At 35.3% G+C, this 70423-nt stretch overlaps 9 protein-coding genes across 13 annotated transcripts in view; 5 read left to right on the forward strand and 4 right to left on the reverse strand.

The window, feature by feature from the left end:
* The window catches only part of LOC118047221 (2,3-bisphosphoglycerate-independent phosphoglycerate mutase), a 4790-nt gene extending 1828 nt beyond the window's left edge, over positions 1-2962 (reverse strand). The window contains exons 1-6 of one of the 2 annotated variants that reach the window (XM_035056454.2): positions 2804-2962; positions 2531-2715; positions 2320-2447; positions 2004-2154; positions 1693-1896; positions 542-966 (exon numbers count right to left, since the gene is read on the reverse strand). In XM_035056454.2, the coding sequence (XP_034912345.1) occupies positions 542-966; positions 1693-1896; positions 2004-2154; positions 2320-2447; positions 2531-2695 (1073 nt within the window). In that variant the 5' untranslated portion in view covers positions 2696-2715; positions 2804-2962. The remainder of the gene's footprint in view (positions 1-541; positions 967-1692; positions 1897-2003; positions 2155-2319; positions 2448-2530; positions 2716-2803) is intronic. The other variant, XM_035056456.2, reaches the window with a different exon arrangement.
* Positions 2963-6514: 3552 nt separating this feature from the next.
* On the reverse strand, positions 6515-7997 carry LOC118047220 (protein LURP-one-related 8). The gene is made up of 2 exons (XM_035056453.2): positions 7454-7997; positions 6515-7311 (listed from the first exon to the last, which is right to left on the reverse strand). Exons 1-2 carry the CDS (start codon positions 7733-7735, stop codon positions 6943-6945), a joined length of 651 nt encoding a protein of 216 aa, XP_034912344.1. The 5' UTR covers positions 7736-7997; the 3' UTR covers positions 6515-6942.
* An 8585-nt stretch (positions 7998-16582) lies between these two features.
* On the reverse strand, positions 16583-17651 carry LOC118047219 (large ribosomal subunit protein bL17c). The gene is made up of 2 exons (XM_035056452.2): positions 17271-17651; positions 16583-17123 (listed from the first exon to the last, which is right to left on the reverse strand). The coding sequence occupies exons 1-2, from the start codon at positions 17542-17544 to the stop codon at positions 16714-16716; spliced, it is 684 nt and encodes a 227-aa protein (XP_034912343.1). The 5' UTR covers positions 17545-17651; the 3' UTR covers positions 16583-16713.
* Positions 17652-22494: 4843 nt separating this feature from the next.
* Positions 22495-27871, forward strand: LOC118047218 (probable serine/threonine-protein kinase PBL8). 2 transcript variants are annotated; one of them, XM_035056449.2, is made up of 7 exons: positions 22495-23246; positions 23474-23823; positions 23943-24078; positions 25007-25143; positions 25257-25380; positions 25859-27436; positions 27536-27871. In XM_035056449.2, the coding sequence occupies exons 1-6, from the start codon at positions 23195-23197 to the stop codon at positions 26356-26358; spliced, it is 1299 nt and encodes a 432-aa protein (XP_034912340.1). In that variant the 5' UTR covers positions 22495-23194; the 3' UTR covers positions 26359-27436; positions 27536-27871. The 2 variants fall into 2 exon arrangements, with proteins under 2 accessions (XP_034912340.1, XP_073261356.1); XM_073405255.1 differs by having other exon boundaries at positions 27551-27871.
* Positions 27370-27828, forward strand: LOC118047227 (uncharacterized). The gene is made up of 2 exons (XM_035056466.1): positions 27370-27436; positions 27536-27828. Exons 1-2 carry the CDS (start codon positions 27370-27372, stop codon positions 27826-27828), a joined length of 360 nt encoding a protein of 119 aa, XP_034912357.1.
* A 10332-nt stretch (positions 27872-38203) lies between the features above and the next one.
* Positions 38204-39230, forward strand: LOC118047217 (protein LURP-one-related 5). Its single transcript, XM_035056448.2, has 2 exons — positions 38204-38675; positions 38774-39230. The coding sequence occupies exons 1-2, from the start codon at positions 38352-38354 to the stop codon at positions 39197-39199; spliced, it is 750 nt and encodes a 249-aa protein (XP_034912339.1). The 5' UTR covers positions 38204-38351; the 3' UTR covers positions 39200-39230.
* A 547-nt stretch (positions 39231-39777) lies between these two features.
* LOC118047215 (ethanolamine-phosphate cytidylyltransferase) lies at positions 39778-46996 on the reverse strand. 3 transcript variants are annotated; one of them, XR_004687293.2, is made up of 8 exons: positions 46343-46996; positions 46066-46247; positions 45520-45591; positions 43693-43760; positions 41595-41715; positions 40491-40556; positions 40272-40402; positions 39778-40078 (listed from the first exon to the last, which is right to left on the reverse strand). XR_004687293.2 is itself a non-coding variant. In XM_035056446.2 (8 exons), exons 1-8 carry the CDS (start codon positions 46932-46934, stop codon positions 40007-40009), a joined length of 1296 nt encoding a protein of 431 aa, XP_034912337.1. In that variant the 5' UTR covers positions 46935-46993; the 3' UTR covers positions 39778-40006. The 3 variants fall into 3 exon arrangements, 1 of the variants encoding a protein (XP_034912337.1); XM_035056446.2 differs by having other exon boundaries at positions 40272-40394; positions 46343-46993; XR_004687294.2 differs by lacking the exon at positions 39778-40078 and adding an exon at positions 41148-41305 and having other exon boundaries at positions 40322-40394.
* Positions 46997-47349: 353 nt separating this feature from the next.
* On the forward strand, positions 47350-54647 carry LOC118047214 (uncharacterized). Its single transcript, XM_035056445.2, has 15 exons — positions 47350-47787; positions 47891-48018; positions 48106-48223; positions 49263-49419; positions 49699-49777; positions 50440-50480; positions 50632-50748; positions 50905-50985; positions 52051-52113; positions 52190-52241; positions 52670-52744; positions 53673-53720; positions 53941-53976; positions 54088-54162; positions 54353-54647. Exons 1-15 carry the CDS (start codon positions 47625-47627, stop codon positions 54425-54427), a joined length of 1308 nt encoding a protein of 435 aa, XP_034912336.1. The 5' UTR covers positions 47350-47624; the 3' UTR covers positions 54428-54647.
* Positions 54648-67084: 12437 nt separating this feature from the next.
* The window catches only part of LOC118047213 (protein SCARECROW), a 4168-nt gene continuing 829 nt past the window's right edge, over positions 67085-70423 (forward strand). Inside the window, exon 1 of the mRNA XM_035056444.2 lies at positions 67085-69978. Coding sequence (XP_034912335.1) covers positions 68021-69978 — 1958 coding nt within the window. The 5' untranslated portion in view covers positions 67085-68020. The remainder of the gene's footprint in view (positions 69979-70423) is intronic.

The raw sequence follows: 70423 nt of genomic DNA on the forward strand, positions 1-70423 counted from the left end.
TAAGAAAATAGCCAGGACTTAAACTTTCCAGAAGATGGCAAAGAGGAGAAATAGATTTATGCTCAACATACTTGAACAGACAATTTATAAAACTAGTTGAAGTAGCAAAAGTGTCAAACGTTCCATCACAGATAATTAGCCACCTAAAAGAATCTGTTATACCTTATACCTTCATAAATATGCAACTGTCCTATGCCAAACTTAGATAAGCCACAAGGCTGGACCAAGGAATCAAAGAGTCGTGAGATGGGATAATTGCATTATCCAAACAAACATTACTTGAGAGAAACCAGCTTATGATTATTGACAGAATTTACTAGACTATAAGATGCAGGCCGACAGTAAAGGCCCCTAATGACTCGTGTTTAATCATTCTGCCAAATATGGTTACGAAATGAGTTTGCTTGTTGATTTATAATCCAGTTATTTGCAAACCAAAGCAGCTAAAATAGCTGAGGATGCACATACATATAGAAACAAGAAAAGGGATATAAACAATTTGATGAAGGCAAAGACCATTCTATAAATGGTTCTATCTCACCTGCAAGCAAAGGTGCGAATGCCGTTGTGCACCAAGTATTCACCAGATGTCCTATCTATCTCAGGAGGAGAAACAAGGTAGTGGCTTGGAAGCTTCAACTCGCCATCATATTGAAGCATTCCAGCATAATGAATTTTAGGAACTCGAACCCGATCAAATTTGTCAAAATCCTCGTATTCAAGCGCCTTAGCAAGCATAGTCATGCGATCTGCTCGGAAGTTGAATGTGACAACAGCATCACCATCCTTGATTGTTCCCACAGGATTTCCACTCTCATCAACAATGACAAAAGGAGGTAAGTACTGGTCATTTGCCTTGGGTTCTTCCCTCAGTTTCTTGACAGCTTCTACTGCATTTCTAAACTTGTATGGGGCTTCCCCAAGAACTTGGGCATCCCATCCTCGTTTTACCACATCCCAATCATTCTGCAGAAGATTTACAGAAAATGTTCAGACATGCACGAAGAAATGATGCTAAATCTATAACTGTAAAGAGGCACACAGACTGATATCTATAACATAATATAAAGAAGAGATCATTTTTGAAAAACATGCAAGTTACTTCCCAACTTCTAAAGGAAAGACATCCATTTAGACTTCATATTATCATCATCAGAAACAAAGCCTTAGTTTCAAACTATTTAGCTTAGGCTATACTTTTACGCCATTCAACAAGACCATAAACTAAATCCTCCTTGATAAAAAAGATAGCTTAAATCATTTGGTAGTTGATGCCTCTTCCATCCACGTAAATTTTTAGTCTCCCCCTACCTGTTTTACCCTCACCTAATTAAAAGAAAGTCTTAATTTGCATCATATTGGTTTGCAGGAACATCATTAATATACGAACTACATGCCACTAGTTACCACCCATAAAGACAAGATTGGATAAGAGATCCATTCCTCCCCAAAATCTCAGTTTGACTAGATACTTTTTTCCTCTGTCTACATTGCCCCTCATTTGGAGGGAAATATAGGTTTTTAAGCCCCTAATGGTGTGAAGATATCATGTAAGTGTTGAGTTTCTATAGAAATTAAGTAACAAGATATAAAGCGGGAAAAAACAAACAGATTCATACAATAATAGACCATAAAATGAGAAGCATCACAGGCATTCTTCTCCTCAAGAAAGAACAGAATTTACAAGCATACCTCATAACGATCCATTGTAACATACATGCGACCACCACCAGATGCAATTTGTGCATCAATTCCTTTCTCACGTAAATCTGACAGGTCCTTCTCAAGAGTCTCCACAAAGCCAATGCTTGACCCATCTAAAACATCACGGCCATCAGTGAGAATGTGAACACGGATTCTTTTTGCACCATTTTCAACAGCACCTTTTAGCAACAACTGCAGAAAGAAAAAAAAACAGATAAAAAGCTTTAGGAAAAATACTAGTATGATTTCGAGAGAACAGGCCAAGCAAGACAAGGAAAGAGATAAAAAACAAAACTCACCTGCAACTGATCAAGCCTTGAGTGAACACCACCATCACTCAATAACCCAATGAGATGCAAGATGCCGTTGTCAAAACATTCCTTAATGTACTTAAATCCCTCTCCGTCATAGATTTTTCCCGAGGCAAGAGCAAGATCAACAAGCTTGGCTCTACATTCACAAGTACATAATAATAAAAAAATTGTTTTTTATCCGTGAGCTCTTAAGAGAATGAAGCAACTACGTAAGACACCATTGGGGGAGACAAGTATCCGCAAAGGAAGATTGCAAAAAATAGAAGATAAGTGAAGTGAAGAGATTAGTTAAGTCAGATACCCTTGAGCAAAAATGCGACCAGCACCAAGAGCGTTGTGACCAACTTCACTGTTGCCCATGTCATCCTCACTTGGAAGCCCAACAGCAGTACCATGGGCCTTAATCAATCTCCATTTCTCAGGGGCAGTCTATCCAATTCCAAACAAAAATCATTTATCATTGAAATTGATATTAAGAATAATTGATAGAAAAGGAAGGAGAAGAAAGGTACAGTTTTGAAGGAATCCATGGTAGGAGTGTGGGCGACGTGGATGCAGTTATACTGATCAGGTTTAGCCTCACCCCAACCATCCAAAACCACCATAGCAATAGTCCTCCCCTTCGGAAGCTTAGGATGATCCGCCAATTTCCATGCGTTCTGTCCTGGGCTCCCCATTTCTTATTTCTAACTTCTTTCTGATTCAATAAATGAAACCAATTAACTAACGAATAGAAGAAGAACCACAGCGATTATGCTATGGCTATGGTGAATGGAGGAACATACCTGATAATCGAAACAATCTCGGAGGAGAAGACTCCCAGGCTCTCCTTCTCTTCTCTTTATTCAAACCGAACTTGGATCTGATACTCAGAAACCACGTCTCTGGCCGTTTGATTCATAAAAATACTTGTGTGCTCCTACTTACTAAATTGATTTTTTATTATTAATTTAGACGCCGTTTAAACCGCTGCTTTTGCAGCAAAGCCACTTAAATTAAAAAAAAAAAAAATTATTACCATAATAACAACCAGCTATACACGTAGCATTTCGCCATTGGTCTCCTCTCCTTTCCCGTGATTTTTTTCCATACAAAATTACCAAAATAGTAGAGATGGATTGAGTAGGTTAATTGTAGTATCTTCTTCTTAAGACGGGTTGTAGTTCAGTCCTTTTTATTTGATATCATATAAATTAGTCCCTTGATTATGAGAGAAAAATTGTTCACTCATTAATTAAACAGCGGCCCAATAAAATTTATGAGATTTACTATCCATTTTTCTTAAAAAGAAAAATCAATTACACTTAATTCTGAGTGGTGTAACTCAACTAATCAGGCACTAGGTTTATTCCTTAGAGATCACTAGTTTGAGTCTCATAAATTTCAAGGCAAGTAAAGATTTATATGGTCTTTAACTTCATGACTTGTAAGATTAGTTAAGTTACGTACAAGTTGACCCGAATATCTATGTTAATAATAAAAAAATCAATAACACTTTTTACTAAAATAATGGTGAAGGAGATCAATTATGTATTTTCAAATATGAAGAGCTATGCTATAATCACATTGAAATGTGAGGGACTGAAGAAGAATTTACTCAAAAGTAGTAACCGATCGCTCTCGACTTCCCCTCGTGCATCATGCGGGCACGCGATTCTTCTCGAAGTTTTCTTCTTCTTCTTCTTCTTTTCTAATTTAATTTAACCATTTCGGCTCTATTGTCAAGTAACGGAATATCCCTTATGGTTCCTTTTATTACACAACTACTACCGCCGTTCAATGCATGCCCCAGCCCTTACCTTAATTTTATTTATTTTCAATTCTAAGTGTCTTCCAAAGCACATGTTTTTTTTAAAGAATTTTTAATTAAAATATATTAAAATAATATATTTTTATTTTTTTATATAAAATATATTTTAAAAACAGGATGTGAAAAATTTATAGATTTTTATTGAAGACAAAATTAAAGTTGTAGTCTGTTTGATGTTTCGTTAATGATTTTTTGAAAGATTTTTTTTATATTTAAAATTGATTAAAATAATAATATATTTTGTTAATATCAGTTTATTAAAACAATTAAAAAAATAAAAAAAAGTAAAAAACAACGGGCTCTTAACCTGTTGGCACCACGTGTTGGTTTAAAAAGTAAGAAATGAACTTTTACAAACCAGTCAAACACAGTAAATCTTGTACGAAAAGGATTGAAAAAACCAGCCAGTAAATAGAAAAAAAGGATTTTCTTGGCTGCACTCATTTTGCATTTACATGAAGTGAAATGGTTTCGAAGAAGATTTTCTTGGTTAGAAAAAGACGGGCTGGTTTTCCTGTCACAAACCTCTCCATGTTCTAATTGATATAATATAATATAAAATAAGATCATAAATCAATCATGTTTCATGTACTGAAAAAATAAAACTCACTTGTAATGTTAAAAAACAAAGACATTCAAATCATTCTATCTTGCTGAAGAGGACTTGTGGATTTAAATATACATAGAGGAAATAGGTTTTGAGATAAATTGCGAGTGGAATAATAGAAATAGTTTGTTTAATCCACCACCAGCACATGATCACCGAAGAGGGCAGGCGCGCCTGCATGTCGACGACTACACCTATTGTTTATACTTTATACACATGCGCAGAGAGAGAGAGAGAGAGATGGTTGACTCCCACAAGTGACAAGTGCCGCTACCGAGTGCTAATTATTTGTCTAAAATCCTAACGAGGCAGGCAGCATGATGCTTAAAAATTAACAGTAAAAAATAAATTCATCTCTCTCCTGTCCTGTCTCTAGCTTCATGTCGTCAGGCAACTGTATTTTTTAAAAAAATAATTAAAATAATATTTTTTTAATGTATTTTGATCATGTTAATATTAAAAATAAAAAAATATATTATTTCAATATATTTTTCAATAAAAATTATTTTAAAAAACACCCCTTATCTCAGACCTAAACACAAACAGAAACCTACACCTCGCACGTTGTTGTGTGGTCGGAGGAGGGATGGGCATATCTCTAAATTTGGCCCCCTGCAATCACAGAGGGTGTTGATCCTGTTCGAGTGCGATTCCTCTAACCCTTGGGCCACTATTTTGTGCCTTGCATGGACCAACAATGTGTCTTATTATAAGAGCACAATTATTGGGCCACACCCTTCAAAGTTCAAACCACAAAATATAGCCTAAGCCCACATCCCATTTACAGGCAAGTTGAGTGCCTCAATCCAAAATTATTGTTTTTTTTTCTTAAAGTTCACCTAAATTTTTACTTCAACCAATACAATATTTAATAAAAAAATAAAATTATAAAAACTAAAGAAATAAGAAAAAAGAAAATGTAAGAGAAGAAATTTGCAGGGCAAAAAATCGTATCGTATCATGATTTAGATTTGGAAGACAATAATATTAAATTAGAAAAAAAAAAAAAGAGAGGAAAAAACACCTTTCTTTGCGGTAATGCTTTTTGGAAACTTGCACAGTATGATATTTTTTAAATATAGTACAATTTTCAAGTAAAATAAAATGAATAAAAATGGTTGTAAAAAGAAAAATTGCACCACATAAGTTCTCCAAAGAAAAACAAGAACTCCAAGAAAAAAAATATTTTCTCCTCACCTTTTCTAATATTGATTGTATTTTCCATTGGACTCATACTTTGTATATTAAGGTTTATATGTAATAATGAAGTATTATCCCTGTAAGAAAGGGTTGAAAGACAACATTTTTAAGCGTAAATTCAACAATATAGAGACCCCATAAACACTAACCCTATTTCCCTTCTTAATTCTTCAGATTTGTAGATGCTTAATTAAAACATCAAACTAGCTAATACATTTTATTTTGAAAATGGAATAAAATCAATCATCAAAAATATAATTTAATTAGTTAGGTTTTATATTTGTTATCTAGAAATTACTAGTTTGAGTTTTATAAATTTTTATAAATTTCATAGTCGCTAGAGATTTATATGGTTATTAATTTCAGGGTCTGTGGGATTAGTCGAAATACACACAAGCTGGACATACATATTAATAAAAAAAAAAAAAAATTAAGACAAGGCACTCGTGCATGGATGTAAATAGGCCTATACCAGCGAGTATTCGGCCAGTTCGGTCGGCATGTGGTCTAAATTAAGCCCATATATACCCTCTAACCAACAAACTGGGAGCCTGATTCAGCTTGCAGAGGCGCTCCCTCTCCCTTTTCCCTCTCGATCTTTATAAATCACAGGTAGATGATTAATCAAGTATCAAATTTAGAGTTTGCTCCAACGTCAAGCATCAAAACAACGACAGAGTTGGTATATAACACACAAAATTGATTTTTTGAAAATGCAACCAACTCGTTTGTATTTGGTTTTTCTCATATACTGTAACTTTACTTTTATTTCCCACCAAGGAAAAATACCATTACAAGGAAAATTAATCATAGCAGATCACCATCACCCCACTTATCCTGCAACATTGGCCCAACAAAAAAGAAGAAGAAGAAGAGACGAGACATCAAACTATTGTAGTTTGGTTTTTTCTATTGAAATACATGCGTATATATATACAATGATATATCCCCCACATGGAGCTTTGGTTTTTTATTTAAAAGTAAAAAACCAAGCTCTGATTGCCAGTAAAAAAAAAAAAACAAGAAGAAGAAGAAGAAGAAGAACTAAAGAAGAAAAGGTGGGGGTTTGCATGTAACAAGGTCGTATCCAAGAAGGTAAAGGCCCTCAGCGAGGAGATGGTGATGGTGGTGTTACAATTAACTTTCCAGTCCCCACGGTGTTCAAGCTGGATAAAGCTAGCAGATCAAAATTTAAAGTCAGAATGGGATGGTCATCCATTCTTTGCAGATTAATTATGTACTGTACTACAAATTAATATACCCCGGCCTTTGATTCCATTGTTTATGGCAAGTGTCACAGCTAGTGTTTAGGTAGAGAATCGTCTGGTTGAGCCAAACATCTGGTCGAGGAGGATGACCATGGCCATGGCCACAGAGGTTCCCATTTCTGGACCAACAATGAGGCGGAATACGTCAACACCAAAAGCCACCCCACCCACCGACTCTTTCTGCCTGATCTCAGCCACTCTTCTCTTCTTCTCATCGTATACGGCACAGCATCTTTGTGCGTACGATCCCTCTATCTCGTACACAACGTTCTTGTTACTGCCTGAGGCCGGACTAACATGAGCCAAACACTTTGTGTTGAGGATGTTAACATGCTTCTTCACCAAAAACCGAGGGTTGGTGGTTGTTTCCCCTTCATACACTAGCCAGTTATCTCCAAGGCTCAACCTCTGCAAATTAATTACATATAGATATAAATGAGTGAGACCATTAATATATATTTGTCTAACAGGTAATCAAACCATTATCAATGATAAGTATAGAAATTTACAACTAAATGAGATTATTATTCTTATTATTATATATGTATACCTTGCGACGGATGGTGAGGAGAGGCTTGCCAGCAGCATCCATGAGAACGATCTCACCATTATTACCGGAAGTGGCCATGTAGTTGTCCACCCTAAACACAAGGTTGCCCCTGCCGTCATAGACCGTGAAGCCATGGCAATTGAAGAGCAAAGACTTCTTCCACACGGTTAGGACAACCGCATGATCTACATCCAAGGCGTTATTAGCGGGCTTGAGATTGAACAGCTGCCGCTGCTTCTTATTGGTGGTGGTGGGAGCAGCGTTGGGGTATACCTTCGTCATTCCAGTACTAATTATCCGGGGAGTAATAGATTCCAGCCTCACAACTTCACGTCTGTACACACGAGTGTACTGTAGCTAATTCAAATATTACTTATAGATGTCGACTCGACTGAATTAACCTATATAACTTGGAGAGTGGATGATCAGGAGATGAAAGGAAAAGGAGATCAGAAGGGGGCGGAGGGTGTCGTTTCTCTTCTTTGAGCTGTGAATGGCAAGTTGATATACTCAACACTCACCAACACTTATATATATATATATATATATATATATATATATATATATATATATATATATATATATACAGCAGCCGCCGCCAATGGGGGTACTTCTGAGGTGAAAGGCTATGGATGGAGTGTGGCTAATATCCCTGCGGCTATCAATGGGCGGTCCAGACAAATCAAGAATTAAAAAAAAAGGAAAAACAAAACAGAGGATGCCTTGACACGGACAAAGAGACGCACCGCCTAAAGTCTCTCTCTCTCTGTTTTTTTATTTTTATTTTTTTTTTATTATTATTATTATTATTAATTAGACTGGATTATTATTAGCACAGGATAACTACAAAGCTATTTACCTCTTTGAAATAAAATATATTTAATGGAATTTGATGGTAATCACTAACTAAATGTAGATCAACAACACTGACAAGATTTCCTTATTTAATTATTGCAGTCTTTGCCTCGAAGCCAATTAATTATATATAAAATCATTATTAATTAGCAAGCAAACAAATACCAATATTGCTATATTAATACAGGGAAACATGTGGCTGAGGACTAATTAGCGGTGGGAGGGGGGACACGTGCACCTCTTATGGCGTGTTTGACATGTACGACCGAATCAAGCTCTCCTTTGTGATCATGATAGTAATAAAAATCTAATCGACATCGCAATCATGGTAGTGGTTATCCCCTTGGCATTGGCTGGGGCGGTTTATGCGACGTCGTCGTCGACCCCCCTCCAGCCATTTTCTATGAGCAACACCTCTGACCTCTTATTTATTTGATTTCTACATTTATCAGGGTCGATTCAGATAGACTTGATAACATAAAAAAAAATCTTCCGATTAAATATATTTATGTGATAAGGTAATTAATTCAAACTTGACGATCTCTCCAGCTTAACTGGAGTTTTACATCCTAAATAATCATACATTGTCACGTAGAGGAAATTATTGTGAAAGTTACAGGAGTTGCTACTAAATTCCAAAATGTTTCTCATTTTCCTTTTTAATTTCTCTTTTATAATATCCTAAAAAAATCCTAAAAAATGTTTCTCATTGTCACCTTTTATTTAATTTATAGTTCATGAGTTTTATTTATGAAGATAAAGGATTAAAATGTTGATAAATGTCTGATATATATATATTATATATATATTAATGTTAATAAAAATATGACTGGTTTTTTTATAAACATTATAGATGGGTGCAAGGAGAATAAAATTTAAAATATAGTTATGGCTAAGGATAGATATTTCCGGCTGAGAGTAAGGTTTTTCAGGGGTATTTTGGAACCTTCTCTTTGTTCAAAAGAGCACGTGTGTGGCTTCATGATATTATTATCAATGCCGCAATTGAAAATCGACAAGAGGCGTAGTCAAACGACCCATCAAATTTTGGGGATCTATCTCAGCTGATTTTGATTCCAATCCACACGCTCAAGGCTGAGAAGGCGTGGCCAAATCGTAGCCATCAATGGAAAAAAAAGAGTCAAGAACTCAAAGACAGAAAAACCAAGGGCGAGGGCGGTACTGTTCAACCAACAACAATACAGAGCGAGAGTGTTAGGGCCATGGCGAGATACATATCGAATCAAGCAAAAAGGCATAATATTTGATCTTCAGATGGCCTCCTGCGCGCTCTCAGAATATCAATCAGTTCATACTTTAAGGATGCTTCTGGGTACTGTTCAGGAAGAGGAGCTGTCTCTGACTTTTTATGGCCATCTAAAAAGCAATGGAGGAAAGAGGAGAAGACGCGCTCTGGCCTCTGCTTTGATGGTGATGGGCATCAAAGCAGAGGAGAACCATTGTTATTAATAATAAAAAACACGAGCTTTCGTTTTAGTGGGAAGGAGAACCATTCCACCATTGCTTTCCTCCCTCCGATGTACGTAGTAATATAATGAGAGATACCACACTGTGTAGAGAGATGGAGCAGAGATTCTTCATTAATTATGGCTACCATTTCATAATCAAACAAGCATCGCCTTAATTTCTTTTTATCTCCTCTTCCTAGCTAGAATTCCCACCTACTTGTCTATTCTCTCTCTCTCAACCACCCCGTGCCATGATTCCTGCTTTTCTAATTAACTTAACCCTAATTAATTAACCCAAGTAAATACATGTTGACAAGCATCCTTGCGGCGGCGACGTTCGCCAACTTCCGATTATAAGAGCATGGCATGATGTTTACAACATTCAGATTTATTTCCTTCTTCTTGATGATGATGTTGTTTTCATCCATGCTCAAGGACCGCGTTAACTGTGACAGCTGTGAGATGATTCTTTGTCATCCACTTCCTTTCTTGATGCCCGGCATCAATGGCTGCACATAAAAAGGCATAAAAAAATCACACCGACGTCCCAACTAGCACGACTACTTTTTAGCTGGATGCTCGCCTCAGTTTACCACCAACCAACCCACTGAAAGCAGATATTGATCTCTTGATTCCCATCCTCTTCCAAAGTTGAGATGAAATACAGGGACGCAATTTCAACTGCAATAAAACAAGTACTGAATCATATCACAATGACAAGCAGCATTATTCAAACCATGCCCATGAAACCCAGGGGTATCTTCCACACATGTATGTTGTCATTTGACCACCAATATTTATAGCTCAAGTCAATTGGGAAAATGAAGATTTCAAGATCTGGATATGAAAGCTAGCATGTGTGACTCCTAGCTAGGAGAAGATATTAGCAGCATCATATCTTTAAAGAAGCATGGATTAAGACAGCAAGATGGAAGATTGGTGGGACACTGACATGAGACACTGTTCATTCACATCGTAAATAATTGAGTTGAGAAACTTAAATAGTTGATGGTTCAGGCTTTAATTATTATTTTGTATTTTATTTAATGGGTTATAAATCTAATTATTTATTTTAATTAAGATTTTAATATTTATATCATATTTTTTCAAAATATTAAACAATTTAGATTAATTGATAAAATAACATATTATTTTGCATTTGAATTTTCTCTTCTTCCTAGTTTTTTTTCCCTACTTTTAAGTCTTGGTTTCCTTCCTTCTTTCTTTGTTTTCGGCATCAACTTTGATATTATAACACAAACTTTTAATTGTTATTAAGTTAATCAATCTCCTCCTCATGGTTGTGAATTTTTTTTAAAATTCAACACATTTTCTAAACCCTAGAAATTAAATTATATATATAGAATCATGGTCAACAGCTAAAAAAAATTAATCTCTTTAAAATCCATATCTGAAAAAAAAAGAATCACACTCAGCTAAACACACTCTCATGTTTATTTTCCCCCGAACCCTAGCCATCATCCATATTTTCCGCCAGCTATCCACCATAGTTTCTGCCACCCCGGACCAGTGGATCAACCACCTCCAGCCGACCCCCTTGCCCACCATTCACATTCACTGCCCAGACCACCACCTAAAATCTTTGGCCGAACACGCGATAACAAGAGCACCAACAGAGAAAAAGTACAGAGACATTAATTTGTCTTACAGAGAAATAAATGCAAAGGGCTGGTTCACGTCTTGAAAGAGAGACATTGATGGGATATGTTTTAAGCTTTTTTGCTCTTGATGCCAAGTGGAAGGCGAAACAAAAGCGGTGGAGCAATTTGTCCTGTGAAAAAAAATAATAATAATCGAAGATAAATACCAGCGGGACACCAACCGCATCAATCAGCTGTGGCAGTTTCAATCTCTTCTTTATTTATTTCTTTTCTTTTCACTTTCTTCCACAACGTCTTTCTCTGTAACTTTTATTCGCAATTTTTCTGTCTTGATTACAAAATAGTTAGAAATTAATTAATAAATAAATAAAAAGGAGAAAAAATTAAGTAAGCGAAAGCAAAAAAACAATTGACATTATTCGGGACATCATGATGACAGCTTCATAACATCAATGGCAATTCACATGATCCAAGTAGTTTATCGTTAATATTAAGTAATTTGATTAATAAATTACTTAAATTTTGATTTGTTGAAGTTTTTTTTTTCCGACAATACAATTGTTATTCAACTTATAATTTATAGTATTCTTTTGTGACTAAAAAACATTCTCATCTTGCATCATAAACCATATAAATCAGTGTTTCCCAATCATTTATATCTATTATATCTATTCAAGTGACATCAAATAAGGTTATGTAATGCAATAATTTCAATCCTTTAGAATTCAATATAAAATCCAGCATATATAGATATTAGAAAACATTTAGTTTAAATAACTTCAACAACAGAAGATACGCATTTATGTTTACATGCTAAAACAAAATAATATTACAATTTAAAATGCAAATATTATGCTTAGTCTATATGATCAAAAGATGATGTAAAGTGAATCTATTCTTGGTTTGATTGTGATTATCATGAAACAAAATGCAATATTTAATATATCTTCTAGGAAATAATCAAGTGAATAGTTAAAAACATTTAAGATTATAAATAAATTCCTTTTTTATTTCATTTTCATTCTTATTTCCAACCGTTACATCAATCATCATAATATCATAAATCATTAAAGGATTCAAGCCTATTAAGCTAATATTAATTCTAAATTCATATTTCTAATCGTTACGTGAAACATGATTTCAATTAGAACATGTTGATACCAATGACTATCATTGGTATCAATAGTTTTCCATTCTGGAAACAATTAATTAAATTCAGTTCCTGTTGATATCAATGACTATCATTGTATCATTAGTCTTTCATTTTCAGAAATGACTAATTAAGTTCAGTTGATACCGATATCAATGATTATTATTAATATTATTAGTCTTTTATTTTTCAGGAATGACAAATCAAGTTCAATTAATGCTAATATCAATGACTATCATTAATATCATTAGTCTTCCATTATTTGAGAATGACTAATCAAGTTTAGTTAATGCTAATATCAATAACTATCATTGATACTATTAGCCTCTTATTCTTCGAGAACTACTAATCAAGTTCAGTTAATGTTGATATCAATGACTATCATTGATATTATTAGTCTTTTAATTTTGAAAACGATTGATCAAGTTCAAGTAATGCTAATATCAATGACATTAGTCTTTCAATTCTAGGAATGACTAATTAAGGTAATGTCGATATCAATGGTATCCCTGCCAACATATGATAATTTTATTTTTATTAATTGTTTTTTATTTTTAACAAAATCTTTGAATCCTTGCACAAAATTCCCTAAGTTAAACCTTTCGATTAATTTCCATATATATATATATATATATATATATATATATATATATATCCAATTTTCATTCTTTTTTTTAATTCAATATCAACCGGACATAATATTTTAAATAATTTTCCTCCCTCTCCTTGTATGGCCCAATGTGATCGAAACATGCAATAAAGGGAACCATGAGTTCCTTTTCGTTTTCCTTTAATTTTCCACATTAATTTGTCATTGGTAGGTACTTAGAACAACCTGAAATACAATTTATATGCCAATTTGAAAAACTATTCTCCCCCTCCCATCATAACTACTTGACCGAAACTATGGCTAATAAAGGAGGCGAGATTTTTCTTCATTTTGCCTCAAATTGATACTTTACCCATTGTTTATTTACTTTAATAAACATGTTTCAAGCATTAAACTAGTCATTAAAACAATCAATTCCTCTAATTCAATTTTTTCATAATGCTAAACAATACATAATCCAATAAAATCCATGGTAAAACTTTAAATTAAGCTTTGATTAAGGTTGCTCACCTCTTAACCACAATTTTTTAGGAAGAAAATGGCAAGAAAACAAGTTTTTCCCTTCCCTTCTCTCTCCCTTCCTTTTCTTCTCCAAACCGTCCCCTTTGAAGCAGCTATTTCCATAGTTTTTCCTTCACTTTCCTAGCTAAATCTCCTTCTAACCCATTTTTTATCTTTTATTTCAAGTGTTTGCTTGAGATTTTAAAAGAAAAGTTGAAGAAATTTGGCAAAAACAATCCCCCTCTTTCTTCTCCCTAATGGCCAGTCACTCTTGACTTCTTTAAAAAGCCAATAATATATTTATATCACTCATATACTACAACTTACAACCATGTCATTTTCTTTTAAAGTCGAGTGTTTTCCCTGTCCCTTTACCTAGTTATTTAAATCGCATTCAGAAGTTTTAATCCATAAAACTATATTTCTAAAATAATTATCATTGCCATATTTATTATATTATCATTTTATTTATTTTTTATCTTAACTAGGATTTACAATTATTGTGTGCAAGTGTATGAACTCAATACTAAGAATTTTAGTGACCTAAATAAAGATAATGTGCAAGAAAATGGACTTAACACTATTAATCCAAATAAGTCTTAAAAATAGATTAATAAAGAATATAATGATTTTTGTTTAGTGGTAGAGGAAAAAGTTTTAGGGAACTATAATGGAATTGCCTGAAAAAATAAATGTGGTGTTAGACAAGTTTCACGATATTAGTCCTCTTAAACTACTTAAACTACTTGATTCCCCACTTTTCATACTTTATATCCAACACATCATAGATTTAGATCAACATATTGAGCTCTAAGTTCCTAACGGTTTGGATTTCGCTAAACCTTTGTTGACATTTTGTTTTTAATCTCTTCTACTCTTAATGAAAGCCTGTGGTCATATCATTTCTTTCTTTTCCTTTTCACTTCATGCTAAGTAAAGCTCATCTAAGGCAATGGTTAGTACATGATAAACAGTCATGCAGATTGACACACATCACTCACAGGTTTTAAAATGTTTACCACGTATGGAAGATGAAAAGTGCTAAGCAATGTTTGCTAGGAGTTAATAGCAAGCAAGAATTGCAAGTTAAGTAACAACAGGCAAACCAGGTGCACAAACTAGGCATATATTTGGGGACGCAGGTGTAGAAAGCCTTGGAACAGAGCATATGATTCAAATGACCACAGGTCAAATGAAGAACTAAAAATGTTGGAGATGACGAGTAAAATGATAACGACTGAAAAATTCTAAAAGATGCACCCTTTAAGAAGTTTTAAAGTAGTACATGTTGAGATCGGTGATAGAGGAAACTAGCTGACATAATCAGGTCCTTCATTAGAAGGGAAAAAACAAAAAAAAGAACATCAAATTAACAAATACAAAGGATCCCTTGAGGATAATCCAGTTGGTGCGGAATTACATGGGATAGTTACAGAAGTATTTAAGCACCTACTGGCATGAGATAAAAAAAAATTGAGTATGAAATTAAAATTACACTTATATGGAAATGCCTAAGGTGGAGAGTGGTGCAAAAAGGTGGTGCAGAATGGAAAAAAGAAGATAAAAGGGCACTGACAAAATAAGAAATTCATAGCTATGAAAAAATTCAGAAACACAGAAGAGCCTAAAATCAATAATGATTCAAGCGACCACAGGTGGAGAAATGGTGCAGGACCAGGTGGAGAGAGACTTCAAACATAAAAAATGATTCTAATATTCACTGGCCACATGAAGAACTAAGAATGTCAGGATAGATGAGTAAAATGATAATAATAGACACATTCCAGAAAAGCATCATTTTAGAAGTTTTAAGGTAGCACAAGCTGAGGGCAGTGATAGATGAAATTAGTTGGGACAGTAAGATCCTTCCTTTGGGGGGGCGGGGGGGATTCAAAACAAAGGGTCCAGTACAATTTGATGGTATATAATGACATAGGATAATAACAAAAGTCTGTACAGGCAGGCAGGCAGGTACATGATCAAGAAATAGAATGTGAAATTACACTTGTAAGAAAATGCTGAAGGAGGAGAGTGGTGCAAAAAGATGGTTAATAAGACGAAAAGAAAATCAAAGGTCTGTCAAAATTAGAGACCAGTAGTTATGTGAAAATGCAGAATTAAACCATAGAAGACCCCAAAATGAATAATAACTGTGCACCAATACTACAGAGGCTCAATTTGTGAAGTTGAATAGAATAGCAAGTTCCACTGTAGAGTACAATTGCCAGAGAATGAAGACAAGGAAATCTGACAAAAGCTCAAATTCAGAGAATTTAAAGCTACGATGTTCATGAAAATCCAAGTAAAAGGAAAGGTAGAAGCAGTGATGTAAAAAAAGAGGTAAGTGGAGGGGAATTTTGTTGCCAGTCTTCAGAGTTTAAAGTTGATTAGCAGGATGGAGTGCTACATTTCTCTACAGAAGCTGCACTACAAATTAATATACTCCAAAAGTTAGGTTTATGACGTTGATTTCTCACTTTTCCTAGTTTGTTTTCATCTTGAATCTATTAAAAAGGGTGAAGATCAAACTGTCCATCCTTTTAACATGCTACTTTCTAAAAAACTCATCTCAAAAACCAAAGAATTAGCTGAAGACCAGGTTCTTGTGTATGGATTGATACTATCATTACACATATAGTAAGGAAACCAAAGGATCAAGAGACAGGACCGTCATCCAAATCACAAGAGATTCTCTCCACTCAAGGAAGAGAAAAAAAGGAATAGAAACGTGTATCGTATACACCCTGCAATTTGAGAATATATGGATTTGAGTCATGATAGGTTCTTTTGAACATGTTGCTACGGTAGTATTCAGACCAATCAGTATAACATATCCAAAAGGCCAAATGCAAGTTTAGGCTAAAATAAGTCAGCAACATCGACTCAATACGTATAGAACATGTCCAAAATTAAGTAAACAGCTAAATCATAATGCACCATTTTCATTGCACATAGCTCTATCTCAAAAATGGTAAATATCAATACAAGCATATGGTTCAGCAAACAGTAATATCAAAATAGAATGCAAGAATAAGCTGAGTAAAAGAAAACACCTAGACAAGTTCAATATAGGCCATGGGTGCGTTATCCCCTCGTCTCGGTAAAGTTCTAATAATTCTGGTATATCCACCATTTCGTTCCCCGTATCTGTCGGGGACCTCAGCAAATAAGGCATGGACGATCTGCTTTTCATAGATGAAGCCGAGAGCCTGTCTCCTTTTGTGGAGAGAACCATCCTTAGCCAAAGTGATCATCTTGTCAACATACTTCCTCATGGCACTGGCACGTGCTCTGGTGGTCTTGATGCGACCATGCTTAAGGAGCTGAGTGGTGAGGCCTCTGAGAAGTGCTCGACGCTGGTCTGGTGGGCGATTGAGCTTGGGAACCCGCCTGCCATGCCTCATGGCAAAAAAGCGAGAACCATTATCAACGTCAGGGAAGACATGCCCACAGGTGACATTGTCTGTAAGTAGAACACACAACAGTCAGAATGGTAATCTGAAACGGCATAACCTTAAGGCAAAAAAAATTCCCTAAACCCTAAATTTGGAATCAAACAGGTAGTAGTAGCATTACAAATAGGTAATTGAAAGAATAGTAGAGAAATTACCGGAGAAACCAAGGGAGAGAAGAGGGTTAAGAACGGTGAAAGAGCGAGTAAGGACTGGTTGTTGCCGTTGTTGGCGGCGAGGCGAAGAGAAGCTGATGCTTTTGTGGAAGCATTGGCGACCAGGTGATGATGGGAGTCGAATGGTGGCTGCGGCACTCGTTGAAGAAGAAGAATAAGGAGGAGAAGGAAGGGAAGACCTGAGAGAAGCCATGCTCCATCTATGACTGCTAGTGCTAGGAGAAGCGTCCACTGTCACTGCCACTGCCACGGCCATTGATAATGCCACTTCTTCTACTACCACTGTTTGGCTGGACTTGTCTCTTCGTCTCTCAAGGTTTTCAAGGAAGGAAGGAAGGATTGGATCAGATGAGAACGGATAAAATGAGAGGACAAGGATTTTACTCACTCCAAATCTTTGGGCTGAGCTGGGCTGGGCTGGGATTTTCTTCTGCATTGCGTGATTTACTACACTAGATTCCAGAAAAGAAAAACATATTGAATTGTTTTTAAGAAAAAATATTTTTGAATAAATTTAATTTTTTTTTACTTTAAATTAATAATATTTTTGATGTTTTCAAATTATTTTGATATTATAATATTAAAAATATTTTTAAAAAATATTACTGTAAAACATTTCAGAGTAAAAATATTTTTAAAAACAACCATTATTTAATATATTTTTTAAATTTATAATATCTTGTTTATAATCATTTATTTAAAATATTTTTTTCTCTAATGGCGAACTTTTTAAAAAACTACAATTATCACCTGCCACTTGTGTTTTGTCCATGCTACTTTGCCTTCTTTATATATATATTGATTTACTGAATTTACACTCTCCTTTGTTGTCAAGTCCAGCAATCCGATTCAGCGCCCTTGATTGCAAATTCCAAGTGTCAACAGGCGATACATAAATCAAGGCATCTGGTCAAACAAATTCCATTTTCCAATCGTTTTGCTTTTGTATTACCAAAGCCCATTGGTATGGTCCTTATGTCGTTTTATGCACTCCTCGTGAACTTTGTTACTCCTACTGTTCTAGACTTTGTCCATCATTTTTAATCCAACAAATATGGTCATTATCAATATGTTTTTATATATATTTATCAATAAATATTAAATAAAAAATATATATAAGCATAATTTTTTTTAATTTTCAAATTTGTTCGGCTGGCACGCGCACCAAACATGTTTTAATAAAGGCATGCTTGGTTTGATGCTAAGCAGACTCAACCTTGAATGAGCTTAAATCTATCATAGTCTATCATGTTTTTAATTTTTAGTTGGATAAAATGAGTAGAATACAACTCACAATATAGCTTAAAATATCACAAAGATAAAAAGTTACACTTTAGCCAATTTTTCTCCACAAAAAAACAAAACGCATGAAATACAAATACACCATGAAACTTTCAAACAAAGATTCATAATTTTTATTCTCCACTGCATATATATTTTTAGAACATCTTTCTATAATATTATTATATTTTTTCTCTATAAAAATATGTTTATTTAAGCATCAGAAAAGCCCTTACCTCTATCAAATAAAATCTTTTGCACGTATTAGCCACAAGTCCCCTGGTTAGGGAGAATGGATGAGATTATTAGAACCAATTGATTAATAGACTATCTAACCCCGGAGCATTGTTCCTAGGCTATTTGGATTTTTAGGAGTGATGTTGTATATGAGAAGACTAATAAAAAAAGCCATCAATTTCTTTTATAAAACTTGCTTTTAGCATTTCCAGGGCATTTCATGGCGCACAACCAATGCCCTCTTAAGCTTGTACGCGGCCCAACTCGTTGCCGCGGACACTCTTATCCAGCAAGAGCTTCAACACTTATTAATCATATGCAAGTCCTCACCCAAGTTGTGTTAGCAACCTAAAGGCAAAATCAAATCTTGCCACCCCTAACAAGTCTTAACACTCTCAACAACACACAATGTCTTAACGTTACGACCACCAATTACATAATAAGTCTGCAAAATGATTACACTACCCAATGGAGACCAATAAGGATAATATTCATGAAAGTCTCTTATAGGATTATTGTCACACATATGCATAGAGTAAATACTCAAAATGTACTTTTTCTAGTTAATATAGAACAAACATCATTCATTGTAATTGTCATTCTATGCCAAGCTCTCTAGGCTCCCAAGAGCCTAATAAACAAAAAACTAAAATACAATCTATGCATAAGAATACCCATGAGAAAGTTTATAGCCCCAACCAATGAAGAGTTTCTTCTTTGTCTAAACACATATTAAGCATTCGACTCCATGAATACTATATTTCCATGAAAACGAGTTTGGACAACTATGATGACTTGGTCGGCCTAAGGAAGCATGTATAAAATATACACAGTAGCTTGGAGTTGATCATTTAATACCGTGACTCAATGTGCAAGAAACTCCCTACAATCTTTAAAGGATCTACGCATGTTTGGTACAATAACTTGAAACCAAACTTCATTGAAGGATTCAATGACTTATGAGCCAAGGTAGCAGCATGTTTTAACACCAACATGCCAAAAAAAAAAAAAACTCTATAAATCTTTTTAGTGTTGCCTAATAAGAAGGAGAATATACACGGGTATATTTGAGGAGATTTGACGAGGAGATATTCAAGGTTAAAGAATTGATTGGGTTAATGGCCTTAAAATCCTTGGTAAGAGGATTAAGGGAACATGTCTTCTAGAAAAAACTTTATGCCTTACAAGATAAAAGCTTGTTCAAAATAAAACAATTCATGAAAAATCACATATGAGTTAAAGATGACAGTTTGCTATGATATGGAACTTTTTATTTTTATAAGGAAAACCAGTGTAATTGACCTTTTAAGTGAAGTAATCAAGGTATTCTAAACAAACATCTTAATATCACCTCGACATGTTTTCTTTTAAGAACCTTCTTTATACTTATCACTCAAATTACCTTAAGATATATAATCCTTGATAAAAATATAAGTTTCTTGAATATGAATGACTTATTCAAAATAAGTTTTTCATTTTCTCTAAGTAATGGCTAAAAGCTCCTCAACACTTATCCTAAAAATGTGCAATTCTCCTAGAAATGGATGGACGTAATCTTCCTAGTGCTACATGCATTACTCTTAAAGGGATGGATGTAGTCTCCCTAGTGTCTATATGTATCACTTTTTAAGGGATGAACATAGTCTCTCTAGTGTTATATACACCACTCTCCAGGTAATGGACGTAACTATCTTAATGCTATATGCACCAATTTTCAAGGAATGAACTTGGTTTTTCTAGTACAAATAAAAACACCATCTAATCACCACTTTTTAGTGAGGGGCTCTCATGCCCTGATGATTATTTTTTAGTAGAGGGCTTTTAAGCCAATGACAATGCTGGGAAAACTATAGGCTCTCACTCTTCAAATATCCTATAATCACTTAGAAATTTCTAAGTATATGTTCACTTTTATTGGGTTCCATATATCCACTTAAGAATTTATATAGATGATGGGCATGAAAACCTAATCTCTTAGAATTTTTCTAAATACAGATTTTTGGTCTTTTATGTTTGAACGAATTTTTTTTCCAATCAAGATGCATATTTTCAAGTTTACCCTCTTTTTATTCGAGCAAAACTCACCACTCTAAATGAACTGGGAGATTAATTTATGTCTTTGCATATTATATCACAAAAATTAAAGGGCTACTGATGAGCTAAGATTTTATTAGTATATTTTTACTAATAAATCACAAATAAAAAAAACCATACAAGTATAAATTTTCTTTAATTTTTGGGTGCGTTGGGCTAGCACGTGGCAACACCAAACATGTCACAGTGAAGGTGTGTTGAGTTTGGTGTTAAATAAACCCAAACTCGATTGGGCTTGATAGTGTGCCAAGCCAAGCCCCAAAAGGGCTTAAATCTATCATGGTCTGTTATGTATCCATCTTTTAGTTGGATAAAATGAGTGGAATGCAGCTCATAATGTAATTCAAAAATATCATAAAGATAAAGTTACATTATAACCCACTTTCTCCATAAAAAGGCAAAACTCATTGATTATAAATACACCATGAGACCTTCAAAATAAAGGCTCACAATTTTCATTCTCTATCATATATATATATTTTCAGAGCATCTTTTTAGAATATTATTATATTTTTTCTCTTTAAAAAGATAGTCCCTACCTCCATCAAAAGAAACCTTTTAGAGGTATTAGCCACAAACCAACCTGGCTCACCAAACACAAAGTACAAACTATCAATCACCTTGGCTAGGAAGAATGGATGGGATTGTTAGGACCAATTGATTAACCAACTATTCAATTTGAGAGCCTTGATCCTAAGTTATTTGAATTTTTAAGACTTCATCAAATGAAAACTCAAGGAATGGAGAAACATTTTTTAATCCTTACAAAGTAATTAACATAATTAGGAAATGAAGTTAAAATAACAGAAAATCTAAAACACTTGGAAAATTTATTATATACATAGACTCAATTTACCTATTCACCACTATAATATAATCATCGTTTTATTCTTAAAAAAAAAAATCAATGGCTTTGATGTTGTGGATAATTTAGTTTTTTTCAATGTGCCATTAGTTATTATATAATTAACCTGAAACAACTTTATTTATTTATTTATTTTTTTAACATAATTAGATTACTAAAAAGCCCTTAAAAGGCAAAAACCAATGAATTGTCATCTAGGGGTATATTTTTTCTTTTCATCATGGTTAGAACAGTTAAATGATGCAAAAAGCCTTCAAAAAAATAAAAAAAAGAGTTGTAATCTAGGAGCTATTTTATCTTTTTAAAGGGGACTTGTTGCTATATTCATGTTGACTTGGGGATAATTTTTTTTTTCTTGTATATATATTTATTTATTTTTATTTTTATTTTTACTAGGGTTTATATTTTTTATCCAATTTCATCCTTCCATGTTTAATTATTTATGAATTTAGCCTTATTGTTTTTTCTATTTTTGAAAAAAATTTCTAAGTTATTTTGATCATTTTTTTATTTGATCAATTTTTTATTGTTATCTATCTTATTTTATTATCTAATTAAAATAAAAACATTTTATGTGACTAAGCGATGCGCCAACAACAATGATCACATATTTTTGTTTCTTCATAAAAGGCACTAAAATATATTTTTAGGAAAAAAATACGCGGCCCCCAAGCGCAGCGCACATCTACTAGTCTTATAAATGGCTGCGGTTACAAACAAGAAGATAAGCTTTGCTTTGGAAAGGACCAAAGCCATTTTTAGACAAAGCAAGCAAAGCCCTTGTAGTAATTAGGAGCAATAATAGTAGAAAGGTCGTTATGGAAGCCCTTAAGGGTAGTTGAAAGAAGAAGCATCAATAGGAGGGTTCGTGTCTAACTGACTCTCACTGACGGAGTGGTCCCACACACCTTTGCAATAGCAAATAGGGCCGGAGGAGATTCACAGATCCGCTCTCCACCCACTGTCTGATATCTATCATCCATACAAAAAGAGAGAGACAAGCCTCTTTCCCTTTTCTTGGGATAGCTTTTTCTTTTTCTAACAAGTTTTACTCTTATTTTAGTAACCTGTGTTAGTAGTAGGGTATATAGTATTGCCCAGTCTCGGCATGTAATATTGTAATGTAATCTTAATTATTAATTAACAACTACTGCTATAAATCATGGGTTGCTTAAATATTTCAATTTTTCCTTTTTTTTTTTAATAATAAAAACACTGGTAACAGTGTGTGAGAGAGAGAGGGGGGAAAAAAGAGTGTCAAGGGGGGAGACGGGAAAAAAGAAGTAGCCAAGAATGAAACAAGTAGGCCGCTGCATTATCAGGACAGCCATTCTACCAGTATCTGCTGCTGCTTCTGCTCCTGCCTTACCCCTACTACTAGTAAGTCTTCAAAGTCACTGTCATAACATTTCTAGTACAGGTAATCAAGATGGGCAACTGCGGCACTAGAGAAGAATCTGCTGTTGTCTCCACTGTTCAAGGTTATTAAATTTCCCGTTTTAGTTTCAGCCCCAGATCTATCCCTTCCCCCATTTCTCTCTTTAGTATTCTACATTTTGCTTTCTGGGTATTTAAGGTTTCGTTAATAAAGCTCGAAATTTTGGAGATTTTCATCGAAATCTTTTGAAGTTTGAATCTTTATTCTCTTATAAAAAGAAAGTTTGAATCTTTAGTATTTATACGAGTGTGAAATTTGGTGGGCGTGCAGTTCAACAACAGCTTCACATACTGTCATCATCAACATCAATTAAAAACGGCCAGTCAGACAAGAAGCATACCAGGTCAATTTCAGATCTGAGTGATCCTACTTCAACTCCACGCAACTTTGAAGACTCAAGAAAGAATGCCCTTCTTTACACCCATGTTATAGCCTTCACTTTGTATGAACTCGAGACTATTACCAAGAGCTTTCGCTCTGATTACATTCTTGGGGAAGGAGGGTTTGGAACGGTTTATAAAGGCTACATTGATGAGAATGTCAGGGTTGGCCTCAAATCTATTCCAGTTGCTGTCAAGGTTCTAAATAGAGAGGGTCTTCAAGGCCACCGTGAATGGCTTGTATGTCTCTGCTTAATGTGCATTGACATTGCCCAACCTACCTCTTTTTACTTCATCTCACTTTCATGTCTTTCCTGCTTATTGAACAGTGCTTGTTTCTTTTTTGTTGTGTTTACTAGACGGAAGTGAACTTTCTGGGGCAGCTAAGGCATCCTAATTTGGTGAAGTTGATTGGGTATTGCTGTGAGGATGATCACAGGTTACTTGTTTATGAGTTTATGTTCCGAGGAAGCCTTGAGAATCATCTATTTCGAAGTATGCATTTTTTTGCCTTTTGTTCCTCTTCAATTATTGTGTTTCTTGTTACCAATTACTGTCTTTAATGCTACTTATTGCTCCGTCTTGACTGAAAAGGGTATTGCTACTGCTGTAAATGACAATATGGTATGGTTGACTTTTGCTGCGATCATCAACGATCACTTTTTTTCTGCTAAAAGATGCTTTCTTTGCCTTCTCTTCTTTCTTTTGATGTTTTACAGAAATTAATGGCAAGCATAATTTCTGCTGCCATAGCACCTGCATTCGAGATCATGGCTGCTTTTGTAATGAAAAATTTACTCATAGTTCTGGCACCTTTGATGTGTTCCAATTCAAGAATGATAAGCATCGGTCCCGTGGTTGTCTGTGAAATACATGAGTTGCTTGTTCTATTCATCTACTGACAATAGTTATTTGAAATGGCGTCAAACATAAATTTACTACTTTGAGGATATGCTGCTATATCCTTAGCTTTCCAATTAGGTTCATTAACTAGATTTATTGCTGTATGGGAGGTTCTCTCATTGAAGAGTTCTGAATCTGATGTGTTATAAAACTTTCTTGTGTTTTGATTTGTTTAGGGAATGTGATGTAAATTGTTTCAGAAATTATATCGGTTTAGATTTTCAATTCCTTGGGTGGTGTTTCTCCTTTGGGAAAAGATACAAGACTCTTTAAAAATTATATACCGTAAGGATGAATAGATTGTACTATACTGTGATTGATGAAACTACATGGATGATCTATCATTTTGTATAACCTTTAATTTAGCAATTTTCTAATGATTTATTGTGATTATTAGTGCCAAATGGATTGTACTTGTTAGTTCTAGTGAGAACATATACAAGACCTTGCTTAGTATTAGAATCTGTAACCTCAATGTTTTGTTAACATGAATTGCTATGAACTTTTCCGAGGAATCCAGAAGCAACAGTTCCATTATCTTGGGCCACAAGAATGATGATTGCTCTTGGAGCTGCTAAAGGGCTTGCTTTTCTTCACAATGCAGAAAGGCCAGTTATATATCGGGACTTCAAAACTTCCAATATATTACTGGACTCTGTAAGTGGGGTTTCTTATATGTCATTTATCTGAGATTTCTTGTTTGGTTTTCTTGATACAGGACGGTCCCTCCTTGTTACCTGTGCTAATACTCGTTACCGATGCATTCACAGGATTATACAGCCAAGCTCTCTGATTTTGGGCTTGCAAAAGCTGGACCCCAAGGCGATGAGACTCATGTATCAACGCGAGTGATGGGTACTTATGGTTATGCTGCTCCTGAATATGTAATGACTGGTACGACCCTCTACAATCTCTAAAATTCTTGAGGTTCAGCGTTATTTATTCTAAGGTTTGGTAAGGAGACTAAATACATTTATTCAGAGAAAGCTTAAACTAGGAACTGATCAAGCAGTGTTTCTGTATGTATGGAGAAAAAATCAGTTATGAGGGTTGCCTGGCAACGACTAGTTAATCAAGGAATTGGGTGGCAATGTTGGCTAATCTGATATAAGCATCAATGAGAAATATATGGTTTCTCACTTGGATCTCATAAGGTTATGATGTAGATTTTCATTTCAGCTGAATAAAAGAATTGGAAAAATAAGGGTGGCATATCAAACATCTGTAAGTTTGTTGTTTATGGTACGATGAATCAATGATTGCTGTGCATGCATGTGCCTAATTTCATGGACACTGCAGGGGTGCCAAATTGCCTTTGTGTAAAAGCATGTATCCGCGCCTGCTTTTCTTAGAAAGTTTATATGGCATGCAGGCCACCTGACTGCAAGAAGCGACGTATACAGTTTTGGAGTAGTTCTTCTGGAACTATTGACAGGAAGGAAGTCAGTTGACAAGACCAGACCCAGCAAGGAGCAGAGCTTGGTGGATTGGGCCCGTCCAAAATTGAATGACAAGAGAAAGTTGCTGCAAATAATTGACCCAAGACTGGAGAATCAGTACTCTGTAAGGGCAGCACAGAAAGCCTGCAGCCTGGCGTACTACTGTCTGAGCCAGAATCCAAAGGCAAGGCCCCTGATGAGTGATGTAGTTGAAACTTTGGAACCTCTACAATGTAGCAATGATGGTGCCAATGGAGTTTCATCATCGTCACTGACCCCAACCCTAACAGGCAGTGCCAGTGCTTTTGCAATGGGCGGGGTCCCTGATTACCGGATGCGGAGATTCACCAACAACGTTGTTCCTGGTTCTAGTTGTCGTTCTCCTAATCCAAATTGCTCTCCTGGTGGCCCTGCAGCGTGCAGGGTCAGATGAGCGATATCACCTTCTATGTATTTGGTGTGCCTTTCCGTCCCCATCGATCTTTCTAAACGACAACTTCTGATTGTTAAGTCGTGAGTGAATTTGCTGCTGTTTGTACTTGGTGTACATTCTATCATCTTGACCCCCAGCCAGCTGTTAGTTGCTGCTCGCTAACTTGTTGCTCGTAGCAATCATCTAGCAAAGTTTGCACAGCAATGAGAATTGCCAAATGAAAGCAGTTTTTCTTATTTAGGAGATATCTAGCTTTGCGTTCTGTTTTACCTGTGTGTTGAGGAAGGCATGTTAGAGGAAATATCCTCGAGTTCATGTACATTTAATTAAGAGTCCCTTCATGCCAAACTGTAACTTGATTAATAATGTCATGATTTTCCCTCTCGGATTGTTTGGATTTGGATGGATGCCTCAACAGTTCACGGATGCCGATGTGAACCAATGAGCGTTCTCACTTGAGCTGGTAGGGGGACTAATAATATGAATTAATTAGCCTCACAGTCCAGACATTATCCCGTTCATGCATTTGCGTAGTTTTTATACGAGGGGCCTGATTAATTTGAAAAAATTGTGCCTATCACAACTCTCTAGTCTCTAGCTCCTCCTTGGATGGTTTTGTGTCTGGGGCCAGGCATCACTGTCAGACAGTGTTGAGTTGAAAGCTTTCTGTGAGGAGGCTAGATGATTCTCAGAAGTGGCCCGTGCCAGTGCCAGCAAACTACTTTACATCTATCGAACGATCAAGTTTCCAAAACTACTTAATGGCTAAACCCCTTGTCTCCATCATTGGCTGTGCATGATACCGTATAATAGAGCACAAGAAAGAAAGAAGGAAAGAGAAAGAAAACCCACTTCATTGACCCCCAACAACTCTTCTCCAGAGCTCTGCACCACACAAAATTTGATTCCTCAATTCAACTCTCCTCTCCGTCTATGCATGCATGTATGTATGTACATGTGCAGCTCTTGCATGCCTCCTCTCTGGCCTGTCAGCCGACATATATGATTGAGATGAATTATTCCACGAAACTAGCAGTATCAGTATTAGCAATCCTTTTGTTGATCAGTGGTCCAGCTGGTAAGTTGGTTTCTGAGCAAGGTTTTCAATCTTCATCTTGACTCACTATATATAGACATGGAGGTGGTTAATCTTTCAAAGTGACTAATATATTTGCAGTTGAGGCTTCTCCAGAAAACACATCGTTGAGTTCTACCGCAGGAGAATTCCGGCCTATGGAGGCAGCTGAGTACAGGGTAATTGGAAGAAAGGGAGAAGATGATTTGTGGAGAAGAAGGCTAGCACCTTTCCAGCTGTGTTTGCTATGCAAGTGCTGCGCTGGGGCGGCAACCACCACCTGTGCCACCATGTCTTGCTGCTTCGGAATCGATTGCCGACTTCCTAACAAGCCTTATGGGGTTTGTGCTTTTGTACCTAAGACCTGTAATTGTACCTCTTGCGCTACTGTCTAGCTACTGCTTTGCCATATATATAAATTTAACCATCTTCAATTAATTAATATTTATTATACATCAAAACCTTAATTTACTCCATGGCTTACTCTAAGTATACACCAGTCATCCCTTGCTTGAAATGAATTCAGAATCTTCTTGGTCTGCACAAATCTTCATGTTATATATATGTATGTATGTATGTATGTATGTATGTATTGGATTTCATAGTTAAGAGAATAACAGTATTTGTTTTGTTGTGTTTAAAAAATACAGAATCTGTAATAGATATTGAGAAGAAAACAATCGTACTGGACCACTATAAAATAGTATATAATTCTTTAAATTATTGTAATTTTCCTGTAATTAATTAAGGGTCCCAAATACAATTCCTGGGTTAATTGATATTTAAGGAAAAAAGGGTTGCGTTGTTGGATAAGCTTCAACATTACGGAGAGCCCAAGATATCCTATACAAGAGTAGTTAGGATAAGATAGGCTTGATGTAATCCTAATAGAATTAGGAGTTATCTAGTTCTAATAGAAATAGGAAAGCTGTACTAGAATTGATATAAATATCATTGTTGAGTTGTAACAATGATCACAACGAAAGCTTGCAGTGTTTAGTTTTGAGTTATTTTCTAAACATAATAAGAGAGCTATTCTTATACACAAGCTAAGTGTCTTTGTTTCACAAAAACTAGAATTGGTATCAGAGCTGTAGGCGAATCGATCAAACAACTTGAAAACCAAACTATGGGAGACAACACCACTCCTCCGCAACCAAAGGAAGTCATCCCCTCTTCAATCCAATGCCCCATGTTAAACTCTACAAACTATGCAGTATGGGCCATGAGGATGAGAGTTTTGTTGCGAATTCATAAGGTATGGGAAACAATTGAACCTGGTTCAAAAGAATCCCACAAGAATGATGTCGCAATAGGATTATTGTTTCAATCCATCCCGGAGACTCTTATCTTGCAAGTAGGCGAACAAGACTCTCCAAAAGAGATATGGGAATCAATCAAAACTCGTAACCTTGGTGCTGATCGTGTCAAGGAAGCAAGACTTCAAACTCTAATGTCTGAGTTTGAAAGAATCAAGATGAAGGACACGGATACAATAGATAACTTTGCGGGTAAGTTATCTGAGCTAGCGTCAAAGTCAACTTCACTTGGACAAAAGATTGAGGAACCAAAACTCGTGAAGAAATTTCTCAATAGTTTGCCAAGAAGTAAATACATCCAAATCATAGCCTCTCTCGAGCAAGTTCTGGACTTGAACAAAACAGGATTTGAAGATATTATAGGCAGACTCAAAGCCTATGAAGAACGAATTCTCAATGAGGAGAATCACGGAGAAACACAAGGCAAGCTACTATACGCAAATTCAGAGCAACAAAGTTTTACAGCATCACGAGGGAGAGGACGTGGAAGAGGATACAGAGGGCACAGAGGACGAGGCAGAGGAAGATTCAACCCACAAGAACGGACAAACAACTCAAGGTGATCAAAACCAAACAAGAGAAAAGAAAGATAGATCAAAAGTAATCTGCTATCGCTGTGATAGACCTGGTCACTTTGCCTCCACATGCCCTGAAAGAACACAAAGGATACAAGAAGCAAATAAAGTAGAAACGGAAGAAGCCGATCCAGCCCTTTATATGCACGAAGTTGTGTTCTTAAATGAAGAAAATGTCATACCAAAGAAGTACGAAACAAACGAAGGAGAAGGCGGAGTTTGGTATCTTGATAATGGAGCAAGCAACCACATGACCGGCAACAAGACTTATTTCCTGGAACTCAACGAGAACATAAAAGGGAAGGTGAAATTCGGAGATGGATCTTGCGTTGAAATAGGAGGGAAAGGTTCAATTCTTTTTCAAAGCAAAACGGAGGAACAAAAACTTGTTGTCGATATCTACTACATTCCTGTACTTAAAAGCAATATCCTAAGCCTAGGACAAGCTACGGAAGCCGGGTGTGATGTAAGGATGAGACAAAACTACTTGACACTCCATGATCCAAGTGGAAGACTCTTGGTAAAGGTCATACGTTCAGCCAATAGACTCTACAAAATAAGTCTAAAAATAGGAAAACCGGTCTGCTTACACACGAGGATAGAAGACGATACTTGGAGGTGGCACGCAAGGTTAGGACATATAAGCTTTAAAACAATCAAAGCTATGTCCCAACAAATGATAGTTCATGGCTTGCCGGAAATCAGAGAAGAAAAAAGATTGTGTGAGTCGTGTTTAGTCGGGAAACAAGCTCGTCAATCTTTTCCAAAGACATCTATGTTTCGAGCCTCTAAACCCCTAGAACTCCTACACGCAGACCTATGTGGTCCCATAACACCACCAACCATTGCTCACAACAAATATATATTTGTTATCATAGATGACTTTTCAAGATACATGTGGTCAATCTTGATAAAAGAAAAGGGTGAAGCGTTTGGTAGATTCAAGGCATTTAAGAGTCTAGTAGAGAAGGATCTTGGGAAAACAATCATAACTCTTAGAACTGATAGAGGAGGTGAGTTCACTTCAAGGGAGTTCCATGAATTTTGCGAGAAAAGCGGGATCAAGAGGCATCTCACGGCACCCTACACACCACAACAAAACGGTGTAGTAGAAAGAAGGAATAGGACGTTGATGGAGATGACAAGGAGCATTCTCAAGGCAATGAAGGTACCAAACTATCTATGGGGGGAAGCAGTACGCCACTCTACATATGTAATCAACAGGGTACCAACAAGAGCCCTTGAAAACATGACTCCTTACGAATGCTTGCGAGAGAAGAAACCGAACCTAGGACATTTAAAGGTTTTCGGTTGTGTAGCATACTCAAAAATTGAAGCTACAAACCTCAAGAAACTGGACGACAGATCAAAGACACTAGTGCACCTTGGGATTGAGCCGGGATCCAAGGCCTATAGACTTTATAACCCAACGACACGAAAAATTGTTGTAAGTCGTGATGTGGTATTTGATGAGAAGACAAGATGGAGCTGGAATGAATCAAGAGACGAACCAAGGAGGGATCCGGGAATGTTTTACATGAGATGGGGTGAAGTTGTGGATGCAGGAGAAGGACCCACGGTAATAGCCAATGATCAACACCAAGATCATGACAAAACCGAAAGCAATGAGTTAAATGATCTTGAGCATCATGATCTTGAGCATCATAATCATGAACATGAAGACGACAACAACACAGACGAAGACTCTCATAGCAATCACGATAATGAGAGTAATGTGCACCACCAACAAACAGAGCAACCGCTAAGAAAATCGACTCGTCAAGTAAGTCAACCACGTTACCTTGATGATTATGTTCTTCAAGCCTCTGTAGAATGTGAGAGACTTCTACTTTCGATGAATGATGAGCCAAGTCATTATAAAGAAGCAAAGGGTTCAGCAAAATGGAGACAAGCATGCAAAGAAGAGATCGATTCTATCAACAAAAACAAGACATGGTCTCTAATTGATAAACCGAGTGAGACAAAAGTTATTGGTCTCAAGTGGATCTTCAAAATAAAAAAAAATGTGGATGGGACTATCAACAAATACAAGGCGAGGCTCGTGGCTAAGGGATATGTCCAAGAATCCGGCATAGATTTCAATGAAGTTTTTTGCACCAGTTGCTCGTATTGAAACTATTCGATTGTTGATTGCATTGGCGGCATCGCATGGATGGGAAATTCATCACTTAGATGTGAAAACAGCATTCTTACATGGAGAATTAAAAGAAGATGTTTATGTTGAGCAACCCGAAGGCTTTGAAGTAAAAGGTAAAGAACACAAGGTGTACAAACTATCGAAAGCATTGTACGGTTTGAGACAAGCTCCTCGAGCTTGGAACACAAAATTAGATCAAATCTTGAAGGAGATGGGATTCAAGAGGTGCTCAAAAGAAACTTCCGTGTATCGCAAGGAAGAGGAAAGAACTCTTCTCATTGTTGCTATTTACGTAGATGACTTGTTTGTGACTGGCAACACTCTCAAAGTCATAAGTGAATTCAAGGCTGGGATGTCAACAAAGTTTGAGATGTCAGATCTTGGAAGGCTCACCTATTATCTCGGTATTGAAGTACAACAAGTTGAAGATGGAATCGAAATTAAACAAGAAGGTTATGCGCGAAGGATCTTGAGAGAAGCTGGTTTAGAAACTTGCAATCCAACTCAAGTACCTATGGAGTTTGGACTGAAAGTGTCAAAGGCACAAGAAGAAGCAGAGATAGATCCTACATGTTATAGAAGGAACGTAGGGTGCTTACGGTATTTATTACACACACGACCCGATTTGGCATTTTCTGTTGGAGTTGCTAGCAGGTATATGCAAAGCCCTCGCAAGTCACATGGTGAAATAATGAAGCACATACTACGGTATCTGAAGGGAACGGTGGCATTTGGCTTGAAGTTTAATCGTGGGAGATCAAAGAAAATCATTGGGTTCAGCGATAGCAGTCACAATATTGATCAAGATGATGGAAGAAGCACTACGGGTCATATATTCTTCTTTGGATCCTCACCAATTACTTGGTGCTCACAAAAACAGAATACGGTTGCTCTTTCATCATGTGAGGCTGAGTTCATGGCAGCAACGGAAGCAGCCAGACAAGCCATTTGGCTTCAAGACCTGTTAAGTGAGATCACCGGATGGAAGACCGAGCATATCATCATCAAGATTGATAACAAATCAGCAATAGCACTCACCAAGAACCCCGTATTTCATGGTAAAAGCAAACACATTCATAAACGCTACCATTTTATACGAGAGTGCATTGAGATGGAACTTGTTGATGTGGAACACGTACCGGGAGTTGAACAAAAGGCGGACATCTTAACTAAAGCATTGGCGAAGATCAAATTTGCAGAAATGAGAAGCTTGATAGGAGTTCAAGACATGACCGAAGCTAAATTGAAGCTTAAGAGGGAGAATGTTGGATAAGCTTCAACATTACGGAGAGCCCAAGATATCCTATACAAGAGTAGTTAGGATAAGATAGGCTTGATGTAATCCTAATAGAATTAGGAGTTATCTAGTTCTAATAGAAATAGGAAAGCTGTACTAGAATTGATATAAATATCATTGTTGAGTTGTAACAATGATCACAACGAAAGCTTGCAGTGTTTAGTTTTGAGTTATTTTCTAAACATAATAAGAGAGCTATTCTTATACACAAGCTAAGTGTCTTTGTTTCACAAAAACTAGATGCGTGATGTGATATTAGGATGAAGATGTGTTGATGGAGACTAATGCCAGAGAGAGAGAGGAAAATAAAAATGAAAATGAAAATGAAAATGAAAATGGTTGGTCCTCATTTTGCCGCACCTGCAACATCTAATTGCTCTGATTCGTACGTACGTTGGAAAACAATATATATAGATAGTTCAAGAGTTGATATTGGATATTTTTTAAAATATATATTTTTATTTTTTTAAAATTATTTTTTATATTAGTTTGTTAAAATAATCTAAAAATATAAAAAAATATTAATTTTAAGTAAAAAAATAAAAAATACTTTTAAAATATAGAAAACAAACAGGGTAGTAGTGGGGTGTTTTCTATCATTTTCGTACCAAGTCCACTACAGAACAAGGAGGATAAACCCTAATGTAAATGCAACTATCTTTTTATCATTCTGTTTGTCGTCTTCTACTGAAGTTTCATCGCTAATTAACCCTATATATATATATATATATATATATATATATATATATATATATATATATATATATATATATATATGATCAGAAAGAGATTCAAAATTGCATTAATTACTGTATTAAGTTGGTAGCAATGAATGGAAATGGTCAATCATAAAAATAAAAAATAAAAAAATCAAATTCATGAACTTTAGATAAGAGTTAATTTTTTGAGAAGTCATGTGTCTGGAAAAGCACATACTGCTTACTTACTTGGAAACCTGCTAGCTCATCCCCACGTTTGGAAAAAGTAGGAGGAAAAAGAGAGGATAAAACTTATGAAAAGCTAGCTGAGAGTTGAGATGAAGAGATTATCATCTCGGATTGACACCTGCTTTTTCTCATCTTATGCCACAAATATTATCATGTCACCAGTACAGCAATTCCTTCTTGATTAGTTCCTGAAAGTTAATTAAGGGGATTTTAGCAACGATGATGCGATTAACTTAATAAGCACATACCACGTAATAATTACGTCTGTAATACTCCATCAACTAAACTAATATAACTTATGATGGTTTAGGCAAGACCCCTTGATTGCCTGTACATGTTAATCCAACAATTAAGAGCTACCTTAGCAGCTAGGTCACATGCATAAAAAAATATTATCCAAGAGGCTCAAGCCATCATGGTTTTAGGTCCCCATTGCGCCAATCAGCGAGCCTTAAGTCGCGTGCTGCGTGAGGCCATTAATTAAGAATTAGGTCAGTGTTGCCTGTTTCTTCCTCCTGGCAGAGAGACAAGAAATTAAGAGAGGCTCTGTGGCTCTCCTCCCCTGCTTGCTTGCTCCCATTGTAATTTGATCATTCAACCTCTATTAATTTTAATTCTTCCTCAAACTCTTCCAAGCAGTGGCGGAAGGAGGGAGGCTGGCAGGGCCCTGCAAGGAAATACCTCTCTTTTATAAATATTTATAATTTTAATAAAAATAACTGAATTTTTTTTTAATCTCTTCTAATTTTATAATTTAGCCCCTTCTATTTTTTTTTTCTTGCTCCGCCCCTCTTGCAAGGTCTCTTCAAATTACTCAGGAGAGTAACCAAACATTTTAATCGTTAAAGAATCTGAAGGGTTTACGTGCGGCAATATGATTATTTGAATTATGAACGAATCGAACTCAAGCAAAGATTTAGCATTGCAAAACTTGAACACAGAACTAAAAAACACACAAACTCATGTACATGGTTCACCAAGTTACTTCGTTTTCAGATTAACAAGAATGTGCTTTTACATTTGTTTATTTGTCTATTTTTCACATTTTATTATAAAATTAATTATAAATACATAGAACAATGTTCAAATTAAAATCTTTTGAATACGATGAATACAACAATATATATATATATATAAAAGTGAATATCATTTAAAAAGTATAATTTTTGTAATTCTCTAAAGTTATATGTTTTTTTTTAAGGATTTTTTTAATTGAACAATCCATCAAAAGATAAAAAATTAATATATTTGTTTATTTATTTATATCTTAGTTTGGTTTGATTCGGTTAACTTTAATTATAAAATCTAAATTCAACTAAGATATTGAATTATAAATGCCATTCAAATACATAGCAATTTGGTGTGTATATAGTGATGAGGTTTAGAGAAAAAAACCCACAAGATTGAGATTTTTTATGGTTGATGAATGAGTAAATAGATTGGGACTAGCTAGAATATTGGACCTGTAAATTACGCGTAGATGCAAAACAAATCTCATATTGAGTTTGAAAGGCCATTTAATACTTAAGTTAACATAAATAATAAAGCCTTATAAGTTATGTAATGTATGTGTTTATAAAATTTAAAAGAGATGTGATCAAAACCTCAAGAAAAAAGAAAAATATGCACTAATAAATAAATCTAGAATTAGAACTTGTCTTATCTAATGGCCATAAACATTTATATAACCATAAACTACCCCAACTTGCATGGAGATAAGAGTAAAGTGGGGAAAATATTTTGATATCTATTTTAGTAGCTATCATTTAGGATAACAATTCTTAATAATTGGTGGTTTATGGTTGAGTGAAAAAAATAATATCATGGGTCATCATTAAATATAGACATACCCTAAAATGTTTTCTAGAGACTAACTATGACATGAAAGCATGTGAGGATTTAATGCTTGATATCATTTGTATGAAAGGTACATGGAGTAGTTTGAGGTTGGGGTATGTTTGTTCGAGTTTGAGCTTTTGAGAATATATCTATTTAGTCTCGTGCCTTCAGGTGCACCTATGATGATATTAATTTGGGCTATATAAACACCCCAGGCTTAATTTAGAGATTAGTATTTTGAGTTAGTTAGGTTAATTGTGCTTCTTAAAAGTTGAGCCATCCTTTCTCGATCCAATTTAGTAATGGAATGCATGATGTACCTAAATACAAAGATATAATTTATATTCAGACTTTAGACTACTACATACATTTTAAGATTCATTAAGGTTGCAATCAATATTTAATTATAGGTCTAGTGATTAGAAATATAAATCTCGATTGGTTATATAGATATTTTTTTTTAGAAAAACTGATTCAACTTATTTGAATTTATTTTATTGGTGAATGAAATTTCTCTCTTTGTATATAAATTTTTTTAAATAGAAGTAGTGGATATGTGCATGGTCAAGTTGACCAAAATTAGTCCTCCCATGGTTCACAAGAGTTTAAATTCCCTATAGGATTTAAACACATCTTAAATAAAACTTTAATGATACTAATCATCATCTTTTCTTCTTTCCATGAATGATCTCTCTCTAGCCATTTTAATCATGAGATCAATATTTCCAACAATAAATACTGGAACTAAATTTGATCTACCTTTTTTCAACTAGATGACGCAACACAGCTTTAATGATCTGTTGTGGAATTGAATTGTATTTGTACTGGTGGAAATTTCGGAAACTGCTCAGGAGTCAGGAATATACATAAAATTAAATAGGCGCTCCAAGTTTGGGTTAAAATTTGATGCATGCCTATAGCCAACTGCTGAATTTCTTAATATATATTTGCATCTTGTTCTTCGTTAGTTATACGTATCAACAGACTTGTATATATATACTTTGAGAAACATTCTTGTCCTCAGAGATGTCAGTCCCCAATTAACTACAATTAGATCATCTGAATCTTTCTGTTACTTAAATTTAACCTAATTAATTAAGAAATGGCATAAAGTAATTAATTAGATGGAGAGAATGCGATCCCACAATCACTTAGTGCTTTCGTGACTCAAAAGAGGGGGCACTTTACCAAGTTGCATGATTATTTAAGTGTTAAACCCTTACTTTACAATCACCAACACAAGTATTCCAAATTGTTAATGTTCGATTAAACCGCCGGCCTTCAATTGACGAACACATATCTATCATTCCAATCTCTACCCTCCTTCTCCTTGTTCTTGTGGGTATGATAATACCATGGAAACCAGTAGTACTGTCGAAATCCTGTGAGAAGAATTTTATGAAACAGGACAGATGGCAAGAAAACAAAGGAACCCATTGGTTCCACCTAAAGCACGCGGGTTACGTATAGGGTAAAGTAGCAATCTAATTAATTCCTAGAATATCTTGATTTTAAAACTCTAATGAATAGCTATAATATAATAGATATTCACATATTTTGTGACGAGAGAACCGAGATTTTCATTATCACGACAAGGGGGTCGTCCCGGGCTGTATTATGCCTGGACTTGGAGCCAGCTTAATTGTTATTAATTAATTATAGAGGGTGGAAAACCATTATGGTTTTAGCTAGGGCCATGCACGATCGATAAATGAGGATTAAAATATGATAGTATTAGTGTTTTTATGATCGTGCCATGGGGAAAAGGGAGATGATTATTCCGGCTAAATGCTCGACCAAATGCGCCTCACGGTGTCCCGACCCCGAAACAACATGATTATGCACGTCCATCTCCAAGCACTTGCTAGCTCAAAGGACCGGGATCACTACACAGGCAGGCAGACACTTCAGTCATCATTAAGAGAAATTAATTTTGCTCCTGTTTTAACAAGAGAAAGAGATCAATGTCGACAAGCAAACTCTTTAATCTCAGTTCATGATTATATATGCAATGGAGCTCATGCTATATGATATATAATTATATATGATTCAAATTAATTAAAATACAAATCTCCTAACTAGAATTTAATTAAATGGTATTTTAGTTAATTAGAAACTTTTTTTTTCTTTTTTCCCATCAATCTATAGTCTCTAAACTAACCGGGGGTTGTATAATACTATATATATTTTAGCTTTTTTTCTTAATGAAAAAAAATATCATAGTGTCAGCTTGTTATCTTTCTCGAGTATCTTAAGAGGGTGTTTTTTACCTGATGTATTTAAAAGGATAGTAATTTCTGTTGAATGCTAATTTTAAAACTTAAATCTATTTTTTTTTTTTAAAAGGCATATCTTTTAGTCGTTTTACAACTCTACTATGTATACTTTGAGGTAGTTAATAAATAAGAATTGAAAAAAGAGACGAGGAAAAAGAAAAGAAAAGAAAACTAAGTCAGCTACGGCGGCACATACAGTAGCATATTTTATACATAAAGAGAGGGACCCTACGGAGAAAGTGGTTGTGTAAGCCACTGAGCTAGACATTCATCCGAGACAAGGGTTTTTGTTTCCACCTCCGTACTTGTTGTTGCCCAGCATCATAATCCTAAGTTTCAGTATAAAACAAAGGACACTTCCCCATTTTGCACAATAACTTCGTATTTGCACTGCATTCATCACCCTTCACCTTCTGCATCGATCGATCTGCTATATATCCTTAATTTTATCAAATACATATATAGTCCGTCTATTTAATAAGTTAACTTGAACAGATCAATCACACCATGTCCAGGATTCATCCTTCTGATCAGAGTAGATGCCATGGCCATTTGTTGTTTAAGAATCACAAAGGCAACACGACGCGGCCACTTCATCATGACGACGACGACGACGGCGATAAACGTAGTGATCAGTTACCAGCTGATCCATCTGTAATGCTCACCGTATGGAAGAGATCCAGCATGAGCTTCCAGGGTACCGATGGATTCACTGTTTTCGACCCACATGGGACATTAGTTTTCAGGGTTGACAATTATTCCAGGAAGAATGGTTATGGTCTTGTCCTCATGGACGGGGTTGGCAATGCCTTGCTTTCCTTGAAACCCAAGGTACGTACGTATGTGTATCAACTAGTTCATCAAGGCTTTATTCTTGCTATGTCAACTCCTCGTGTCATGGCCTGATTCGATGTTGTTGATGTTATCAGATGCTAAGCATGCAATACCAATGGAATGCATACCGAGGAGATCAAGACGGGTGTGAAAGGACGTCCAAAGTGTTCTCAATGAGGAGCCCGTCAGTGCTTTCAGATTTCCACGCTGCAGGCCGCAAACATGTAGCAGAGATCTTCATGGGAACACGGTTAGGTGGTCGTCGTCATGATCAAAACATGCCAGATTTCAAGATTCAGGGATCATTCCGGTCGAGAGATTGCAAGATCGTCAAGACTTCTACCGGAGAAGTAGTGGCAAGGATTTCTAGGAAGAGAGTGAACAACACTACCATTTTACTGAGCGATGATGTGTTCAGCTTGGTGGTACAGCCTGGTTTCGACACACACCTTATCATGGCTTTTGTGATTGTATTAGATCGCATCAGCAGTAAGCCCTTTTCTCCTTTTTTGTGTTCTTAATTAATTATATATGGATTCAAACCCATCTTTTAGTTTATATATAATTAATGCACAAACCAACATATAAAGCATAATATGTGGGAGGAAGTTTTTTTCCAATCCTGAGTGGAGAAGTAATTATCCTCCATGAAAGGATGGATTCCCAGAGAAACGTAATTATCCACAATATTAGAGATTGCAAAGAGGTAAATCATTATAATAATAGTAATAATAAGGGTATCGTTTCTTTACCCGCAATTAGCCACCCGTATTTCCATCGCCCCCTAGCAGCTACCTATCTACCGGAGTCAAGCCCAGCCCAAACTAACAAAATCTTGGCAGAAAAATGTGTTTTTTCACCCCCTCGATCAAACAATGTTGCCAATTTGGCAAAGATCCTAAAGTAAAATGTGCCCTTGTCAAGGTTTGATAGTTAATTTACCACCGCTAGACTAGCACGGGGCCGACGAGAGAGAGAGAAGGGAAGAATTTCATTCTTTAAAATCCCAACCTAGGCCTGCGTTTAGGTACAGCATAAGGGCAACAGAATAATGATCAACCTATCCAACCGAGAGTGCCTCTGATAATGCCCGAGTGGATTTCTTTAAAAACTCAACAATCCAGCTCCTCAATTTTGCTATTGGTATCCTGGATCTAATTCCAAGAGATCATTTGCCTGACAAAGAAGCAAATAATAGCATGTGATCTCGACCACAAATCACAACCTCATAGGGCTGCATGTGATGTTAGTGCTCGGGTAACTTCTTTATAGCGGTACCGCTAACTACATAAACGCTCAGTCAACAACCCATAAGGCTTGGTGTAGACTCAATCACCAGATACATAAACTTTATCCTCATAATACCTCCTCTCACTTGCTGCCTTCTTCTGATTACGTTTCTGCATAGCAAAGATACACTTCTGTTAGCTTTAACCAGAATAAGCACGCGCTAAATAAGCATTCAATCCCTGTAGCTCCAAAATGATCTCCCAATCTTTAGAAACAATTTGTTCTTGTGAGTATATCTCTATAATCAAAAGACTCCTCTACATTTTGTTAACAGAAGATAGCATGGTAGGGGAATAGGTGAACCTGATATGCTTCATGATTTGATACAATCCTCTTAATTATCGTGGTGGTTGTAATATCTAAAGGGCTATCCAAAACTTGGAAGATACCCATACTGATTGGCACAACATAAGGATTGTCTTTTTCCTGCAAGGCTAAAGAGAAGCATGTAAGCAACTTCTTAATTAGTAGGTGATGTGTGTTTTCAGTCCCGCTGAGCTTCTAGCTACATGTATGACTTACCTTCAGAAAGTCGTTGGTCTCTGCAACTGTCCCATGGACAACTGAAGAGATGTTGAAGGTTGTGATCTGCAGATTTGCATTAAGTCTAGAAAAATCAGCTAAAAAAGGCTAAACAAGAAACCAAAAAGTTGACTAATTAAAAGATCACCATAATTATGAGCAGAGAAAGAGAGAAGAAAAGGAATAAAAATCATAACAGGCCTCACACATCTGACTTAACACTGGTAGTGACTACCAGAGCAAAAACTTTCTTAAGCATGACGCGCCAAGAATATGATTGAACAATCTGAGAACTGCTAGGAGCCAGATTTGCATGTTTTAAGGCAGTTTGAGGTCTGCTTCCCTCAGGAAAGCAAAGACCAGATGGGGAGTAAACTAAGTTCAAGACTAGATAACATGATGAGCTCAAGCTATAATGTTTAATGTTAAGGATGCATGCCAAATCAGGGCCAAAGCTTCATAATATGGTCATTCCCCCCTTCCTAAAGGGGAGAGCGGAGGAGGAGGGCCACCCTTCATCTTGCTTTGACTTATTTTCCACTGAAATAATCTACATAGGTTCCCCATAGTAGTCATGGGCGCCTGTTAGTTTAGTTTTAGTTGGCACGCTTATCACCTATGTTTGGATTCCACTCACACATTAGAAAGAGAGCATACCCATTCAAAATCATCATAGAGAAGAAGAAGAGGAGAAAAGGAGGAGGAGACAAGGATCTCCTCTCATCCCCTGTGTATCCTCTCTTCCCCTGCAAGCTCAAGTTCCACCAAGAATTTTAAATACCAAATCTGGTAGTGAAATAGCCAGCCACTGCAAACTGAGAAAAACAGCACATGCCAAGATAGGAATAAGAAGATGGCACTCATGCCTGTTACTGCTTATTCAAATTATATGATGTGTGCTTGTGGCTTTATTACATATTAAGGACATTACAAATGAACAGTAATATGTATATCTGCTGGGATTTCAAGCATATTGACAAAGTCAGCAATGTCTAGAAAAATTACTTGGCAGTTTTATAAAGATGAAATAAACTAAAAAAAGATCACTTATTTATTCCACAAATGGAAAAACAAGAACAAAGAATAAGTTAATAACATACTAACCATGTCTTTAGATACTTCCCATGGAGCACCTATAATCACCTCATCCACATATTGACATGCCAACACACTTAAACTTCTTTCATGAAGATTCATAATAGGACGGTGTGCTCCTCTTTTAGAACTGCAGAAACCATCCGGGAAACACTCTCAGATATTAGTCAACTAATTGAGGCTTAAGCAATTAAGCATAAAAAAGTAAAATCCATAGACTATAGAATTTTACTACTATCCAATTACAACAATATTATTGTAGCTTTCCTGAGAAAAGTTCAGCACTATACACTATACACAAATAAGATGACATCTGAAGAAAAGTTTTAACAAGCTACTGAAGCTCGAGGTCTTTCAATTTCTATATAGTAGCACTATAATTCCAGGCAGCATCATAGCTGCACTTAAAATCAAGCAGCCATCACTGAAGCACAAGGTCATCCAAAATTTTCTCAATAGTAACATGTGATGCCAAATTTCTAAGAACTCATATGATTCGGAGAATATACAATTTCCAAGTGTATTCATAAAATATTTCCACAAAACTCTGTATTCTTCCCTCGAGGCTAAATATCTGCAACCATAGATCGGGTGAGCAACCAAATTCAAATTTCCAGAGCAAGTGCTTGACACAACTGAAAGGTAGAACTATAGCCTAAAAGTAGACTGAACAAAAGTTAGGATTTTATTTAAGTTTATTTGTTGATATTGATTTAATTATTGTTGGATATTTTATTTAGTGGGCTATAAGCCCAATTGTCTATTCTAGTTGGGGTTTTAATATTTATATGTTATTTTTCTAAATGTTAGACAATTTTTGATGAATTAAATAAAATCTGCATAGTTGCAGACTTTTCCAACCCCATTCTTTCTCTTCTTCAACTTTCTCTTCTCTTTCTTTGGCTTCTTCTAAGCTTCTTCTTTTCTTTTTTCTTTAGCTTTAAATTTCTTTTGTCCTGCATCAAAGTACTTTGGAAAATTTGGCAGTTTCTTTAGAGCTGATTGATCCACTCCAATTGAATTTCTTAACAATGATGAGATGCACTCCAATTGGATTCTAGCACTTTTAAGAATTTGTTCCCAATATGTCAATTCTACTATTTATTTAATTGAATAAGAAACCACTAAGATATAATTTTACCACTAATATGACTGAAATTTGGTGTTAAAAAGCAGCACTACTAGAAACGGATTGAATTAATGATCATAAAGGTGGGTACTGTTCCCATCCTCTAGCCACTTCATTCCTATGATCTTTCAAAAATTTGTTGAATAGTCTCACTAAATTTCTTGTCACTACAGACTTAATGAATCCTAAGGTTCCTTTTATATTCCGGAATGTTGTTTTTTTCAAGTTTTGAAATTTTCACATGGCTTCCGTATTTCTTGCCCAGGGCTAGTGGGAAACACAACTATGGGCATTGCAAACCAACACTAACAACCAACATTCATGGTCCATTCAAAAGTGTTACAGTAAGCTGTGAAGCATTGCCCGTTCAAATCTTTTAAATACCAAAAGATTAATATAATTAGCATCTTTTACTAGTTCATTGTCATCAACATTTTGTATGGTGCAGAAAATCATCATCTTTCCTGGTTTAGAATTGTTAGTTTCATTCAACTTAAATTATATGTCTTTACCCAGGCATGGAGGGGCATTCCTAGTATATTCATCAGTGTCCCCAAAGCAAATGTTTATACAGTAACAACATGAAGGTTTACCTATTTGTATCTTTTAGTCCCCAAAGCACATGTTTAGAATTGTTAGTATCATTCAACTTAAATTATACGTCTTTACCCAGGCATGGAGGGGCATTCCTAGTTTATTCATCAGTGTCCCCAAAGCAAATGTTTAAACAGTAACACCATGAAGGTTTACCTATTTGTATCTTTTAGTCTCCATTAGAGGAGATCAATGTCCCTATAATGTTACAAGAGGCTATTTCTAGCGCTTGAAGCAGAACTCTTCCCTTTTTTCTTTTTTTAACAAGCTACCATATGGCATATAATATAAATATAAAAGCAGCAAAGTAAATTCCAAGAAAGCAAGGACAAAACCAGGAAGTATGGAAATAGGGTGTAAAGATATCAGAACACAGAGTGCTACCTGACTATCTGATCATTGTGTATTCCAACAAGAAGAAAATCTCCAAGCGCTCGAGCAAGCTTGAGAATCTAAACAATAGATAATGGTCGTTATTCACATAGAGGCACACACCACTCACTTTAGCCAACTAAGCTTAGCTAGATGGAATGAACTGGACAAAATTCTTTGCACCATATCATACAATCCAGGACATTATCATACAAAAGCTTTCTTTCCAGTCTACTAGTCATGAGTTACTGCGATTTCTCTCATTAATTTATTTTTTTTAACTGTTAACATAATTTGAGTACCCACAAGTGCAAGGAATATGGATGTTTCCCTTGTTTCAGCACCAAGTGGTGCCACTTTTAACATACACTAAGCTCTTTTTTTTTGTCTTTTATTTTTCACTCATCTATCAAGGCATCCCTGCCTTCCTGCGCTTGCTTTTGAACTCATTACCCCTCTGTTTTCCAAAGCCAACACTAGGTTCGTAGATCATAACTTCATTTTATAGCATTCTTATAACATAATGCTCATGAATAAGCAAACATCAAATTAGGGGTGTTAAAAAAAACCTGGTATATTTGTAATATTTGCATTATCTAACTCGACTCAACCCATCAAAGTCAATAGTTAATAAGGTAATAAAAAATAGTTATTACAGATGATAGCAGGTTAAAAAACCTAAAAAATGGATATCATAAGTCAGGTGGTGGGTCATTATTTTTAAAACCCGATCAACCCGACCCAACTCGTATACTCTATACTCTTTTTGTCTTTATATTTGATAGTTTGTGTATTGAACATTTATTTTTATTTTATTTAGAAATGTTTTGACTTCAAAGTTATTATTAGCGAGCTTCCTATTAGATTTATTTAACGTGATAAAAAAAAAGCTTTTCTCTTTGCTAGGGATGGTAACTAGAATTTAATAAAGTATTAAAATTAGACCTAACATTGAGGATGTCATGGCACCTATAGTACATACCGTAGATCCGCCTCTAAATACAGACTTATAAAATTAGCAATATAATCCCAACTCGTGAATATCTGTAATATCTACAAAAAAATAAACTCAACTTGATATATCCAACCTGCTTAGGTCCAAAAAATATTGAATGGGTCATGTTAACAATTTATAAAATATTAAAAGTTAGGTATGATACAATTATAAGCTCAAACCTGACCTAATTATATCAATGAACACCCTTAATCAAACAACAACAAAGATGCTATTTTTTTTTCCTGGATTTGTCCACCTTTCACTAGTCTATGCACCGCTCCCTAATCAACATGAGCCTTCTTAATAAATATTGATAATATAGCAAAACAGATCAATTTTTCTAACCTCCGAGCCATCATTCACCATGTTCCATTTCTTGTCATGACACACTAGAATCAACATATTACAGCTTTATTGCTTCTAATTTACAAGTTTCTTTAAATTGGTTTATCCATGAAAAACCATGGTGATCAGCAACCAACATCATCTTAAACATGATTCTCTGACATATCAATGCTCAGAGTAAACAACACAAGGCTCACTTCCAACCCCTAGTGTAAGGCTGACATGACTTGCAAGAAGCTCATCTTTCTTCCATTTTTCTTAAACTAGTCAGAGGATCATCACAAGCATGAAAGAGTAGAAAAAAGCAAGTGCAAATGGATAATAAAAGGATGCACATCACACATAATTGGGGAAGAATAACTAGAAGGTGTAGAAATCAGAGGTAGATTGAATTTATTCCATACGAACAGAAGAAGAAAAGTTTGAAGTCCAAAAAATTAGCCACTTGTATCTCAACAGGCACGGGCATGAGAAGACACAGGAAAAGCATAACACACCTCGACATGTCCAGCATGGAAGAGATCAAACGCACCATCAATATAAATTATGCGAGCATCCTGCCCTGGCCCCTGAAATCACTTGGGTAGAAAATTGGTTGAGAAATGGCATTGTGGATATCATAATATTTGCATAAAAACAGCAGAAATTCACTTAGAATATGGAGAACGCATTAAAGACGGACTAGATATAAATCTTGTTTCATTATGATCAGCAAAGTAATCCACTTTTATAGAACTTTACCAGCTTCTATTTGAACAAATGGTTGGTAACAGGTTACAAGGTCGTAGCTTTTGTGAGAGGCCCAAAAGTTGCACAACAAATGAGGACTCAAGCATTGCATAATGCCTAGTGCTTGTTTGAGATGAAATGAACGCCACCCAGTTAGTTGCAGAACATGTTTCCACACAGGAAAAGGTGCAAGGTTTACCGGCTCTTGGTAGCAATACCCAATAAAGTGCAGCAAGCAAGGAATCACTAAAGATGTGGAAAACTAATAATGAAATTACTGTTATTGGCAGAATGATGAGTAACTAACTGGATACCTTTCCATTGGAGAATTGTACAATTCTGCGTGAAGTAGGAAGGAAATGAGAAACCCGAGTTCCACTTCCAGATCCACCGTCTTCAAATTTCTGGCTGTGCCCATGGCTAAACTGCCTTTGCAATGACGACTGATTGTGGCTGTCACTAATGGATCTCTCTCGAGTACACAGAAGCATGCGACCTATTTATTCACAACAACAACAAAAATTATAATTCCATGAAATACACACACACACACACATATCTTTTTTAAAAGAATAAAAATAAATAAATTACCAACGATATCCGTGCTGGAAACGCCTTCAGTGCGCTTGATCTGTTTGTAACGGCCAGCTTTCTTAGCGAGCGCATAAGCATCGGTGCCATCAGGGAGGACGCAAGGATCATCGCCGTGAATAATATAATCAATATTATATTCATCAAAAAGCTTCTTCATGAAGTCTTCAGTTATAGCGTATGGCGCATCTGAAATCACTTCGTCCACCCATTTCACCGCATTCACCATAATCATCCTTTCATGGACAGGTGTCACTGGAGGACCTTTATTGGCTATAATTTCGTCGTCGCTAACAACGCCCACCACCAATTGATCTCCGAGGGCGCGTGCTTGGCGGAGGGCGTTGCAGTGTCCGTAGTGCATCATGTCGAAACAGCCGTCCATGTACACTCGAATTGGCTTCTTCTTCTTCTTCCTGTTTAAAGATAATGACCAATTAGACCTCCATTCAGCGCCGGACTTGAGATATAACCCTAAGAGGGATACGCCAACCGCAACCACCAAACATGTGGCTACAATCTTCACCTTCTCGGGATGCAGTGCAATGTCTGAACCACCATCAGCTCCACCTCCACCAACACCACCACCCATTGCTTATATTTTTGCTTGTTTTCGAAAATAAAGAAAAATTGGATGTGTTATATTCTAACGTCTCTCTATTGAAGGTTTTTTTTTTTATCTTCATTCCATTTCGCTCTCCTCTTCTTTTCCCCAATTGGACTATGGGCTTTGCTCGGTTATTATGACAAATCCAAAGGCATATAATTGGGCTTCTTGGCCCAAAAATAAATCCCTCGGGCCTCAGCTTTACCTGGGCTGTTTTACGCCAGAGCTTAACTCTACTTTGATCAATAGGAGGACTTAGAAATAAGCAACGCTTGTCAACTCTTCTGTTAGTAACGAACTTCCAATGACGGAAAATTGAAGCGAAGCGAGAAGCGACAGCCTTGCACTACACGCCGCCTCTTTTAAATTTAATTCCTTCAAATATTTTTAACATGAAAATATAAATATAGAAAAAGGAAAATAAAACAAAGGAAAGGGATATAAAAGAAAGAAAGAAAGGAATATACTACGGCATAAGAGGGAGGATGGTGCAGGAGAAGCTTGGGCTTGAAATTCATTTAATTAATTGAATTATAATTTTCGATCTTCTTCGATCGAAAATTCACCGCTTTTTTTTTATTTTTCTGATAGTAATTGGGTTTGGTTATTTGACTCAAATCAGCAGAAAGTTGTAGTTTTTTCTTTTTCTGGAGATCAGATCAGATTAGATTAGAAATGGCATCAACAGAGGGTCTGGTGCCGATAACCAGGATTTTCCTGGCATCTTATTACGACAAATACCCTTTTACCCCTCTCCCCGACGACGTTTCTCGCCTTTCCTCGGAGATCCGCTCCATGACCTCTGATTTGATCAAGGACTCTCCTCCCTCTTCTCAAGGTTCACTCCCTTTCTTTTCCCTTTTTTTTTAAAAATAATAATTATAACAACAATAATTGTTCAGTTTATTTATTTATTTGGGTGTGTGGTGATTGATTTTTAGATGAAAGCTTATTGCTAAAAGAATCTGAAGGAGAGTCTCCTCATAAAATTGATGAGAATATGTGGAAGAACCGAGAACACATGGAAGAAATTATCTTTTTGCTTCATGAATCTCGCTGCCCTCAGCCCGTAAGCCTCCATATTTTTTTTTAAATTTCTTTTATTTTTTACACAAATTCTTTGCATTATCTTACATTATTTGTTATGTAATTGTAGCTTCAAGATGACAGTGAACTCTCTACTGTTTTTAACAACATGAGATATAAGTTTCAGAAGACTTTGAACGTATTGCAAGATTTCCAAGCTGTGAATTCTGATCATGTGTTCAACACAGGTTCTTTCTCTATTTATCAATTATTTTCCACTTTAACCTTTCAGAAGAATGCTGCATTGCCTTTGTTGACTCATATGTTCTGTTGAAATGCTTTGAGTTTTCTAAATTGATCATTTTATTTCCTTTTTTTAATTTCTGCGGTGGCAATTCATCTTATGCACAATCTTGATCCCATTTACCATTTCTTCTTGGTGCACCAATCTGGACCTTAGCATTAAATAAATGAATGATCTTCTTAAGGTACACCAGAATTCAATGCATGCTTGGTTTTATAATCAGATTTATGTGGTCACTGAAATTGATTTTAAGTGCCTTGGAAGAGATGGCATCACGGCAGTTATCTTTTTGTCTTTGGGAGTTTGGGTTAATACAGGATTATACTAATTCAGATTAGTTTTTGCAATATCTGAAAATTTTTTCAATTCGGTTCTGAAATGGGACACTAGGTTAGACATATGCTAGCTTATCAGGGTTACTTGCCAGCAGTTTACTTCTTAGCAAATCAGAGTTTTCCTTTTGTATTCTTGCTAGCAGGTTGCTGATAAAGGTTGTAGGCTGTTTAGTCACTATTAAATGTTTATCTCTTAGTGCAAACCTCTTAAAATGGTGAATTACATGTACTCAATACTAATAATTAGTCTGGATTAAGTTTGTAACAGGAAAACTTTTGATATAAATCACAGAACTGAGTTTAATTTGAGAAGTTATACTGTACTTCTCAAACGCTCAGATTTCATAATTAGATCACTAACAGACTTTGAGTTTATGAGTGGAGAAAATAGATGAAACTGTTGACTTGGTCTCTTCTTTCTTCTGTTTTTATTTGAGAATTACCTTGATACAAGCAGGCTGCTATCATCTGCCAAAGGAATAGAATTGATTCATTAATTAGTGATAGGCATGAGGATCATGGATTTGCATGGTTTTCAACCTATCTTGTTGGTTATTCAAGATACCAGCTGAGGTGAATGGTTTAGGCCACTGCCAGGATTTCTGTACTGATGTTTGCTAAGGTGTTTGAGAACTTGCTTTCATTCAGTCATGACCTACATGCCTCAAGATTTTCGAGGAACGCTTATCAGACAGCAAAGAGAGCGGTCAGAAAGGAATAAGCAAGCAGAGGTTGATGCGCTCATTAATTCTGGTGGAAGTATACGTGATCGATACGCTCTGTTGTGGAGACAACAAATGGATAGGTGAGGCACCTTGGTTTTTGTTTTACAGATTGTGGTACTTAGGTGATCTGCCCTGCTATCTTTGAAGTGGTTTCATTAGAAGATAAGCCGAGAGATCAGAAAGCTTTGTTGTTTTCATTTTGTTTAGCTTTTTCTTTTTTGGTTATGTGGAGGATGTCTTATCCTTTGTTGTGTGCCAGCATGATGTTTCATATTGTTAAGTATATATTTTTTATTTTTAATTAAAAAAAATGATGCAAGGAGCTATACAGTTCTGACCCAAATGCTGTATCCTACCAGGAGGAGACAGTTAGCACAGCTTGGTTCAGCAACAGGTGTATATAAAACTCTTGTGAAGTACTTGGTAGGAGTTCCTCAGGTACAATCCTACCTTCTCCTCACCACCCTTTTGGCCTAGGTTGTTAGGTTGTTTGAATTTTTTTTTATTTTTTTGGTGGGGGCATCGAAGTATTTCCTTTTAGGTTGTGTTTGGTATGGGGTGAAAATTTTGAAGGGGAAATATTAAGGGGGGCAGATTTAAAAGTAAAGTGTTGAAGGTGTGAAAAAGGATTAAGGGATGGAGTGTTAAGGATGTTCAATTGGAGGTGGGAAAATTAGAGATAATAGTAGGTCTTAGTGAAGGTAAAATCAAATTTTAGGTTAAATGCAATTGTAAAAAGAAAATAGATAATTTATATTTGTGGTCCAAAATAGATGTGGAAAAAAAGAATAAAAATAGTATTAAATGGAAAAAAAAAAAAAAAAATCAAGAAAGGACACAGAACCCAAAATCCCCCTCTCAAAAAATTTCCTTATCCCTCCCCATGAGGTTAATGTTTAACTCGTTCCCTATAACTTGTACCAAACATAAGTTAAGGAGGTGAAAATTTACAACTTGACCCCTGTACCAAACATATCTTTGGTCTAATCTTTTTGGGAGCTGATGGTTAGCAATATCAATTTTGTTTGCCCTAGGCATTTTTTACATACTTAAGCATCAATGTTCACATGCAACTGACGTGATGCCTTCATCTGATGCAGGTTTTACTAGACTTCATTCGCCAAATAAATGATGACAATGGGTATGCACCTTTATGTTTTTGGAAGTATTTTGTACTCCTCTTTACATTACTGTATATGCTCAGTGCCACTTGTCAGACAGATAGATATATGGAAATCATCATGAATCTGGTACCTAATTGATAACGTTTGATCAAAATCGTAAATGTACAGGCCCATGGAAGAGCAAAGACAGCGTTACGGACCATCTTTATACAGTCTGACAGCAATGGTTCTCTTGATTAGACTATTTATTCAACTTGCTTGGGGGAGATTTGAGGCTAAAAAATTGTGGGTAACTTGCTGCCTTTACTGAGTTTTCTAATGTTTAGATGTAGTATGTTGTCATAAGCTAGATATATGTTTTACTGTATCTTAGCCAGTGCTGTTGTGACATTTTCCGTGGGTTGCTTTTCTGCCTTTGTGCTGTGGTGTATATTTTATCAGAACCAGGGATCAAGTTGCTGTCCTGGAACAAGCTGTTGATGTCTACACTTGTGAGTTCAGAAGGTTCATCACCTTCATCAGGTATTGCTCCTGCTTCTATTGTGATGGTGGTGATGCTACTTCTACAATTATTTACATTAGCATCGCTGTTGTTGTTAGTTTTTTTTTTTTTTTTTAATTTACTAAAACCATCACCGTCATCATTTTGCTATGCTGTTGATAAATGCTCTTGGAGTTTAAAGGGATATTTCTCTTTCCATAAACTAGTGATTTTTTATGTTCAGAGAAAATAGGAAAAATGAGATGTAGGAGGGGCTTACACAAATCTTCTAATGTGGATTAAGGTAGGGTAAAATTGGAATTACAGGGTTGTTGAAGGTCAACAAAGATTCTTGGGACATGTTGATGAAATTTTGTTGAAAAGGTTCTCTTTTACGATTGTCTTTGCTACAAGAAATTAAGATAGAGTGTAGATTATCTATGGAGATCAACAAATCATCAGGTTGGGGGGCAAATTTGATGGATCAATTGATGCAGAAATTGTTGGGAAAATACACAGGAGTTTAGGGTTTTAAGTGGTGCCATAAATGGGATATGATTGGGTGAAAAATCAAGAAAATTAGCAACTCTGGAGGCTGCACTGTGCTACGAACAGTATGGGAGCATTGTCAGGGTTGGAATCTTGGGATTTTTGGAGGAAGACATCAAGATTTAAGTGTAACTTTTTATTGATGAAATAAGGTTATTGTGATATCAGTAGTTAGAGAGGTGATACTGATTTAGAATGGAGATGGTAAAAGAACATTTCTTGAGCATAATGAGGTAAAATATTCATTCAAACTTAAAGTAAAACATGCATTAATTTATTAACAAAACTCTACAATATTACAAGAGTATGTGGTTGTTTATATTCATTAGGAATTCCTTACGCAAAAATTCTATAATTATGACCAAACTTGAACATGAAAAGAGATAGGGCTTGTATGCTCTGTTTTTTACTGGTGGAAAACAATGGTTTGTTTTTATAAAAGAAAATCCACAGAAGGAAAACTGGGATTTTCTATTTTAATATGATAGATAATAATTAATGTTTTATGGGATCTATATTAGTTGTTCTCATGTTCATTTGAATGTTTGTATTGTCAGTGAGGTATTTGCAAACTCCCCTTTCTTTATTTCAGCAGAAGCTGCTGGTGCATTAGAAGCTAGGTAAGTTTTTCAGGTTTTCACCTTCTAATTAATATCAGTACTTTCAATTTGAACTTTTCTACTTTGTTCTATACAGAAACAATGATGACTACAAGGAGATAAATGTTCCAGCTGGGAAAACTCACGAGGTTTGTTATAAGCACTATTTGCAGGATTTCTGTTCATATTGTGTGTGCACGCACGTGCATGTGCACGCATAAATGAATCCAGTGGAAGTTAAATCTTTCATAGTTGCTTGCTAATTATTCTACACACTTGGGAGGAGCTTCATTGAAATTTGCTGAAAGCTTTTTTTCTTTTTTTTCTTTTTGAAATGCACAAGTCTATATTAATCTCCTTCTAGACTTTGTGCCTGCTAGCATATGAACAGGAATCTGTAAAAGAGTTCAACTGTAGATTGCACTGGAGAAGTTCATTTGTGTGCTCAGATGACTGGCTTGTTTTTTTAAATGTTTTCTCTTTTCCATTGTTTAAATGCAAGTCCTGTAGCTCCTTGGAATCTTTTACATCTTTTTCAGATATTGACTTGCTAATGGTAACGGCATTACCTTTCTAGGTTTCATTGTCTGTGGAATCAGTGAACTCATACATTGCTTGGGATTTCAGTTTGATACAAGGCAAAATTAACATGGTAGTATTCTCAAACTATTTCTTGAGCTGGGTTCATAACACGAAATCTGTTTTTGTTGCTCTTTCAATTATTTTTAGCTTCTGGGGTGTTTAGCTAACGAAATTTTTCATCTTGGTAATCTTCTTGTTCGTGTTATCAATCCTTCCTTTGGGACTAAGCTTTTGAACTTTGTCTGCTGTATTTTAAAATTAGATACTGTAGTTTTAACTTCGCATTTCCTCTACGCAGTACAAGAAAAACTGTTTTTCTCTTAGTTATATCCATGCAACTGTAGAGGGTGACATGGACCAAGCACATTTTTAGAAATTATTTTATCAGGCCTTATGTCACAGTCAGTATTCTGTGAATTACCTACAGAAGTTGTCATGTAGACTAGAAATGAGGTTTCCTATTTCAATTGCAACACTCAGTTTTCATTTATTGAAGGGTTTTTTGGGATTAAAAAAGGTGTCAAAAGTGGGATCTATCATTGAATAAGAAACTCGAAATGTGACCAATGACAAACTAGATTGATGACTAGGAAATTAGTATCAATTCCATGTGTGTTCTTTCCAAGAAAGATGCCTTTTGTGGTACAGTCTGCATGATGCAATGAAAGTAGTTGGATGCTTCCTGTTTTCACAGGGGGTCTCCATTTACCTAGTGCTAATTGGGTGGTTTGGGATTAATTTGAAGCTTTGGGTCGGTTATGTTAAAGCTTTCTGGTTAAACTGGTATGTTTTGGTTGTACCGTATAATGTTGAGAAAATCTGATGTCATCATCAAACTAGAAAAGGGAAGGTAAAAAATCAGAGATTTGATTGGCAGTTAAGCCAGGGTTGAACTGTGATGCTATTATTATCTCATAGTTTTAGCCTTTTTTATTTATTTTTTTGTTGTTTCAATCACTGCCTTTTCCATCTTACTGGGGTTATATGTTGCTGGTCAGGATATTGGATTTAGTGTGGAGTGTACAGACCCTACAGGGAAAAAAACTGTAAGTTAAACTAGGAAATGTTTACTACTTTTGTAGTTTTTTTTATATAAAAAATTTTCTTCAATTAGACCTTTCACTTGTATTGTACTACAAATACAAAAGATTGCGGTTGACCTATTGTTGCTAATTTCTGATTTCCTGGTTTCGATTTTGTATTAATTTCTTTAATTATGTATTGTGCCCTTGCATGTAATTTGTGGCATGTGTGGTCCTTCCATAGCTGATACTACCTTATCGACGTTATGAATCTGATCAAGTGAGTTACTGACTATTTTACCACACCTTCCAAAATGATGGATGGATCTCTTCATGATATGAATGCTGATACAGGGAGATCTCTTACCCATGACGTTGATGTTGTTAACAGGGGAACTTCTCCACTTGCGTATCTGGAAACTACAAGCTTATTTGGGATAATTCATATTCTGCATTTTTTAAAAAGGTGAGAAGCATGCTGAGCATTAATAACATGATTCGTTTGGGACAATTTACTCCCTTTCTGCGAGACTAACATAACCTACTTATAGTGACATCAGTATGTGACTTGTTAAAAACAATGACTAGTAGTGAGCTACTGTGCTGTGTTCACAATTATTTAAACATTTCTCGTGCCATCTCAATTTTTGTAATAGGTCCTGCGTTACAAGGTGGACTGTATACCTCCGGTTGTTGAGCCAGTGCAATCTGCAGGTGAAATGGAAGAATAACTGTCGCCTCCTTAGCTTTAGCATTTGCGCCAAGATGCTGTCTCATGGTGATTTGGATCAAATTTATTTGTACTATTGCCTTTTTTTTTTTTTATTTTTTATCACATCCGATGAAAGAATGTTGCTTCTTGTTTTGGCACGGCTTAATCCGCCACTACACTAACTTGTTCTATGTTACCTGACAATCAGTATAACCCATTCTTCCAATTATTGCAATTAATGCCAGAGCAGCCTAGCAAGTAACAAGCTCCGAGAGCAAAGAATATAGGAGGTCCCCTTTTTTTCTTTTTCTTTTTCTTTTTTTTTAATTTTTATCCCTTTCGATAAAGAAAATGCTTGGATTTAGAAGGTTTTTGCAACACAAAAATTACTACTACTGATATTCCTACGTGATCAAGGATGGCATGGATTCTGAAAAACAAAAAGATGGCATGGTAGGAGGGGCCTCCATGCATAGCTGAAATTGTCATCTCCTGAGAGCTGCTCGCTACACCAAATGACGTTACTGCATATCACTAGTGGCAATGGCCGCTTGATTGTGGTTCTACTGTTCTTGATGCTTGAGAGCTGCATGAAGCAGTTGTCTGCTTTACAGATAGGATTTCAGAAAGGTCATTCTTGAAGGTGATGCTAAGTTGGTGATCGAGGCTGCAGCATCAGAGCCAAACACGCCTTAAGGAGTTCCATGCTTCAACACGGTCGTAACAGGTTAAAGAAGCTGTTGCAATGTCCATAGTAGTCGTAAATGGGCTGCCCACTTTGGGAACAAAGGGCCCTGAGTGAATCTTGATTTTGATCAATGTTTTTACTTCGGGATTGGGTCCAAAATAGCTACGTAGAAGACAATCTTGAACTGTTGTTTAGGGGGCTACTTGACCAAAGAAAAAAAGCTACTTGCTGCAGCTGGTACCACTGCTTGAAACCTAGCAGACCACAAGACCAAATGAGCAGACTCTGAAAACAGTCGAGGATGCAAAATAATAGATTAAACAAACTATAGTCTTATCTAGGATTAAGTAATTAATAAGAGTATAAGACACACGTTAGCGGAAAAAAAAATCAATTTTGAAGGGCACCTTGCTAAGCTTCATATGGCACGACCAGCATGGATTAATTTCTTGATTAACCTTTCCTTGATGTTTCATTCAGTGTGGTTAAAACTGAACAAACTACTTGAGGCACGATAAGGATGGCCAGGCCGGTGAATCCAGCATCCAGAGTACATAGGCAGATATCTAGAATTGAAGCTCGGACGGCGGCGGCGACCGGGAAGGGGGTATTTGATTGAACAAGGAACCTTTCATGAGCATGCATGCATCATCTATCACTGGATTATATGCATCAATGAAAGCAGTTAAATACGCAATTAATAGCAACAAATATGATGATGGTAAGGCGAGAGAACCAGAAGCCCGCTTCGCAGAATCCCGAGTATCCGAGAGTAATTGACAAGGGTCAAACTCCATTGTATTTTCCCCATGATTTCAACACACACCTGACCTGATAGATAAATAGCTCAATGCAAACCTTTGGAGTGCCTCTCACGGCCATATTGAGTGGATGGAAGCCAAATACCTACATCCTTTTCTAACTTGAGAAGATTCAAAACCTTCCCCTCATCCATATGCTAGCCCATAGCACATTTGTTCTCGAGTCATCCATAGAACACCAGCATCTCAAATAGGCCTTTATCAAATCCTGAACTATTTCAATTCTATACATGAGCAGCTAAATACATGACCACCTACCACAAAAAGCTATTATCTGGTCTTAGATATCCCATGATAAGAATTAATTCATTGGGCCGTTTCAAGGAATTTTGACCGGCCTGATCAAACATCTTACAGGAAAATGCATTAAATTGTACCAAAGCTTCATGTGCTAGGAATGGAAAATCAATTGCTAATAAATGTAATGGATAATTCGATACAGCAACGAATTATCCATTGTTGATTGTGAGCAATGAAAAAATTCATAGCTGAAAAATCAATAAAAGCAAATCTATATTCCATATTTTTTGTTACTGATTTTGTTGATAAATTTGTTTAGTAATGGATTTTAGTTTTCTTTCGAATGAATTTAGTTGCTAATTGCTCTATTGTTTTAGTAGTGTATGATAATCAATTTTTTTGTTAAGAAAAAAGTTGGCTTATGAATAACACATCACATGCTATTGCTACCGCGATTAGCGACTAGCATTTTAGCAATAAGTAGGTTGTGATTCCAATTGGGCTTCGCTTCTCTTCTCTTCTCAAGGGTCTAGGAAAGTGGATTTTTAGGCATCTGGCCCATTTTCCACTCAATTGTCAAAACAATTGCTTGTGCCTATATTTCTAAACTTGACAATATGAATTGCAGTCCAGTTTTGAATGCATGTATGTCGTTGCCACCGTGGTTTGTTGTGTTGTTTGTGATATAATTATCTTGTTTTCTTTTCATTTTTTTAGCTTTGATCTGCTTTAGGGTTCAGAGAAATATATAGAGGACTTACCCCATCTAGTAAGATTGGCATTAATTAGTAGTACTTGGTGTGTGTAAGCAAATTTCTTGTCAATGATAGTTAATCATCTTACGGGGTTCAACCAATTTCTTGTTATAGTTTTATAAAAAAATGTAAAAAAAATAAAAAGTTTTTAAACTATATATCAAGTTATATATTAACTCAACCACTTCTTAAAGACTATAAGCTTTAGAACGTCATTTGGACTAAAGAAATACATGCTTGTTAAGGATTAATCAAAGAATCTTATTTCATAATATGATGTCATTGAAATATTTTATTAATTATTGATATATATGTGAATCCTAAATACATAGAATTTATAGACTCTTTCACTAGGTTTTGATATATAAACAACATCGAATTTTTAAGGTCTTTCTCGAATATTAAAGCATATACAGTACTTTTCCTTCAACTTATTATTGTTATCCTAACTCTTTCCTGTTTTTATTACTTTTGTTGCTTTTTTTTAATATTTTTTTTGTTGCTTTTGAGTTATTTATCTTTCTATGAATCTAACCTAGTTTTTTTGAACATGAGCCTTAATTTTCCCTTACAAACTCTTATTGAAAACTAGATGATGATAAAGAATGAAGAGTTGTTTTATAAATTTCACATGACACAATAATGTTTACATCAAGTATATATATACAAACGTATGCCTAGAAAGTAGGAGTCACAAGTGATTGAGTCCAACTCAATCAATTCATTTACACCAGCTAAATTTATAGTAGATTGACTTCAACAACAGATCAACATCTTTTTATTTATAGCATATCAACTTCAGCTTATCTTCTCAACACTTATTAATTCAACCCTTAAAAGAGCCATTGATCCTCTCTTTTTTTAATCAACTCACAAATATTGAGAATAAAATGGTCAGACCAATACAAAAAAAAAATGACAATTCATGATTAAAATTACTGATTTTTTTTCCTGAAATGATGCATGAATCACTTCTTCAATTGCGCCAAATCGCTTATTTTGTTTTGTTATATTATTTTCTTTCATTCAGTTAGCTATGTTTAGATCTATAATTCATTAATTTGATTTTTTTTTTCTTAGAGAAGCTACTTTTTTGTGTGTTCCTAAGGATGCATTTGCTTTGCAAAAATATTTTCTTGAAAATTAACATTATTTCCATCATTTGGATGTATTAAGAAAATTATTTTTAATCCTTAGTTGTTGAGTGGTGGTAACATAATATGAGATATGATGGTATGTGAGATATTAATAATTATAATGGAAGTGGTAATTATGATCGTCATTGAATATTGAGTTATGTATGGTTGTTGTGATGACGATAATGTTTATGGATAAAATGATAGTTGCTACAATAATTACGTTGATTAGTGACAAAGTAGCGTTTTTTTATGGTGGTTGCAACTGTTATATTATGGTGAATTAATTGGAATAATAATAATAATATAGTAGTTATATTAGTAGTAATTAAGATGGTGATAATGGTAAGTGGTCGGTAGCAATGATAGTATTGAAAAGATCAATAATGATGAAAAAATAATGGTTATATTGATAGCAAGGTTGTGTTAGTGATAATGGTGATGTGTGGGGGTTGTTGGTTCTACAGTGGTGATTAAAATGCTAATTAATGATATTGGTGAAAATTATAATAAATTTTAAGGAAAAATATTTTTTTTTCCTTGATTCATGAAGTGAAAAACTTGTCCTCCAAATTATTACTATACGGGGAGTGGCAAAAAAAATGTTGTTTATATAAACTAAAATTTCAATATTTTTTTCTACATTTAAAGAATAAAGGAAAATAAGAAATATTTGTTACAAAACAAATTAACACAACCTGAGGAAACATTAATCATCCTTTAGCAAGACTTGTTAGCTAATAATTAATCAATTAAAAGCATGTGAAAACAACCCGAGAGGGGATGGAAATTATATTAAGAGCTTGTTTGGCAGTGTGGTTGTGGTTACTTTTCAAATAGCTTTTCGTGTTAAAATGCATATCAATAATTTTTTTAATTTTTTAAAAATTATTTTTAACATTAACATATCAAAATGATTTAAAAACACTAAAAATATATTAATTTAAAGTTAATAAAAAAAATATTTTTAAATTGTTTTAAAAATATTTTTGAAACGGAGATAAGTCCTAAAGCATGAGCATTAAACACTTGATTTCCTGTACGTAGATTGTAGTACACTACATGGAAATTAATCCTGGAAATTGATTAAGATATTGTGATGCATACAAATTAATGGATGGATACGCATGCAAGGCAGGCTGATTATATTACTCATGTTGTTGTTATTAAAGGATGGGGGGATGGAAGAGGGAAATTGGACGTATCCCGCGAGCCGTATCCACTTTTTCCCTGTCAGCTTTATAGTTATGCCGTTGTTTTGTTGTAAAGCTCGAATGTTTGGTGGGGGATGAGTCTCCGTCTCTTTCCTATCAACAGATGATCCTTCTCTGCGTATGGACATACATAATGTGAATGATTTCAAGATATTGAATTCAAAACTAACGATCATACATCTATGATCTGCCCACCTGGCACGGCGTTTCAAATCACCGAGAGACATGGTCATTAATCCTGTCTGAACTGTGTCCTTGACTTGCCTCCCTTCCCGGAGACAATCCATGTCCATCTGCATGCAGCTATCTAGTCTCCAACTAACGCTTCTTCGCCACTGAGATCCGACTGTCAACTGGACAGAAACCACCAAAAAGGCCACCAATAATTTGGTCATTATTGGATATTTATGCTTAAAAGTTTGCGAGTGTTTGGTTGCTTCCATCCCGTACCTCACTGCTAGCTAGTCTATTACAGAATCTAAACACAAGACATAATCCACGGATTTCGTCTTGGTGGACCCCTTGCATGAATTATGAGCTCTTGTATCACGTGAACGATATAGAAAAGACGTGTGCCACGCACGCACGCGCACACACAACACGGGGTTCTTTCTTAGCTTGATGCATGGTGTCCGCTGGACTCTCTTGAATCCGACTAATAATATTTTATATGAATAGCCCATGCATGGACTGCTATTTTCATAAATATTCTCATAAAAGTTTTGATAAGATAGCTTAGATTATAAATTTTTTAAAGAGATTTCATAGTTTTAACATAATTATTTTTCTAGATATTGATATATAACTGCCATGGAGAATAATAGAGCTTTATCTTTGACACATATACCTTATCATTAGAAAAATCCCAATGAGATGTTTATAACCATATCTTTAAGACTATCAAATAATATCATAATTGGTTAGGAGTTTTGTCTAAAGTTAATTTTGGGTTAAGGTAATTTAAGGATTTTATTTTGGCTTAATTTAGGGTTAGGATTGTTTGGTGGTAAAAAAAAAAAAAGTGGGGTTAAAATCATGTTATTGAGATCTTTCTAATAGTATTGGACGTATCGAAAATAGAGCATCGATGAGTACCTTGTGGCCTATTATTTTTTTTTCTATTTTTTCTTTCCCTTTTTCCTCCATCATTTCTCTCTCGTGCCATGACATCACCTCTCTCTTTCTTGGTCATTGAATCTTGATTTAAAAAAATAAAAAATGGATTAACTTATGTACATTTAAATTAATTTGTAAAAGACATGTATTTTGACTCTTGACTTTTGACTCAACAACCACTATTTTCAATAGCAATTATATACAAAACTAATATTAAAAAACTCAATTATATTCAAATGATGTTATTTTCTAAAACTTTTTTATCCTTTATTATTTTTCTGAAACTTTACCAGACAACATTAGTTATATATATAAAAAAAAAAATTATAGGCCTGGGTCTTTTACCAAATCATGCTATACCAAACTAGCATGCTTTGGTAAAAGATTTCGGGTTACATCACAAGATAAAAAAAAAAAAAAAAAAAAGTATTGCGAAAATAGCACACTTTGACTCAATATTAATGAGAATCACAGTTTTATTAGTAAACAACTAATAGGAATAGCAGTTATAATAAACAAATGCTATTGTTAATATTTTTTGTATTAAACATTCGTTAATGACAATAATGGTTCTTCAATACACACACGCTAATGTGAATAGTAGATGTGTTATCCCAGCATTATTTTAGCCTAATACCAACCCCAAATTTGACATAAAACAAACTTTAAATCATCATAACCGAAGCCCAAAAAAACCATAAATTACCAAACTTTAAACCTATAGTTGAGAGTATGATATTTTAACATCATTTTATTTGTTAATTATAATTTCAAATTAATGTGTTATTTTTTATATTTTTTATTAATTATTTTTAAAGATAATTGATAATGGCAATAACAAAACATAATTACAATGTTCATTTTTTTAACATGTAAAAGGATGATTTGAAATTTTAAACAACTTGTTCATGTGTTCACCTGTTAATTAATGATTTTAAATCATGTTTATCTAAAATAAGTATGAAAAATACAACATTTAAATCAACATGATAATTAACTAAAAATATATTAAAAAGGTAATAAAATTAAAAATAACTCTAAACCAAAAAAAAAAAAAAAACCCAACATAATTATACATAACATAATAATACATCTGAATCTATCTATATCTTTTATGACGACAAGTTGGATGGGTTGGCTTCATCAATAGCATGACTTTCATTATCTTATGTGGTCTATATATGTTCTAAGTCAACATTATTTAGGTTCAACATCTCTCCTAATAGGTCAAGTATAGTATGACATGTCTCAAACCAAGAAGATGCATATAACGAGTTAGTCCATCATCATCATCAAGATCACCAAGATCAATCACAACATATTGATTATCATGTAATAATTTTTCAACGTAATATAAAGTAAATAGAAATTATTAATCCATGAATAAAATTAAGCGATTTTGTCCAAGTCTATAAAAGCTAACAAATACTTATAATTTTTTGAATATGACATGCATGTGGCTCATATTCCATCTCCTCGCATGGAGGAACCTGTGTTGATTTTAGTCTAATGACTCAATGTGTTACACTTAGGCACTAGCTCATGCATTTCTTCTTAGAAATTATAGGATGCACCTCTCTAAAAATATGATTTCTATGTGCATCTCACATCAATATATACTGGAGATGGTGGGTCATCCAAGTGCAATCAGTGTGCCTACCCAAACAGCTAATGGAATGGAACTGATCGTTTGTATCTATGTCAAACAAGATATGTTGTTTGAGGGCAAATTGCCACATTACACAATCTGAGCAATGCATCTCAACAAGTACAAAAAATATTAGGGCGGCAATTGATGTCCATAAAAGGAACAATTGTTATATCATCTTCTAAATAAAGATTTCACACAACCTATTAAAACATCAACAATGCAATTATTTTCCATGATTTACCAACAAAAACCTATGCAATTATTTTTAATTATTTATCAAAAATATAAAATTTTTACTTTATCAACCCAAACAATTATTTCTTCTTATTTACCAATCCAATATCAACACAAACAATTATATCTCAATATCTTTCAATATAAAAAGATCTCAACATCAATATAAGCAATTACTTTTTATTATTTAACAATATCAATACAAATAATTATTTGCTAAGATTCTTCCATATAAAAAATTTCAAAGTACATCATTCCTCTAAAACTTTGTAATATATATATATAACACGTGATTGTTTTCAAACCATTATATTTACTTAAAACTTTTTCAAATTATATCTTTCCTTGGAAACTTTATTGGAACTGTGTCCCTCTAAAATAATAATAATGGAGAATTGGAAATATGTACCATATGGAGACGATCGGAAAAGGTAGTGAGACAGAAGAAAGGGGACCACCACGTACTCTTGCCTTTGGCTCATCTGAATTCTGATCTTCGATCTGATGGAAAGGTAAGAAAATCATGGCAAGTAAAACCAAACGCAGAGGGTTTGAAATGAAAATGAAAATGACTGATGTGGTAGAGGCCTATAAGAGCTTCCTATAGTAGTACAAAATTAATTATTACATTTCGTGAGCTTCGGAGGATGTGCCACCTCTCTCTCGCACCCTCATGTGTTGTGCTTCGCAGTTGTTGTCGCCAGAGGAGAAAAACAAGGAAGACGACGACGACTTTTGTGACCTCCCCGCCTTCTCTCTCTCTCTCTCTCTCAAAAGTAAACTAGGAAGTAACATCTGATCCATCCACCCATCCACTCATCGCCTGAAAGACTTGATGGTGGAGCTGGCTAGCTGGCTAGTCAAAACATGGAACACCCAACTACACGTCCTCTGTCCCTTGCTCTGTAATAATATACTTTTTCTCCAGATAAAATCGGTCCTGTAGTTCTCGTAAAAGGCTCCTCTCCCTTCATGATTCGCTGCTACGTACTGTCCATGTCGATCGCTACAAAATTATTATTACTTTCACGGTATATACATTTACATGATGTCTGTCATCTCTTTGTTATTTGTATCGATGGAAGATGCTGTGTCTTCCTTTCCTTGCGTGGATGGAGCGAGCATGAGTCAAACTCACCCACCCCCAGCTCCTAGTTAATGAAGGATTTCCCTGCTCCTCTCCCTTTTACTCTATTTTTTTTTTTTTTTACTCTGATAGTTAGAAATAAAAATAAATAAATAGAAAATAGAAGTTGATGAGTACTGATGGGATGCCGATGAAAAATCATGAAAGTTCAAAAGCTACGTTTCATATTTTACGGAACTAAAAGAAGAGGGTTTTTACTGAAAACCCTCCCCTCTTGAGTACCTTACCTTATTTGGTTTTTTTTTTTTTTTTTTTTTTTAATATTAGGATTGCTTTTTCATGGAGCTATGTTTATCTTGCTGCATGAATTTTGAGTTTGAAGAGTTAAATAGGTTAATTCAATTTATTTAAGTTTTTTTATTTATTTATTTTAATTTTATTATTTAATATTAAATTTATTAAGAATTAGATTTTATGATTTATTTTGTTTATTTTATATTTTGTTATTTTAGCCTTATAACCTCGGAATAATATTTAACAAGTTAATTCAAATTGACTTTAGTTGTTTATTGTGTCATTTTTTAAATTAAATCTTTTTTATTTCAATTTTAACATTCAATGCTGTGTCGGTTAAGAATATAGATTTATATATATTTTTTTTATTTGCTTTCTATGAGTATATATTGATCTCACAATCAAGGTATCCGGTTTTGGTATTTTAATCTCGGTTAAATCAAGTAATTTTTTTCTGTTTTCTTTCTAAAAAATTACCTCAATCTCATAACCTAAGTTTCAGTCATTCAACATTGAATTTGCTTTTTATAGGGTTGTCCTTGTCTCATTACTTGGATCGCGGGTTTGACGGATTAACCCAATTGACCAAATTTCATTACTTAATATTGTATTTGATTGGAAATTAGGCTTCACTATTTGTTTCGGTTTGTTTTTTATTAGGTTATCTCAACCTCATGACCTAGTAATAGTGCTTAATGAGTTAGTCCAAGTTGACGTGACTTGTTTTTGTGTTATTTTTTAATTATATATTTTTTGTAAATTTTATCATTCAATATTTGATCTGACAAGAGCAATTGAAATTTAAGTTTCATAATTTATTTTGATTTATTTTTATGAGATCATCTTAGTTTCATAATTAAAATCATGAATTTAATAAATTAACTCGAGTTTTTATTCATAGAGATATCTAGTTTTGGTACAAAATAAGAACATACCTTAGACCAAACATTACTTTACACATCTTTTAATTTATAAGTAATATTTCTCAAAAGCAAGAAGCATAACTTTCATTACCAGATGCTAATGCTTTCATTTAGTACATGAATTAATTTTTAAAATAAATAGCTTTAATGTCTAATCATCACTATCTAATGAAAGTTTTTACCTTGATAAAATGTCTTCTGTGTTTCACGCAAGTCGTGTTTCGATAAATTCCTATCCCTAAGGAGTCTTGTAATGAATTAATTAATTACATGTCTTTGCCTCGTACTATGGTCTCGAAACCGGCATGAAATGTCTGCAGATGTAGTTGTAATTAATTCAAGGTTAACCCATTTATATTCGAAAGTGACATTCAAAGTCAAATACCTATCAACCAACTTAATTAAATTACGGGTGAGTCTTCTTCTTTTTCTTCTTCTTTTTTATTTTTTTTATTTAGTCCATAACTTTTTTCTACTCTCTATGATAACAGCGCTCCATACATAGAAAATAGCTATCTAATTAAGTAGCCACAGCTATTGTAATACATATACAATAGTGTGTCGACTTACTCCTTAATTTATTTTATATTAAATAATAAATAATAAGTGAATACTAAAAACCAACACCCGTTAATATATAATATTGGTATATATCCCAATCTATACTGAGAAATTTGTTTGCTGTTAATTTCTTTTATAAGAAGAAACATGATTATTAATTACATTAATTAGGTATATATACCTCACCTTAGCCTGATCAACTGAAATTGGCTAGAAGGGATCTCTGTGATGCTCAAATCATAACAACACAAGGAGAGATGGATAGAAGGGGAAAAAGAGAAATACAATGGAGAAAATAATCAATACTAGACATTCACATCTTTGTAGGAAATTTATTTAATTAGCATAATTAAAATAAATTATGGATGAAATAAAAAATAATCTCAAATAACTTTTGATTTTTCAAATCTAAAAACAACTGATATTTTTCTAAATTTAATTCTTGATTTATGCTGGCTAATCAAAAGTTAATAATTATAGCCTTTTAATTCTTTAACTTTTTAGCTTTCAAAATTCATTATATATATATAAAGAAGTGAAGAAAGAGTTTCAAACTTGATTACTTTTTTTCGATTTTACATACTATTTCTAACCTCGTATTTTAGTGTTTTCTTGTCATTTTAAGCTTTGATTTTCCTTTTAAATCTAGAGTTTATGTTTATCTTGTTAAGAGATATTTGAGTTTTATATTTTTTTGTTCAAATATCTCATTTAAAAGTACACATTTCAACTAAAGTGATGTTGTTGAAATGTTAGGAGGCATATTGTAAATATGCTAGTTGCACAAGTTAGGGGCCATAAAATTAGCTTTAAAAAGAAATGATTTAAAATTGACAACAATAAAAAAATCACTAAAGGACTTTCATCTTATATATATTACAAGTTTAAATATGTATTATTATTCTTTTTATTATATTTAAGGTTGGAAACATGTTTGTCTTGACTTTTATTTTGTATATTTATAGATTTAAAATTATATATTATTATTGTAGGTTTACCTTGAATAATTTTTTTTATGTTTTGTATGCTTTCTTGTTACAATAAACTAAATATTTTTATAGGATAAATTTTTAACAACAATCTTCTCTCTCTCTTTAAAAAAAACCCTTAAAATTAGTCTATTCTAAAGCTGACATGTAGCTAGCTACTGTCAATTGTTCTAAATGGCCGCAAATTCTCTTTTTTCTTATTAATAGTTTCATATTATCTTTTATTTTTTTGGTCTAATCTAAATTTTTCTTAGATCTAATATGACCATATGAATTATTTGGTCTTCTTTCTTGTTATGTTTTTCTCCTTGAAATGGCGGTGGTTGTTTTCTAACTAGACGGAGAAGGTTGATAATGATGCAAACAATTTGTAATCATTTTTAGATCTTTCATCAGCAGCACAGCCTTAGAATGCAAACAATTTCCTTGGTGATTAATGATGACTAGGATTATATGTCAATTTTTATATAAATAGTATAGGTTTAGGATTTTTAGAGGATTTTCTTTATTGAAAAGAAATGCAATCAATTATGATATACTTTAGGGAAATCTCAAAGATTCTCTTGGCTTTAGAAGGAAATTCGTCAATCAATCTACAACAGGAAGAGAGAGATGAGATGAGAGACTGGTCATTGGTAAACGTGGTTGATTGACATGGATTCATTGAATAGAAAAGAAATATATAATAATTAACATAGACTGGACATGCATAGCGTAGGAGCGGTATAAATTACGAGGCTCATAGAAATAGCCGTTGATGGGACTGTGACTGGAAAATGTCAAACAGGCAACGACGAACTACAAACAAAAATCCCATCAGCCCCAACAATGCTGCTCTGCTCTAGCCTTTGTGCTGTTAGATGCATTCACCATGCCAGCCCATCTCTCTCCCCCTCTGTCTGCTCTCCCTGCTGCTAACATCTGCATTTAATATTATTAAATGCCCATTATTAATAAGAAACAGCAACGACATGTCCTGCTTTGCCTCGCCATATGCTCGTATCTTGACCAAGCTAGAATTAAATCCATGAGCATGCTCTTAATTTGATCTCCTCGGTCCACACATATACAATATACACCCATAAAAGGACACCTTACTAAATGCCATCCGCAATTAACCACCCATGTTTCGATCGCCCACAAGCAGCTAGCAGCTAGCAGCTAGCAGCTGAGGAGCAGCACCTCGCATACATAAACATTACACACACAGCTCCATCCCCTCCTGGCTACCAGTACTACTTCTCCCATTCAAGTTACCTTTTCAATGTTTCTCATTTGCGAGAAGACTCGTCAGAAGCATCCAAAAGGCAAGAAGACTACGCCATACTTATCATTTTAAATCCACTCACTCAAACAATTAAATTTCAGCAAGCAGCAGCACTATTAGCTGATAGAAGAAATTTGTAGCAACAAAAAGTTATCGGAGGTCGTGTAGGTGTTTTTGGGCTTAGCTAGCATGTTGCAAGATTTGAGAATCCACACACACACACCTCATTTGACAGCAACTTCAAATTCTTCCTTTTCTTTCCAAGTATTTAATTATCTCCTTATAGTATTATCTACGAAGATCAAGAAGAACCAGTCGAGGCTTATCATCTTCTCCTGGATCTCTTGTATCTGCTGCCTTCCACTACTACTTCTATTATTACTAGTATAGTATTGGTTCAAAATGGCAGCTGCCTCATCTTTGCTCCGTCATATCAACAGCGCCGGCATTAATAGCAACAACAATAATAAAAACAGTGGCACCTAGAGCAATAACGACACCACCAGTATTACTGCTTCATTGACAAGTGCCTTCCTGCAGCTTACCAACGGTGGCAACAACACTACCAACAGCAGCAAACACCCCACACCCACACCAATATCATTAGCGGTACAAGTAAAAGCAGCAGGTGGGAAGATGTTGAGGAAGAGGATGGCTTCTGAGATGATGGAAGTGCAATCAACGATTACTCCCCAAAATCATCAGAGGTTATCTCGAGGTAACATTATCAGTAGCACCAACGTCTATTCACTTTCAATATCAGACGACGACGAGGACGACAACAACAATGATGATGATGTTATTGGTATGACTAGAAGTACTGGTGCCTCTTCTTTTACAAGTTGTTCCAACAACAACAATATTAACCCTAATAACCCCAACTCAATCTTATATCCAGTCCTCAACTACTCTACTATGACTTCTATGGTACCGTCTTCCACGAACTTGACAGCAATTACGTCAGGCGGGTCTGCTTCTCTGTCTGTTTCTGGGTTCTTGTCTCCTACAGTACTTTCCACCAACTTAATTAGTAGCTGCAACGACACCCACATCCACACCCAATCCCAACTCCCAGCCGTCTGTGGTTTCTCTGGTCTACCCTTGTTTCCTCCAGCTGAAATAAAAAGAAACAATATCCGATCAAACGCCGCCGCCGATCCACTGCCCGGCCTCGTCACTACCTCTATTACCGCTCCTACTACTAGTACTCTTGCTTCAGCTTCCATGGAAGATGCCACATCCGCCACTGCTTGGATTGATGGCCTCATAAAGGACCTACTCCACACTTCCACCAACGTGTCCATTCCTCAGCTCATTCAGAATGTGAGGGAGATCATCTACCCTTGCAACCCCAATCTGGCCTCCCTCCTCGAGTACAGGCTCCGGTCTTTGACAGACCCAATAATCCCGCCCAGTATTCTCCCGGTGGAGAGGAGTAGGAATAAGGAGGCAGCCGCAGCAGTACCATTACCGCTTCAGATCCAGAGGCGTTACAATCAAGGCCATGCCTCTAATTCTGGGCTCACTCTTGATCTTGACAATATCGTCTCTAATTCCGCTCCTCCAGTTTCTTCACATGTTAGTCACTACTCTAACTGGGGACCGACGCCACCTATCATCTGCCAACCAAACATCCAACAGCAACACCAGCAGCCACAAATACACCTTGTTCATCATGATCAGCATCTGCAACAACAGCAGCAGAAGCAACAAGAGAGCCCTTCTTCTACTTCCATTGTTACACCAACTATTCTAGCATTAAATCAAGGACAACCTCCACAACAGCAAGCACAAGATCAGCAGCAGGAAAAATCATCATCTGCGGAGACAGAACAGGTAAGCAGCACCACATCCCCTCCCTCTTCATCAGCAGCAGCCAGCCGAGATAAGAAAGAAGAGATGCGGCAGCAAAAGAGAGACGAAGAAGGCTTGCACCTTCTGACCTTACTGCTCCAATGCGCGGAGGCCGTCTCCGCTGATAATTTTGAGGAAGCTAATAAGATGCTACTTGAGATCTCGGAGCTGTCGACGCCATTTGGAACTTCAGCGCAGCGAGTGGCTGCTTACTTCTCGGAGGCTATGTCAGCAAGGCTGGTCAGCTCTTGCTTGGGGATATACGCCACGCTTCCTTCAATACCCCAAAGCCATACCCAGAAGATGGCTTCGGCCTTTCAGGTGTTCAATGGGATTGGCCCTTTCGTCAAGTTCTCTCATTTCACAGCCAACCAAGCGATACAAGAAGCGTTTGAAAGGGAAGAGAGAGTCCACATCATAGATCTGGACGTCATGCAAGGTTTGCAGTGGCCTGGGCTATTTCATATCCTAGCATCTAGGCCAGGTGGACCACCATATGTCCGCTTGACCGGGCTGGGGACCTCTTTGGAGGCTCTTGAAGCAACGGGGAAACGTCTGTCTGATTTCGCGCACAAACTGGGACTTCCCTTTGAGTTCATTCCAGTGGCCGAAAAGGTTGGAAATTTGGAGCCAGAGAGGCTTAATGTGAGCAAGAGGGAGGCTGTGGCCGTCCACTGGTTGCAACACTCGCTCTACGATGTCACCGGTTCCGATACAAATATGCTTTGTCTGTTGCAAAGGTATTTACTTAATCATCATCATCATCTCTGACTATATCCTAAGTATTATTTACTACTTACTCACAAGATCATAACACGAGATCCCATACCTAAAAAAGGGTTCATCATATATAGTCTGATCTCATTCTCCTCCTCTCTTCCCTTTTGATTTTCTTTTCTTATACAAAAAAGGCATTTCTTTTTTACTTATAACACAGGCACATTTTCCTATATATATATATTGTAGGAGCAAGCTGGAGCTTATGAGCTAATAATAAGTTTGGTTTTCATATTATATTCTATACATCAAAAGGGTAGATGCTAATGATAATGACTTCAAATTTATTATTTTTCTTGTACTAGTAGATATGATTTTGGAAGTATTGGATTAATGAATCATATTATCTTGAATTTGCTATGAGATTTAGTGCATGATTTGATATCCACATATACTCTATTTTGTTAC

Source organism: Populus alba, chromosome 16, assembly GCF_005239225.2.
Source record: "Populus alba chromosome 16, ASM523922v2, whole genome shotgun sequence".
In the NCBI taxonomy this organism is placed as follows: domain Eukaryota; kingdom Viridiplantae; phylum Streptophyta; class Magnoliopsida; order Malpighiales; family Salicaceae; genus Populus; species Populus alba.

Excerpts from the sequence above, each read along its gene's own strand:
- LOC118047220 (XM_035056453.2), bottom strand. The coding sequence starts at position 7,735 with ATGACGAAGGTATACCCCAACGCTGCTCCCACCACCACCAATAAGAAG. Across the intron at positions 7,312-7,453 it reads TCCTCACCATCCGTCGCAAG|AGGTTGAGCCTTGGAGATAA; the intron begins GTATACATATAT and ends ATTAATTTGCAG.
- LOC118047219 (XM_035056452.2), bottom strand. The coding sequence starts at position 17,544 with ATGGCCGTGGCAGTGGCAGTGACAGTGGACGCTTCTCCTAGCACTAGC. Across the intron at positions 17,124-17,270 it reads TCTCTCCCTTGGTTTCTCCG|ACAATGTCACCTGTGGGCAT; the intron begins GTAATTTCTCTA and ends TTCTACTTACAG.
- LOC118047218 (XM_035056449.2), top strand. The coding sequence starts at position 23,195 with ATGGGCAACTGCGGCACTAGAGAAGAATCTGCTGTTGTCTCCACTGTT. Across the intron at positions 23,824-23,942 it reads AAGGCCACCGTGAATGGCTT|ACGGAAGTGAACTTTCTGGG; the intron begins GTATGTCTCTGC and ends TGTGTTTACTAG. Across the intron at positions 25,381-25,858 it reads TCCTGAATATGTAATGACTG|GCCACCTGACTGCAAGAAGC; the intron begins GTACGACCCTCT and ends TATGGCATGCAG.
- LOC118047227 (XM_035056466.1), top strand. The coding sequence starts at position 27,370 with ATGAATTATTCCACGAAACTAGCAGTATCAGTATTAGCAATCCTTTTG. Across the intron at positions 27,437-27,535 it reads GTTGATCAGTGGTCCAGCTG|TTGAGGCTTCTCCAGAAAAC; the intron begins GTAAGTTGGTTT and ends ATATATTTGCAG.
- LOC118047217 (XM_035056448.2), top strand. The coding sequence starts at position 38,352 with ATGTCCAGGATTCATCCTTCTGATCAGAGTAGATGCCATGGCCATTTG. Across the intron at positions 38,676-38,773 it reads TGCTTTCCTTGAAACCCAAG|ATGCTAAGCATGCAATACCA; the intron begins GTACGTACGTAT and ends TGATGTTATCAG.
- LOC118047215 (XM_035056446.2), bottom strand. The coding sequence starts at position 46,934 with ATGGGTGGTGGTGTTGGTGGAGGTGGAGCTGATGGTGGTTCAGACATT. Across the intron at positions 40,557-41,594 it reads GGGAAGTATCTAAAGACATG|ATCACAACCTTCAACATCTC; the intron begins GTTAGTATGTTA and ends GCAAATCTGCAG. Across the intron at positions 40,395-40,490 it reads AGACCAACGACTTTCTGAAG|GAAAAAGACAATCCTTATGT; the intron begins GTAAGTCATACA and ends TTAGCCTTGCAG.
- LOC118047214 (XM_035056445.2), top strand. The coding sequence starts at position 47,625 with ATGGCATCAACAGAGGGTCTGGTGCCGATAACCAGGATTTTCCTGGCA. Across the intron at positions 48,019-48,105 it reads AATCTCGCTGCCCTCAGCCC|CTTCAAGATGACAGTGAACT; the intron begins GTAAGCCTCCAT and ends ATGTAATTGTAG. Across the intron at positions 50,986-52,050 it reads AGGTTCATCACCTTCATCAG|TGAGGTATTTGCAAACTCCC; the intron begins GTATTGCTCCTG and ends TTGTATTGTCAG.